The 72,089-nt window shown below is 42.9% G+C and overlaps 1 protein-coding gene and 1 long non-coding RNA gene across 3 annotated transcripts; both read right to left on the bottom strand.

The window, feature by feature from the left end:
* Positions 1–27,580: 27,580 nt before the first annotated feature.
* Positions 27,581–31,609, bottom strand: LOC134340413 (uncharacterized). The gene is made up of 3 exons (XR_010016547.1): positions 31,539–31,609; positions 30,456–30,757; positions 27,581–28,056 (listed from the first exon to the last, which is right to left on the bottom strand). It is a non-coding gene; the product is annotated as an uncharacterized LOC134340413 (long non-coding RNA).
* Positions 31,610–43,691: 12,082 nt separating this feature from the next.
* LOC134340247 (G-protein coupled receptor 182-like) lies at positions 43,692–48,618 on the bottom strand. Of its 2 annotated transcripts, XM_063037252.1 has the most exons (3): positions 48,578–48,618; positions 47,839–47,892; positions 43,692–46,115 (listed from the first exon to the last, which is right to left on the bottom strand). In XM_063037252.1, the coding sequence occupies exon 3, from the start codon at positions 46,106–46,108 to the stop codon at positions 45,086–45,088; it is 1,023 nt and encodes a 340-aa protein (XP_062893322.1). In that variant the 5' UTR covers positions 46,109–46,115; positions 47,839–47,892; positions 48,578–48,618; the 3' UTR covers positions 43,692–45,085. The 2 variants fall into 2 exon arrangements, with proteins under 2 accessions (XP_062893322.1, XP_062893323.1); XM_063037253.1 differs by lacking the exon at positions 47,839–47,892 and having other exon boundaries at positions 48,578–48,604.
* Between the last annotated feature and the right edge of the window lie 23,471 nt (positions 48,619–72,089).

The raw sequence follows: 72,089 nt of genomic DNA, 5'->3' as shown, positions 1-72,089 counted from the left end.
GAATAACTTTTCAGAACAAGTAACTTTTAACCGTACTTTGAATTTCCCCATTTACTGTGTGTAAATATTCCAAAGTAAAGATCATAACTGTTCTAACACAGTATTATTTTAGAGCAATACGCATCTAATCCAGTTTAAAATTATATTTCTAAAGCCTTTACTCAACCGTGACTTTATCTGCTCTATAGATTTACTCGCACAATTATTTGTCCGTGATGATTGTCCAACTGAAACAAGAGTTCGCAATATTCTGACATGTCGACGATTTTTAAAAATCAGTTGATCAGAACACAAGATCGGCATGTTCAGTAAAGAATAAAGACAAGAATAGCAGGGTAAAGGAACATTAGGGGGGCTGAAGAGGTCCTAAATTTAGTTCGAATGGAAAAGGAGGCGAAGGTAAGCTTTCGGAAGTTAAAATCAGACTAGACTCTTGTGAAACATAGAGGTAGCAGGGAAATGCTCAGGGAGGTGATTAGAACGTGCAAAAGCGACCGCGAAGTGTCCTTGGAGAGCAAGATCAAAGAGAAATCCAACGCATTCTACATTTACCTAAAGAAAGAGAAAGAGGATAACTAAGAAGAGGGTTGGCCAAATCAAGGATAGAGGGAGTCAGGCAGGTCGTCGATATTTACAAAGGAGATGCAGTTGGTGGTGAGTAAAAACAGAGTGGGAATGCTCATGTGCAGCAATATTTTGAGATTAAAGACTAGGTAGTACTGACACTTCTGAAAAATCCTACGGTGAATAATTCCCCGGCTCCTTTAGTTGAATTTAAAAATAAAGACTAATGTGCTAGCGACAGGCGAGCTGCCAGAGTACTAGAGAGGAGCAAATGTTGTGCCTTTGTTCGGAAGGGGAAATAGGGACCATCAGGTAATTATAGGACCGTGAGCCTCACGTCAGTGATAGGAAAGCGAATGGAGATGATACTAAAAGATAGTAAATAGGCTATTAAGGAACAGTCAAGATGGCTCTGTGCAGAACTGGTCATGACTTAAGAAACACCCTGGTTTTCTCAGCTGCGTAAGCTGGGGAAGACAATCTCCGGCCCCGCCAAATTTATGAGATTGAGGCGCCTCCCTGTTTGTGTCTGTGTTGTGTAATTTGCTGCACTGTTACAAATTAGTGCCACGAAATAACAGACAGTACACCGGATACGATTAAAAGATTTAGCTTTATAATTCTTAATTTGACAACGGGTTAGTGAAGAAAAGAACAAAAAACGAAAAGGACCAATTTTAATGGAACAGTCTAATATGCACAAGTTGGAGCTCACGGTTTCCCTGAGTCACCGACCCTCAATCGATCTCAACCCGGGCTTCGTGAAATCACGGTCCCGCTACAGGTTAATTAAGTGAGAAAAATGCACCGTCCTGACGAAAGGTCGCGGGTCGAAACATCGACTATTTGTTCATTTCTATAGATGCTACCTGACCTGCTGAATTCACCCAACATTTTGCATATGCTGCTTTGGATTTCCAGCATCTGCAGAATTTTCGTGCGTTTATGAAAATGCATGGAATGCCGGGTGAAGCGCAAATTGGAAATCGGAGCCGGCATGTCTATCGAAGGCAGCTACATGGGGACGGAAAGCTATTTTACTGGCTGGAGGCCTGTGGTCGCTGGTGTTTTGCAAGAATCAGCACTGGGGATTCTGCTGTTTGTGATGTACTGTATATCAATAATTTGAACTAATATGTATATGAGTGGATTATCAAATTTGCTGACGGTGCTAAGATTGGTAGAGTTGTGGAGAGTGAATTAAAATTAAATAATACAGTGACCTATAGATCAGTTGCAGATATGAGTAGTGAAGTGGTAGATGGAGGTTAATCGGGAGCAAGCGTGGGCTGTTGCACTTTGGGAGGTCAAATGAAGGGAGAAGGTATTAAAGGTTCAAATTTCAAAGTTCAAAGTAAAATTATTATCAAAGTACATATATATCACGATATGCAACCCTGAGATTCATTTCCTTGCGGACACACTCATTGAATACATAATAGAATAATAACCAGAATAGAATTAATGAAAGACCGCACTAACTCGAGCGTTCAACTAGTGTACAAAAGACAAGATACTGTGCAAATACAAACATAAGTAATAATTAATAAATAAGCAATAAATATCGAAAACATGAGATGGAGAATTCTTGAAAATGAGCCCATTGATTGTGGGAACGGTTTAGTGATTGGGCAAGTGAAGCTGAAAGAAGTTATTCCCTTTGGTTCAAAAGCCTGATGGTTGAGGGGTAATATTTGTTTCTTCACCCGGTGGTGTGAGTCCTGTGGCTTCTCTACATTCTTCCTGATGGCAGCAGTGAGAAGAGAGCATGTCCTGGGTGGTGGGGATCGCTGATAATGGATGCTGCTTTCCTGTGTCAGTGTTTCATGTAGATGTGCTCAATAATTGGGAGTGCTTTACCGTGACAGACTGGGCCGTATCCATTACTTTTTGTAAGATTTTCCGTTCAACGGCATTGGTGTTACCGTACCAGGCTGTGACGCAGCCAGTCAATACAATACGTGCTGGGCCCAGGACAGTTCCTCCGAAATAATAACACCGAGGAATTTAAAGTTGTTGACCCTCTCCACCTCTGATCCTTCGATGAGGACTGGCTCATGGATCTCTGGTTTCCTCCTCCTGAAGTCAATAATCAGCTCCTCGGTCTTGCTGACATTGAGTAAGTTGTCGTCGTTATGACACCACTCAGCCAGATTTTCAATCTCCCTCCTATATGTTGATTCGTCGCCACATTTAGTTCGGCCTAGGACCCGTGCTTAGCCACACAGTCATAGATGTACAGAGAGTAGAGTAGGGGGCTAAGCACGCGTCCTTGGAGTACAACTGTGCCGACAGAGATCGTGGAGAGATGACATTGCCAATCCGAACTGACTGGTGTCTACAAACTAGGAAATCTAGTATCCAATCAAACAAGGGGGCGTTGAGGCCAAAGGCTTAGACCTGTTGCTTCGATAGGCAAATTGTAGCGGTTTCAAGTTGGTTCTCAGGCAGGAGTTGATATGTTCCATCAGCAACCTCTCAAAATACTTCATCACTGTGGATATAAGTGCTACTGGACGATAGTCAATGAGGCAGGTCACCACATTCTTCTTAGGCATCGGTATTATTGAATCCTGCTTGAAGCAGGTGGATAATCTCAGTCTGCCGAAGCGAGAGGTTAAAGATCTCAGTGAATACTCGAGTCAGTTGATCAGCACGGGTCTTTAGTACGTGATCAGTTACCCCGTCTGGGCGGGGTGCTTTTCGTGGGTTCACCCTCCTGAAGGCGGCTCCTTGGAGATTCAAATCAGGATGATTGGTGCCTGTGGGAGTTCTTGAAGCTTCGTCCATGTATTAGTGGGTGGTCAAAATGAGCATAGAAGGTATTGAGCTCATCTGGAAGTGAAGCACTTTTGTCGCCTTGTCGCTTGATTTAACTTTGTAAGAGGTGATAGCATTCAAGCTCTGCCACAACTGTGTTGATTGAAGTTCAGTCCGGAATTGCCACTTCTCCTATGAGATGGTTTTCCGGAGATCAAACCTGGACCTCTTGTAACTTTCTTGGTCACCAGACTTGAATACCTCTGACCTAGTCCTCAGTAGATTGCCGATCTCATCGCTCATCCAGGGATTTTGTTTGGGGAAGACTCTGAATGATTTTGTGGGGACATAGTCGTCTACAACTGTTTCAATAAAGTCCTTGGCAACCATTGTATATTCATTCAGGTCCACAGATAAGTCCTTGTACACATCCCAGTCACACCGAGTCGGAGCCGTTCCTCTGCTTCCCGTGACCACCTCTTTGCTGTCTTATTCTCTGGAGCTTTGCTCTTTAGCCTCTGCCGCTACGCAAGAAGGAGAAGGACAGCCAAGTGATCAAATTTACCGAAATGCGGTAGGCATTCCTTATCTTAATATAACAATGATCTAATGTGTTGGGACCTCTAGTGCTACAGGTTATATGCAGATGGTAATTGGGCAGGGTTTTCTTCAAACAAGCCGCGTTGAAGTTCCCGACTGTGATTTGTAATGCGTCGGGATGGACTGTTTCTTGTTTTGGAGACGGCATCATGCAGTATCTCAAGAGCTGTATTGTAGTCGGCCACCAGCGGTATGTAAACTGTGGTCAGGAGTATGGAGAAGAACTCCTTAGATAAACAGAATGGACGGCACTTGGCCGTTAGGTGATCAATGTCGGGGGAATATGGGTTCGACATAACCAACACATCGGAGCACCACCAAGAGTTTATCATGAAACACACACATCCACCTTTTGCTTTTTCCGAATCAGCAGTTCGGTGAATAGAGAAGCCTACGGATCTGATCGCTGGGTCTGGTGTGCTGAGAGAAACATGTCTCGTTCAAACATAGAACACAACAATTTCTCATTTCCCTCCGATACGGTAATCTTGCCCTCAGCTCCTCAGTTTTGTTCTCCAGTAAATGTCCATTTGCTAACAAGATGCTTGGTGTAGAGGGCCTCATCCCTCTGCGTTTCAGCCTGGTTTGGAGTTCCCTCCCCCTGCCACATCGCCTCGCTTCCGGCTCTGGCGATGAACTGACGTCCACTTAAAGCTGTTTGGTCTACCGAGTCTTTCAGAAAACTGTGAAATCTGTAAATCATTAAGTAGCTTTTAAAGTACATTGCTTAAAGGGATATTACTTGCTGCAGATTGCAGTGACAGTAATTCAAAAGAGATATATTTAAAAGTTGTATGTAGCCCGCAGAACGTATCCTTGGTTCACCGGCGCCATCTTGGTATTGAAGTACAGAGAGATGATGGGGTCAAATTCATAGATTACTGAAAGTGGCTACGGAAATTGGTAAACTGATAAGAGAAAAAAGTATGACCTGCTTGCCTTCATTGGCAGGGGCGTTGTGTATAAGTGTAAGGAAATCATAGGGCAGTCACATAAAACGTTTCGACAGCATTTAGAGTTTGCGTACATCAATGGTCGCCACATTATAGGAGCAAAGTGGATCTTGTGTATATGGCGCAGAAGATATTCACCAGGATGGTTCATGGATTGGAGTGTATACGCTACAAAGAAAGATTCAACACACTTGGACTGTTCTCTCTGGGGCGTCCGAGGCCGAGTGGAGGCGACGGAGGCTGTTAGAGATTTTTTTTTTATTATGTGAGGCAAAATAAGGTAGACTGTAATGTTTCTTGTACAATTTGACGAAGGGTCTCGACCCGAAACGTCGACTGTACCTCTTCCTAGAGATGCTGCCTGGCCTGCTGCGTTCACCAGCAACCTTGATGTGTGTTGCTTGAACCTCCAGCATCTGCAGAATTCCTCGTGTTAAGGTTTGACCCCTCCACGCCCATCAATGCACACCTAACCATTGGCCCCTTTAATTAGCCTTGTACTTGGCCTCGGGCAATTGGTCTTTGTACTCAGTTTAACTCTGCTGGCACCGAGCCATTGACACCCCTGTGAATTACCTGGGTTGGACCCTCCAGCCCTCCTGCACTAAAAGAGTGCCACACGTGCTGGACCCTCTCCCTCTTTGCCAACCGAGGGACCACCCTGCTTCACTCCAGGCTGAGAACCGTGGAACAGCGCCGGAGAAATTATTGTTGAGTTGTGCATTGAATAGGGTTGGGAGCGTTGGTTATTGTCCCTAAAAGCAGAGGGCCGTGTCTGCACAGAGTCAAGGGCTGGGGGATATCATATTGACTTTTCCCTTGGTTGTGTGTGTGTGTGTGTGTGTGTGTGTGTGTGTGTGTGTGTACTTTGTTTCCACGCGATTTTCCCACGTTCCTTATTAATTGTCCGCGTGTGTTTTATTGCCGATCCGACTACAGTACTGTAAATTGTGGGCGTGTGCGTGGTGCTTCTGTTGCCGTTTTCCCACATTTGCCTTCTGTAAATAAAATCCTTTACTACCAAGGCTGCGTGTCCAGATTCCTCGCCTTTGAGACCCTACCGAATCTGTTTCCTCACTTACAACAATGGTATACAATTGTTCTTTTCCAGTCCAATGGAGCAGTTTATAATTAAAGTTTTTTGTGCAAAATTTCAAAACAGTTGATCAACTATCTTACAATCCATCCTGTATATTGTTCCTTGTTTCAGTGATGTCCCTTTACTGATATAGATTTTAGTTTGCCCCACATTCACTCAAGACCTATTGGTCTACAACTTTTGTGAGGTTTTCTGGATCTTTCTCCATGTAGGCCGACAGAAATTGTTCTTTATTATATCTCTCTTTGCCATTTTAAGACCATAAGACCATAAGTTATAGGAGCAGAAGTAGGCCATTCGGCCCATCGAGTCTGCTCCGCCATTCAATCATGGGCTGATCCAATTCTTCCCGTCATCCCCACTCCGCTGCATTCTCCCCATACCCTTTGATGCCCTGGCTAACCAAGAATCGATCTATCTCTGCCTTAAATGAACCCAATGACTTGGCCTCCACAGCCGCTCGTGGTAACACATTCCACAGATTTACCACACTCTGAGTGAAGTAATTTCTCTGCATCTCTGTTCTGAAAGGACGTCCTTCAATCCTGAAGTCGTGCCCTCTTGTACTAAAATCCCCTTCCGTGGGAAATACTTTGCCATATCTAATCTGTTCAGGCCTTTTAACATTTGGGATGTTTCTATGAGATCCCCTCTCATTCTCCTGAACTCCAGGGAAAACAGCCCAAGGGCTGCCAGATGTTCCTCATATGGTAACCCTTTCATTCCTGGAATCATTCTTGTGAATCTTCTCTGAACTCTCTCCAATGTCAGTACATCCTTTCTAAAATAAGGAGCCCAAAACTGCACACGCTCCAAGTGTGGTCTTACGAGTGCCTTATAGAGCCTCAACATCACATCCCTACTCTTATATTCTATATCTCTAGAAATGAATGCCAACATTGCATTCGCCTTCTTCACAACCGCCTCAACCTGGAGGTTAACTTTTAGGGTATAGAACATAGAACATAGAATAGTACAGCACAGTACAGGCCCTTCGGCCTATATTGTTGTGCCGACCCTCAAACCCTGCCTCCCATATAACCACCACCTTAAATTCCTCCATATATCTGTCTAGTAGTCTCTTAGATCTCTTGCACAAGGACTCCCAAGACACTTTGCACCTCTGCATTTTGAATTCTCTCCCCATCTAAATAATAGCCTGCCCGTTTATTTCTTCCACCAAAGTGCATGACCATACACTTTCCAACATTGTCTTTCATTTGCCACTTCTTTGCCCATTCCCCTAAACTATTGAAAGGGATAATAAATCAACCATGATAGAATGGCGGAATTGACAGCGGGGCGAATGGCCTCATCCTATTACTACGTCTTATGGTATTATGGTCGTATTGCATTCAGTCCTAGACTTTAGAGGGGTTCACGGGATGCTGCCTCGATTAGAGGGCATGTGCTATAAGGATTGATAAATCTGGATTTCTTTTTTTTTCTTGAGCAGCGGAGGCTGGGGGAAAATCTGATAGAGGTTTATTTATGAGAAACATAGTTAAATAATGCAACCAGTACCTTTTTTTGCCCAAGGTTTAAATGTGCACAGGCTATGGAAGGCAAGAAACTCATACCTTTTGTGCCAGATTTATGATGTGCTTTGCGTTCCTTCTGCAATTCCTATTTGTCTCCCCCTCTGCGTCTTCTCCAGGCCTTTCACATCTCTCCTCTCTCAGTCCCTCTTGCGTCTCTGTCTCTCTGTCTCCATCCGTCTCTCACACAACACATTCACACCATATCTTTTGCTTTTCTTCTTGCAAATTCCTCCTTCATTTGTCATATTTTCTCCCTCTCTCTCTTCCACATCACGCACACTCTTGTTCATCACATAAATAGGCTTCTCGACGGTGCTTTAACCTAAGCTCCGAGGACAGGATGCTTGTTAAATCACGAGGAAATATGAGTTAGAAAGGCACATGATACTGGAGGGGGTGGGGGCGGGTGATGGAATAAGAGGGATGGACAATCAAAATGCCAAAGGAAGGAGAAAAAAGTCTGCAACGTTTAGCACAGAACAAATCTAAATTAAGAACACGGAAAACTACAAACGCAAGGGTTAACAGTTAACAGTTTTTATTTGAATTGACATAGCCCTTAGAAAAATGTTAGCTGAATTCACGGCATAGATAAAAAAAATTAAGAGTATGAGCTAATAGGTATTGCACTGACATAGTACAAGATGAAGAAGGCGAGGTGCTTTGTATTTTAAGTTACACAATTTCCCAGTAAAATAAGCTAAAAGGGGGGAAGGGAGATGAGATAGAATTATTATTCAAGAAAGGCACCGGAACGGTGCTTAGTCACGATAGGGAAACATTGTGCTGTGGAGATATTGGAAACTGCAGATACTGGAATATGGAGCAACAAACGATCTGCATTCCTTTCCCCTCACAGATGCTGTTTGGACCAATGAGTTCTTCCAGCAGTTGGTTTGTTGCATTGTGTTGGGCTGAGTCGGAGATATTGAATGACTGGGGAATGAATACCGGCGGTTCACGCAATCTCCTAGAGCGAGGCCTGTCAGTGGAGCTAAACATACAAATCCAGTCAAGGGGGTCAATGAGATATTAAATCCAGAAATAGCAACGCCTGGAGACAGGCTAAACGACTGCTTGTTTTCAGGAATTAGCAGCAAAGGACAAAAAAAAAGCGCACGAGAAAAGAGAACATCGACTGTGGTGAAATAAAAGCACCTATAATACCTAAACGAAAGGCAGAACATTTCTGTGGATATGCAAAAAAAGAGGAAATATGTGTGCAGCCAAGTCACCAGCAAATGAGTTTTGGTAATTTACAGTACATCATGAAACTATGATATGGTGGACATGTCAATTTATTCTACACCAAGTTTCACTGTCCCGTTCTCCGAAATTAGCGCGCTGTTCAAATATTATGGACAAACTTGTAAAATCCTAAACACAGCGTGGGGGGGGGGGGGGATTGAATAAATGAAACATGAAATTAAGTAGAGTCGACTCGCCAGCAGGAATGTTTAAAGGAGTTCTTGCTACCTGACTTGATTCGTTTGTTCAACCTCAGCTTTGATCTTAAGCTTTCACCATGTGCACTTGCTTCCTTGTTATTCGTGTTATCCGCGCCATTGTTAACATAAGGACACAACAAAATACGAGCAAGAGTAGTCCATCACACCCTTCAAGCCTACACGGACTATCCCTATATCATGACTGATCTATATTGCCGTGACTTCTCTTCTGCCACAGCTCCTCGTAATCCTCACTTCATCGATCTTTCAAATATGCGTCTATCCAATGATCTGACCATCGCCGTCTGCCGGGGTAGAGAATTCTGGAATACAATGTTCTCTAAGGGAAGAAATTTCAGTTCCAAGTGAATTTCCTTATTTTGTAGCTTTCCCTCCTTGATCGCAATGATCACACTTTCGAAATAATCTCAGCTTCCACTAGGTCAGCCTCCCCTTAGGGTCTTCTATGTTTGAATAAGATCATTATTTTAAACCTCAAGTGATGCAAGGTGATATTGCGTAGAAATCTCAGCACTCTCATCCCAGGAAATTGCCCGGTTTTATGTGCTGAGCTCACGGTCGTCAAGAACTTTGCTAGTGTTTGTCTGGATAAGATGCGGGGCGAGGGCAGACGTAGTGTTAGCTTGGAGTTCATTCCGAAACTAATCCTCTCACTATGAGGCAGGTTTATCAGTAGCTGGAATTTGGTCTTTGGCTTGCGTTACAGGGGCGGATTTGTTTAACTAATTCAAGCAGCAAGGTAACCGGATATGTCGCGGCGCTCTTCACCCGTTCCCTGAACCTGGACGTGTTCGTGCAGCAACTGAAATTTCTAAGCAAATATCCGACTTGTTCAAATGCAAGTTCGGAATGATTACCACCTTCTCCTGTTCCTGTGAGGTTATAATAAAAAAACTTCTAATACGTACGTCAACCATAAGAGGATGAAGCTGCCGGAGAGGGTGAAAAGTAAAACCACAGACCTCCTCCGGCTCTCCATCTCCGGGTCACTGCTGTTCTCCCCCTTGCTCTGACCCCTCAGCCCCTTACGGATACGACTTGCCACTAAAATGTGCCTGACTGTCAGAGCGTTGAGCAGTAGAATTATAGCGAAAGGAAGCAGAGGAGTTAAAGCCGTATCCAACCAGTCAAATGTCACCCACCCAGGATCAGTGTAGAAACTCATTTTCCATACACAGAACCAAAGTATTTCGTCAATGATCTCTCCGGGTACCTCTGTGAAATAAAGGGGAACGTTTTCCATGCATATTAGACACCCGGTAGTTAACAGTACTCCAGACGCACATTTCCCGGTGCAATACTTTGTTTTCAGCTTCTGGCAACAAATAGCAACAAATCGATCCAAGGTGAAAGTGACAGTGAACCAGACTGAACAATCTGTAGCCGCATACATTAGTGCAGTGATAACGCTGCACACGGGGGTGATATCCAGGACCGATCTTGGGAAATAAAAATATTTGATCCGGAAACATAAGACCTCCGTAATAATCACCAGTAGATCTGCCACGGCCATGGCTACGAGGTAACGAATAGTGCAGGTGGAAAGGCCGCATTTTCTCCGGGACAAGATCACAATCGCCATAAAATTAACTGGGAAAAAGAGAAGATGAAGTGAAATATATTACTGAGCAAATATTTCCCTGTATGTTCTTTATTTGCATTTGAACAGAGTGATGCGTGGGTTCGAATGGGATCAGTAGTTAGAACACCTTCCCAGTTGAGGGTAAAAGGGAGAATGGGGGTGCGTGAGGTTAACAACGGGGAAAGAAAGAACAAAATACCACCTCCAGCAAATGGGTTGAACTCTAAGTTCATGTACGTTGCTTGGTTTTGCTGGAACCAAATTCAGATTTATTTCGTTATCACATGTACATGGAAACGCACTAAGCTGGGTTGTTTACGTTAACAGTCAACACAAACCAACGATGTGCTGAGGGAAATTTGCAAGAGCGCTTTTAACTCTTAGCTCATTAATTGCGTTCCTCGACTTTGCTGGAACCGAATTCACGAATATAACTGAAACCAGCCATGTAACAGTCGGTTCTGGAAACTCGGTAACCTTCTGTAGCTGACCAAGGCTGCAGAGGGACAGAAATCGCAATGTCATGTCCGACAGACTACTACCAAGTACCTGGCAGTTTGCTTGGAGACAATAGTCTAGTAACTTCATCAGCCGCCGGGAAAGGCAATTTTATCAATTTAAACTCCTATACAAAATAAAAATAGTTCCCGAATCAATGTCGGCAAAACCACCAAATTTTCGCAAAATCTTACATTCGCTACTGGCTTTGATTAAATGAAATTTGCCGTTCTTATTCGTCCTGGCGTTTATACGATTCCGATCACAAGGCAACGCAGGACGTTCAGCGGTTCTCCGAGATGCCCGCAATGCATACGCAATTTAGGGACACGACGATGGATTGTGACTGAGAGAAGTACTTACATTCAATGATCAGAACTGTAAAATAACCTTTTCTTGTGGACCAAGAAGCTGATCGGACACTATCTAAATGCATCACGGAATCAGAATCAGAATCAGAATCAGGTTTATTATCACTGGCATGTGTTGTGAAATTTGTTAACAGCAATAGCAGTTCAATGCAATACATAACCTAGCAGACAGAGGAATAATAATAATAATAATAATAGTGCCAGGTTGTTGCTGTGACACCACTCCACTAGTTGGCATATCTCACTCCGGTATGCCCTCTCGTCACCACCTGAGATTCTACCAACAATGGTTATATCGTCAGTAAATTTATAGATGGTATTTGAGCTATGCCTAGCCACGCAGTCATGTGTATATAGGGAGTAGAGCAGTGGGCTAAGCACACATCTCTGAGGTGCACCAGTGTTGATCGTCAGCGAGGAGGGTATGTTATCACCAATCCACACAAACTGCGATCTTCCGGTTAGGAAGTCGAGGATCCAATTGCAGAGGGAGTTACAGAGGCCCAGGTTCTGCAACTTGTGCGAATGATGGTATTAAATGCTGAGCTATAGTCGATGAACAGCATCTTGACGTAGGAGTTTGTGTTGTCCAGGTAGTCTAAAGCCGTGTGGAGAGACATTGAAATTGTGTCTGCCGTTGACCTACTGTGGTGATAAGCAAATTGCAACGGGTCCAGGTCCTTGCTAAGGCAGGAGTTCAGTCTAGTCATAACCAACTTCTGAAAGCATTTCATCACTGTAGATGTGAGTGCTACCGGGCGATAGTCCTGAAGGCAGCCCACATTATTCTTCTTAGGCACTGGTATAATTGTTGCCTTCTTCAAACAACAGTGTACCAAGGACTGAATTAATGCCCGTGGGTGGGCAGCGAATGCTACAGTAGAAGGGAGGGACACTAGCAGTTTACTTTCAGTCTGGCAAGAATTATTGTCGTCACTGTAAAGCAGAGAATGGGTGCTCTGCAAGCCTCGATCAATTATCATCCTGCTGATACCAAAGCTGTCAAAGTTGTGCTCTTCAGACCCTGTTTCCTCGTAGCCATCTATCTGATCCTTTGATTCCCCAGAGCCGAATGGCTGCAGCGACTCACATTCAGGGACCGGGACCGAGAAACACATGAGGGAAAAGCCATTAAGGGTTATACATAACAGCATTGGTAAACACGGGATGGAAAAATGCCACGGAGCACCTAAACATGGGCAAAAGCCGTTCACTCGGTGGCCAATTGAACTGCTGGAAGCGCCTCATGACTTGAGTGAAAAACATCGCGGATTAGAAAATGCATTCTTAGTTATTGAATGTGCAAATCATTTCATCATCTTGGTCATAGAAAAATATTGTACAAAGTAACTAAACATCCCTGTATTCTGTAGAACACACATTATTTGAACAGAATTCAAATAGATTGTATGAATAAATATGTAGTAATAGTAACTTAGAACACTTCCATCAAATACTGAGAGGCTGCTGTCATGAACAATTCAGCAACATCAGTACAATATTCACTGTGTTCAATAAAGCATATGTAGGGATGACACTCTGAATCCAAGGACATAGTGCAAATAAAAACAGAAGCAAATAGTGAGTTTAAAGTAAATGTATGGAGAATAGAAACGAGTTTCTGCACGGAGGACTTAAACATGACATTGGAGATGTTCGACTTATTTAACGTTCAACATTTGATTACAGCGTAACTCGCGCTAGAATTCAACAAAAATTAGTCATTATTTTCATTCAAAAGCTTACATGCAGAAAAAAACATCCTTTTGGCAGTGAACTAAATATACATTTTTACTTTATATACTGGAACAGCACTGCGTGCAATATACATTCGTCGATTCCCCCAATACAGTAATATTTGTCAAAGATGTTCAACTCCTGCATTCTAACTGTGAAAGTCTTACGCAGTAAATAAAAGTGGTTATTGTATAAAGTCGTGGAACAGTACAACACAATACCAGGACCTTCGGCCAATCTAGTCCGTGAGAAACTGTAATTCTGACTGATTCCTTCGACCTGCACCTGGACCATAGTGTTGCATACTCCTGCCATCAATGTATTTAACTAAATTTCTTTTAAAATTTGAAATGATACCCATATCCGTCACATCCGCTGGCATCTCAGTCCACATTTGCACTACCCCTTGAAATATTAGGTTCCCCTTAAATATTTCAACTTTCACGCTTAACTTTGTGATAAATAACCCACTATCACGAAGTTACTTGATAGTAACTACTTTCTTCCCAACTCCTTTGATACCACCGGATAGTTGTGTACCCTAAGATTTCGTTTCGCTGTACATAATATCCCGCTGAAGGCAAACGGCAGTTTACACGGTTTCATGCGAAATTTATTTTTTGCTTCCCTGTAAAATAAACTTAGACCACTCTAAGGTACGAATTAATAATATTGATTCTTCTGCAAGCAAGATACAAATTGGTAAAATAACTATGAATCAAAATCACAGCACGCACGGTGTTGCACAGCACGAAATATTGTGTTCACTTTACCGGGAACACCAATGACGCCAATGATCACATACAAAATTTTCTCGACAATAAAGTAGATTTCCAACATTTGCGTTCTTTGAGAATACGTTTCTGTCTACAACGCAGGCAGTTCTGATGAATACAATTTAGAGCCGATACGTCGCAATGCTTCTTATACGCATTTAAATTGCCAAGGGGATACTGCTGTGTCAGAAAATTAAAAATAGATAAAGATACGAAGAAGTCCTCGCTGGCACAGATTTTTTTTCAGTATATAACTCCGGAACTCCAAAGATTTTAGAATCTGTTGGGAGCGGTAATCTTCCATTAAAGGAAATATTATATCGATCACCATTACATCCAGCTCTCCATCTCGGGGGAAGTCCCTCAGTCTGTCTCATGCAGCAAAGTGAGTTCCAATGCGTTGAGGATACATATTTCACAATATTCTAAGGTGGATATTGTGAGATTTACGTCCATATTTTGAAAGAATTACATTGATATGTAATCTCAGAGTAGCAGAGAGAACCAAGCTAATGTTATTACTGAAACAAAAAAAAATACAAATCCTTAGAATCTTACGTTATTTCCAGGTGGTATGAGAAATTAAGATTGTACATTTAATCGACACATCTGCTCAGCTGAAATTGTTCAAACCGATGTCGCAGTCTCAATCTGATGTCACTTGTATAACTATTAGATCCCTCTCAAATGCTATCTGGCAGAACTATTGCGCAACTCAGTCGAATCCAGAATAAGTTAAAAAAATATATTTAGTCCAATACAGAAAATCTAAGTAAAACAGCGTCATTAGTTAAACGAAATCATTTGAACCCAATCTAGAAAACTTAAATGAAGGAATGTTTACTGTTTAATCAGAGTCGTCAGGCTTTAATAGCAGAGCGATGAATTTAGATAGACTCCAGAAATGATATTGAAAATAATTCTGGATCATTAATAGAATCATAGGGTCACGGGCCCTTCGGTCATCAAGACGGTGCCGGCTGTCATTCTGCCTGGACACATCGACCCGCTCCAGGACCATATCCCTCCCATCCATGTACTTATCCAAAATTCTCTTAAATGCTGCAATTGAATCCACCATTTCCGCCGGCAGCTCATTCCACAACTGAACGACCCTCTGAGTGAAGAAGTTCCTCCTGAGTCTCGTCTTGGATACTTCACCTTTCAGCCTTTAACTATGATTCACCCAACCTCAGTGGAAAATGCCTGCTTCCGCTTTAGCCTATCTCTAGCCCTCATAATTTTGTATACACTTATCAAATCTCCACTCATTCACCTACGCTCTAGCAAATAAAGTCTTAACCTATTCAACCGTTCTCTGTAGCTCAGGTCATCAAACCTTGGCAACGTACTTGTAAGTTTTCCCTGTGCTCTTTCAATCTTATTGATATAATTCCTGTAGATAGGTGACCAGACATGCACATAGTACTTCATATTTGCTCTCACTGCCGTCCTATACAATTCAACAAAACTCGTGTACTAAATACTCAAATTTCTGCTAATTAATCCATTTCTTTGCAAGCTGGAAGAACAGGAAGAGAGCTTGCAAGAAGAAATGATCGAAATTCAGAATGATGAAGAAGCAAAAATGCTTTTCAAAAATGTCGGCTTTTGTAGTGTGTGGTATACTGTTACACCAAGTTTTCTGGTCTTAGAAGAAGAGCCAAACTGCTCGTCATGGCGGACGGAGCGTAGGCACATAATTCTCCATAACTTCGGCCATCTCCAACGGCATTCCATCACCAAGCACATTTTGCCCTCCCCACCCCACCACCCCCACTACTTTCTGCTTTCCGCATGGATCGCTCCCAACGCGACTCCCTTGTACATTCGTCTCTCCCCCACTGATCTCCTTCCTGGCACTTACCCTTGCAAACGGAACAGGTGCTACACCTGCCCCTACACCTCTTCCCTCACTAACATTGAGGGCCCCGAACAGTCCTTCCAGGTGAGGTGACACTTCACCTATGAGTCTGTTGGGGTCATCTGCTGGATCCGGTGCTCTCGGTATGGCCTCTTGTATATCAGTGAGACCCGACGTAGATTGGGAGACCGTTTCGCCGAGCAGCCATGCTCCGTCCGCCAGAAAAAGCAGGATCTCCCAGTAGCCACCCATTTTAATTCCACTTCCCATTCCGACATGTCAGTCCATGGCTTCCTCTACTGTCGCGATGAGGCCACACTCAGGTTGGAGGAGCAACGCCTTGTATTTGATCTGGGTAGCCTCCAACCTGATCGCATAAACATCATTTTCTCGATCTTCCGGTACTGCCCCCCCCCCCCCCATCCGCCCCTCACCATTCCCTATTCCCTGTCCCCCCCTCTCTCTCGCACCTTATCTCCTTAACTGCCAATCACCTCCCTCTTATGCACGCCCCTCCCCTTTCTTTCTTCCATGGCCTTCTATCTTCTCCTATCAGAACCCCCCCCCCTTCTCCAGCCCTGTATCTCTTTAACCAATCAACTTCCAGGCTCTTCACTTTGCCCCTCCCCCACCTTCCGGTTTCACCTGTCACCTTGTGTTTCTTCCTCCCCTCCCCCACCTTCTTACTCTGACTCCTCATCTCTTTTTTTCTGAAGAGTCTCGGCCCGAAATGTCGACTACATTCTTTTTCTTAGATGCTGCCTGGCCCGCTGAGTTCTCCAGTATTTTGTGTGTGTTTCTCTGGAATGCAGGTGCGGCACTTTGAAGCGGAGGGATCTTGGCCATTGCTCTGGCCTCTAGAGGCGCTGTTCGTTTTATATGCAGTTCGTTTTATGCAAACTAAAGGTATAGCCATGGGCACTCGTATGGGTCCCAGCTATGCCTGCCTTTTTGTTGGCTTTGTGGAACAATCCATGTTCCAAGCCTATACTGGTATCTGTCCCCCACTTTTCCTTCGCTACATCGACGACTGCATTGGCGCTGCTTCCTGCACGCATGCTGAGCTAGTTGACTTCATTAACTTTGCCTTCAACTTTCACCCTGCCCTCAAGTTTACCTGGTCCATTTCCGACACCTCCCTCCCCTTTCTAGATCTTTCTGTCTCTGGAGACAGCTTATCCACTGATGTCTACTATAAGCCTACTGACTCTCACAGCTATCTGGACTATTACTCTTCCCACCCTGTCTCTTGCAAAAACGCCATCCCCTTCTCGTAATTCCTCCGTCTTCACCGCATCTGCTCTCAGGATGAGGCTTTTCATTCCAGGACGAGGGAGATGTCCTCCTTTTTTAAAGAAAGGGGCTTCCCTTCCTCCACTATCAACTCTGCTCTTAAACGCATCTCCCCCATTTCACACACATCTGCTCTCACTCCATCCTCCCGCCATCCCACTAGGAATAGGGTTCCCCTGGTCCTCACCTACCACCCCACCAGCCTCCGGGTCCAACATATTATTCTCCGTAACTTCCGCCACCTCCAACGGGATCCCACCACCAAGCACATCTTTCCTCCCCCCCCCCCCCCTGCATTCCGCTGGGATCGCTCCCTACACAACTCCCTTGTCCATTCGTCCCCCCCCCCCATCCCTCCCCACTGATCTCCCTCCTGGCACTCATCTGTGTAAGCGGAACAAGTGCTACACATGCCCTTACACTTCCTCCCTTACCACCATTCAGGGCCCCAAACAGTCCTTCCAGGTGAGGCATCACTTCACCTGTGAGTCGGCTGGGGTGATATACTGCGTCCAATGCTCCCGATGTGGCCTTCTATATATTGGCGAGACCCGACGCAGACTGGGAGATCGTTTTGCTGAACACCTACGCTCTGTCCGCCAGAGAAAGCAGGATCTCCCAGCGGCCACACATTTTAATTCCACATCCCATTCCCATTCTGACATGTCTATCCACGGCCTCCTCTACTGTAAAGATGAAGCCACACTCAGGTTGGAGGAACAACACCTTATATTCCGTTTGGTAGCCTCCAATCTGATGGCATGATCATTGACTTATCTAACTTCCGCTAATTCCCCACCTCCCCTTTCGTACCCCATCCATTATTTATTTATTTATTTATTTATTTCCCCCCCCCTTTTTTTTCTCTCTCTCTCTTTTTTCCCCTCTGTCCCTCTCACTATAACTCCTTGCCCATCCTCTGGGCTCCCCTCTCCCTTTCTTTCTCCCTAAGCCTCCTGTCCCATGATCCTCTCGTATCCCTTTTGCCAATCACCTGTCCAGCTCTTGGCTCCATCCCTCCCCCTCCTGTCTTCTCCTATCATTTTGGATCTCCCCCTCCCCCTCCAGCTTTCAAATCTCTTACTCGCTCTTCCTTCAGTCAGTCCTGACGAAGGGTCTCGGCCTGAAACGTCGACTGTAGATGCTAGAGATGCTGCGTTCACCAGCATTTTTTACGTGCGTTGCTTCCAGCTCACAAGCTGTTTTTTTAACATCTTTTCCTGTGCGGGTTAATATGGATTTCGACTTGCAGCAAACACGGTAGAAAGACATCCATCTCCATCCATACTTTATTTGCCTTCGAAACAGCAACATCTGTGGGTCTTAAGCTTTCTTAATATAGGTAAACATTTAGTATGTATTATGAAGGAAATATTATGTATATCGTCCTTCGCTATTGAGCTATGGTTGCGCCTCCAGTGCACTCTAGTCTACGGCATAGCTATTGAATATTGGGCATGCATGATGATCGTGAGAATAATATTAGTATATTCAGGCGTGCGACGATCATGTATTGAATCTAATACATATTTACTTAACTTTCTGCAGTTTCACAATGGTTTTCATTGAAAACCCTAAAGAAAGCTTCAGGCTCGGGCTATTTTTGAGAAGGTGTCTGGCTTTGAACTGAACGCACTGCGAGGGCAGTAGAGTGAAAAGATAACCTGTTTTCGAAGGCATCGCCCACGATCCGGAGACGAGATTCAACGCCGTATGCTACAATATTAGCTTCCGATCCCGACAACGTCGATCGCCTGATCCTGGAACCCCAGTCAAAATGAGGCGCATGGATGGCGTCTTCGCAAAACTCAAGCAAGGCCACGATTAGCCGAGCTGCAGCACGATCCCGCGCCAGAGCTGAAGCGGCAAGAATGAGAGCAGAGTATGTTAAGTGCAAAGTTGAAATGCTGGTGGAAAGAAAGCTGCTTTAGACATGGAGGAAGCTTGTATAAACATGGACAAAGCAGGCTCAGACATGGAGAAAGCTTGTGTAGAAGCTGCACTGAGTCAGCTCAAAGGAGGCTGCCTTGGCAGAGGCAAAGGTGCATGAAGCAGCAGCTGACTTAGTGGTGGCAGTCTCTGTGGGAAGATGATTGAAGAACTGATCAATGGTGCAAGGCTTCTAATATGTCATGGTTGCTCAAAAGAGGATGAAATCGAAGCAGCAGACACAGATAGGAACCAGCTTCCTGTAATGCTTCACACCAAATGTTTGCCCAGTCCTCCCGAACCTGCATCCGCTGCTTCAGATTCAAACTCAGAGAAAGATGAACCTTCATTTAATGTAGAAATTGAGAAATGCCCATGGTCACCCAACTTGGGAACAGTTGGGTGTTCACCGCTTAGTAAGAGCACACCAGGGCTAAACAGTGTACTAAGAGCATCAGTGGCTCACCTTTCAACAGAAGCTAACACGGAACCAACTGCACAGCCCTCACTCGCTCCACTGGGCTTGGAGATAAATCGCCATTGAACAATAGCTTGAGTGGGATGTTGAGTCAGCCCGAATCTGGACAAGACAGTCATCCAGAGAGGTGTGGAGAATCTGGGGAGAGTAGCGAGGAGAACTGGAGAAACAGTAACAAAATGTTGCAGAACATGGATGGACACATGGTGCAGCAACCTCCAGTGGCCTCCAGGAAACTGAGCGAAGAATCTATTAACACTTCAGAAGAATTAAAACAGAGACCGCGGTAAATTCCAGCCCAGCGCCTTGGGCTGCTGTTTCCAGCACGCCCGTAGATGTAATTTGAGGGAAATACTATGACTATTGTTCATTGTTATTAAGCTATCGTTGCGACACGAGTTCACTCTAGTCCACGGCATAGCAAAAGAATGTTACGTATGTTTATTACCTTGTTTGACGCTGATAATGTTAGTACTTGTCCTGGGTATGACTCTAAACTGCAACCGCTGATGAGGCTCTGGAGACTCTCTTGAAGCACTAGATGGAGTAAGTCGCACTTGACTTTGCTCCGTTCTTTTTTTTCATTAATTTACCATCCGTTTAGTATTCACATTGAAGTGTTTACATTACTTTTGTATGCTTGAATTTTGACTTTTAATTCTTGGAAATGACAACCAGAGGGAAAAAGGCACTTACAGAGAGAAGGAAGCTGACAATGGAAATGGAGGAGATGGAGGCGACCCTAAACAGTCTTAACAGGGCACAACTGACTTTCAAAGTTATATCCAAGCTTTTGGATGACAAACTTCACAAATTTGATAAAAGATTTTCTAATCTCGAGATAAAGTTAAATAATATTGAAGATCAACTCGGAGCAATTAAACGTTTGAGAATGAAAAGCAACAACAACTAATTTCGGATCTTGATGAAAATGGCAGATAAAGAGACCGCAGACTGAGCTCGTTGGAGAAGAAAGTAATCTCGACCACTGAAACACAGGAACGATATAAAGCCAAGATCATTGACCTGGAAAATCGCAGTCGCATACAGAATCTACGGATTATAGGACTTCGTGAGGATGGTGAAGGTGGCGATCCCGCTCAGTTTTTTGCTCAATTTTTAATGGAGGTATTCAGTACTGAAGTGTTTTCTAACCCCCTATACTAGACCGCGCTCATCGCTCATTGAGGGTTAAACCTCCGAAAGATTTAAAACCCAGAGCCGTTCTACGATTCCACTATGTGCATACAGTACTAAGGAGCATTTAATTCGAGTTGCACGTCGGAAAGGAGTGATTGAGTATGGGGGTCTCAAATTTCGTTTGGTGGAGGATTTTAGTCCAGAGTTATTACAAGAGAGGTCTCTTTTTACGTCGGTGATGTCGGAATTATACCAAAAGAAATTATACCCTGCGTTGCTATATCCTGCGCGTTTAAGGGTTGTTTTGCCAGATAAATCACGTAAGTGGTTTAAATCAGTGACGGAGGCACGTCAGTTTCTTGAAGATCTTGACTAGTTTTCAACTGTTTAATAAATTTACTGCTTTCTCATGTTTGAATGTAGTTGTTTACTAGTTTAAAACTAATGTGTAGATTTGCCTTTAAAGTTCGGGAATTCTCATTCTTGGTTGGATTATACCTGTATTTTTTTTGGAGTATAGATGTTTATTATGCTTTTATGTTAAGATTTCTTTTCTCGTTTATTATTTTATGTAAGTATTTTTAACTATTCGTTTAACGTTTTGACTTGGCGACTGACTGTTTTTTTTGAAATATTAATAAGATCATATTTTGTTTCATTTTTCAAGATTTCGCCTTTCAAAATATCTCGCAATGACTGGGTTCTTTTTTTCAATATTTGTTTTGTCCTTTTCTTGGTATTTCTCACAATCTTTTGTCTGTGGGTGGTTTATTACATTCCTTCCATTTGGAATTATGACTTCATGAGAGTTGTGGGTAATATATTTGGGATTTGTTAGCGTACTGGCTGGCTATTGATCAGTTTTTTTTTCGGGCTGGGTGGGTGGGAAATGGGAATTCTCTTAGTTTAGTATTTTCCCATTGGGATGTTCAGAAACTACAAATATGTCTGAATTGTCGTAGATTCCGGTTCCTCTTTAAAGTTTCTCCTCTTCCTGAGTCATCGGTTTCCCGTGCAGTAAGGTTAACCCTTTGCATACCATTTGGCTTATTGTAGTAAAATGGATAATGTTGTTAATTTTGTTTCATGGAATGTAAATAGTTTGAATCATCCGATTAAACGGAAGAAGATTTTTAAAGTCTTTCATAGACTGAACGCTCAGATTATCTTTGCTCAAGAGACTCGTGTGAGGAGGGTGGATATCTGTTTTTTTTGGGGTTTTGGAAGAAACAACGGTTTATTCTAATTCACAATCTAAGGTAAAAGGAGTCTCTATTTTTATAGACTCCACGATTTCATTTGTTCATTATGAAACAATTTCAGACTCGGATGGTAGATTTTTGTTAATTACTGGCTTACTTTATAATCAAAAAGTTGTTTTGGTTTATATTTATGCACCAAATACTGACTATCCTGAATTTTTAAGCATTTATTTGCATCTTTTCCTAATTTAAATGAATATAAGTTGATAATGGGTGGAGACTTTAATTGTTGCTTGAATCCTTTGATGGATAGGTCTGCCCCGAATCAAATATCTCCAAACAAATCAGCTATTTTTATCTTTAGTTGATTCCGGAATCAGATGTTTGGAGGCTTTTATATCTTAATGGGAAAGAATTCTCATTTTTCTCCCATGTATATCATAGTTATTCGAGAATTGGTTATTTTTTTATATTGATTCTCGATTAGCTTCGTCTGTTACTGCATGTGAACATGATGCAATTACTATTTCTGATCATGCACCTCTGAAACTATCAATTAAATTCACTAATTTCTAGTACTAGACAATGGAGGTTCAATTCCACTTTGCTTCAGGATTCAAACTTTGACAATTTTATTAAAGAACAGATTGATTTTTTTCTTTTCAACTAATTCTACAGATGAAATTTCCAGTTGAATATTGTGGGATACTTTTAAAGTATATATTCGTGGGCAACTTATTTCATATTCTGCTGGATTGAAAAAAACGAATTAATAATGAAATATGTATATTGGTTGATAAAATTAAAGAAATTGATAAAAAGTATTCTGTTGCTCATAATCTAGAACCCTATAAAAAGAGGGTTGAACTTCAGATGCAACATAATTTGATATTAACTTCCCCGATTGAAAATCAGTTACTTAAAACTAAGAGTCAATTTTATATACATGGTGATAAACCGGGTAAATTATTGATAGACCAACTGAAAGCTGCTTCGGCTAAACATTTGATGAGTAAAGTTTCTAAACGGGATGGTACCTTGACAGTTGATCATGACGAAATTAATAAATCTTTTCAAGAATTTTATACCTCTTGATATCAATCGGAATTACCTGAAGAGTCTACCATTATGCATGATTTTTTTAAGGAAATTGAACATTCCGAAATTACCACTTAATGAATGCCTAGAACTAGATGCATCCATTACAGAAGATGATATTAAGAAAGCAAATTTTGCGATGAATACTGCAAAAGCACTAGGTTTGGATGGATTCACAGAAGAATTTTATAAATCTTTTTCCAAGTTACTTTCACCATGGCTATGTAAAAGTTTTAAGGATGCCTTACTTGTAGGTAAATTACCACAATCCTTTTAAGAAGCATCCATTTCTTGAATTCTTAAAAAAAAGATAAGGACCTTACTGATTGTGCACCATATAGACTTATATCTTTGTTGAATGTAGATTCCAAAATTTTTTTCTAAAATAATAGCAAATAGATTGGAAAAGGTACTGCCACAAATTATTTCTGATGATCAGACAGGATTTATTAAAAATCGTTTTTTAACATTTGTTAAAAATGTTAGGAGATTAATGAACATTGTATATACTCCGTCATCTAAAGTTCTGGAATGTGTTATTTTGCTCGACGCCGAGAAGGTGTTTGACAGAGTTGAATGGAACTATTTATTTAATGTGCTTGAGGGGTTCAACTTTAGCCCAAAATTTATTTCTTGGATTGAACTGATATATCATTTACCTTTGGCTTCCGTAGTTACCAATAATCAGAGATCCCCCTTTTTTAGACTTTTCAGAGGTACTAGACAGGGCTGTCCGTTAAGTCCTTTATTATTTGATATAGCTTTGGAACCCTTGGCAATTGCCTTTCATGATTCACCCAATATATTTGGAATTACTCGTGGGAAGGAGATACATAAAGTATCATTGTATGCAGATGACTTGTTACTATATATCTCTAATCCAGAGAAATCCATCCTGGCAGTTTTATCACTACTAGCTCAGTTTAGTAGTTTTTCTGGTATAAACTAAATCTTAATAAGAGTGAGCTTTTTCCATCAAATATGGAAGTTCCAATTTATAGACAATTACCACTTCAATTAATTACTGATTATTTCCCATATTTGGGTGTCAAAATTACTAAAAAAATAAAGATCTATTTAAAGTTAACTTTCTACCTTTAATTGATCATGTTAAACAATTGTTTACTAAATGGGACCATTTGGCACTGTCCTTATCATTGATTAGTCGAAGTAATGTTATTAAAATGACTGTTTTACCTAAATTTCTGTATTTATTTCAAATGGTACCAATTTTTATCTCTAAATCCTTTTTTGATATTATTGATTCTAAAATTTCTTCATATATATGGCAGAATAAAAATCCTAGATTGAGTAAGAAACATCTACAGAAATCAAAAAAGGACAGTGGTTTAGCATTGCCGAGTTTTAGATTTTATTATTTGGCAATTGATATCTGATATTTAATGTTTTGGAGGCAAGATTGGGATGAAATTCATTGTCCACGATGGGCGAACCTGGAGGGTGAGTCTGAGCAGGAGTTCTCATTAGCTTCTATTTTAGGAGCTTTGCTCCCCTTTGTATTAACTAAACGGAATAAACAAATAATTAATCCAATAATTAAACATACAATACGAATATGGTTTCAATTTCCCAAATTTTTTGGATTGAACGAATTTATTTTATCTAGTCCTATTATATCTAATTTTTTCTTTCAAACTTCTAGCATTGATCAAGCTTTTTCCTTATGGAAAAAGAGGGGCTTAGCATGCTTTCGTGATTTATCCATGGATAATGTTTCATGTCGATTGAACAATTATCTAATAAATATAAGTTGTCTAGTTCACATTTTTCAGATATCTGCAGATTAGAAGTTTATTGAATGGTATTTTACCTAATTTTCCAATATTTCATCCAACTAATATTACAGAAAAAAAATTAGGTTTAAATCTCTATCAGAAGCGCTTAATAGCAGTTTTGTATGATTTAATTACAAAAATACATCTAGGTGCATCTGATAAAATAAAAAAATGAATGGGAAAGAGAACTTCAGGTATCTTTACCTATAGAGAAATGGGAGAAAATTCTTCAACTAGTTAATACTTCCTCAATGTGTGCTAGACATACACTGATATAATTTAAAATAGTCCACAGGGCTCATATGTCCAAGGATAAATTTTTACCAAAATATAAATCCTGTGTGTGACAGATGTAACTCTGAGGTGGCCTCTCCGACACATACGTTTTGGTCTTGCCTTCTGTTAGATAAATATTGGAAAGATATTTTTGATATTATTTCAACAGTTTTGCATATTAATTTAAAACCTCACCCTATTACTGCAATTTTTGGATTACCAGTGACAGATGTTGGTCATTTATCTGTTTCAGCTGGTCGTTTGATTACATTTGTTACACTAATAGCTAAAAGATCCATCTTACTTAAATGGAAAGATTCTGATCCTCCTACTACTTTTCAATGGTTTTCTCAAACTATATGATGTTTAAACCTGGAAAAAATAAGGTGTGGTATGGTTGATTCTTCAGTTAAATTTGAAGGAACCTGGAGACCGCTTATTCAACATTTTCATATGATGTAAGCTGTCCCTTTCAGAACCGTTTTATTTTTTAATAATCTTTTGTTTACCTATGGAGGAGCAGAGTTAATGACAAATAATGTTCTTATCCGAAGGAATAGGACATCCCAGTTTTTGTTTTGTGTGTGTGTGTTTTTAAGTTTAGGGGGTTCTTTATAAAATTCTTTTTTCATGTTCAATTACTCAGAGATTGGGAGGCTTGAATTATATATTTTACTCGAATTATGTTTGTATAAGTTAACTATTATCAATGTTACACTGATACCTTTGTATCATTAGTATCGTTATGTATATTAATCTGAAATTTAATAAAAAGATTGAAAAAGAAAAGGTGATGAGGCTCTGATTGGGGACTTTCAGAGCTTTGGGGAAAGTGGAGTTACCCCTTAGTCATTCATTGGACTAATACCAGAAGAGATGAAAAAATCAGTATCTATCACTCTTCCTAAGAAACCTGGAGCAATAGAATGTGAATTACATAGGACCATGAGTTTAATGAGTCATATCACCAAAATATTTCTAAGAATTTTGATGATAAGAGCTAAAAGTAAAATACAAGCTGAAATAGGTAAAGAACAATGTGGTTTTGTGAAAGACAAAGGTACAAGAAATGCAATATTGATGTTAAGGATACTATCAGAACGAGCTATTCAAGTGCAAACAGATTTGTTTGTTTGTTTTATCGACTACACAAAAGCATTTGATAAAGTGAAGCACAATAAGTTATTTGAAATATTACTGAAAACTCTGGATCTAGATTCGAAAGACCTCCGCCTAATCAGAAATCTGTACTGGGAACAAACTGCCGCTGTAAGAGGAGATGGAAAAGTGAGTCAGTTTACAAAAGTCAAGAGAGGCATTAGACAAGGGTGTGTTTTCTCTCCTGATTTATTTAATGTGTACAGTGAAACAATATTACAAAAAATAAGAGACATCTTGGAAATCAAAGTTGGTGGTGAAAACATGAATAATTTCAGATATGCAGATGACACTGTGTTAATTGCAAGTACGGAGGAAGAACTACAAAACTTAACTGAGGAGGAAGAACCACAAAACTTAATTGACACAGTTGTTGAAGAAAGTGCAAAAATGGATCTATCTATCAATTGCAAAAAGACAGAATGTATGGTGATATCCAAAAAGAAGGAGAATCCTATCTGCAGGCTGAGAATAAACTGGGAAGACATAAACCAAGTACAGAACTTTTGCTACTTAGGAAGCTGGGTGACATCAGATGGCAGGTGCGACATGGACATCAAAAGAAGAATAGAGATGGCAAAAGACACCTTTACGAGAATGAAGAGTATACTGACCAATACTAAACTAGGCATGACAACCCGCCTCAGAGTACTGAAATGTTATGTATATCCAGTTATGTTCTATGGCTCAGAATGTTGGGCAATATCTAGTAACACGAGGAAACGAATTGTAGCAGCAGAGATGTGGTTTTTGAGGAGGATGCTAAGAATATCATGGACGAAACGAATATCTAACGAGGATGTCATGGACAGAGCAAACACAAAAAGAGAAAAATAATGTATGAGATCATGAAAAGGCAACGTGACTTCATTGGACATGCGATTAGGAAAGAGGAGTTAGAATGCACAGTAATTATGGGAAAGATTGAAGGGAAGAAAGCAAGAGGAAGACAAAGACAAATGAAGATGGAGACAGCAGCCAGAGAACTGGAAAGGAATACCAATGAATTGATCCACTTGACCCAAAACAGGAGTGTGTGGGTCATGGCAGTCAAAGCTCAAACTGGGCACGGCACCTGATGATGATGGTGATGGTGATGGTGATGGTGATGGTGATGATGATGATGATGGTGATGGTGATGGTGATGGTGATGGTGTTGATGATGATGATGGTGATGGTGATGGTGATGGTGATGGTGATGATGATGGTGATGGTGATGGTGATGGTGATGGTGATGGTGATGGTGATGATGATGATGATGGTGATGGTGATGGTGATGATGATGGTGATGGTGATGGTGATGGTGATGAATGTCAGTACATTAAGGCGCGCGACGATTCTGTATTGAGTCTAATACGTGTTTTACAAAGGCTTCTCATTAAAAACCCTGTAGAAAGCTTCCGGCTCGGGTGATATTTCATAAGGTATTTAACTCCCTGTCTAGCTTTGAATGCAAACGCACCGCGGGGGCAGTGGAGCTATCATTGCCGAAAGAGAGGTTGAAGAGACGGCTAGGGCAGATATCAAGCCAAATCAAAGCGTCGAAACCCGAGAGTGGAAAAGGCCGTCCCATCTGACTGCGTTTGACCTGTTTCCCTCTCTTCCCGCTATAACCATTGGGCAGGGGTCTTGGATTCTCGCCGCTACGGTCGGGAGCAGATCGGCTTTCTGGGGCGGCTGAGCTCGCCTCGGCGCTGAACTGACTCAGCATTTGGACTCACTTTCGGGGACTCTGCAGCCCACGCTCTCGGTATTATTACTTTACTTTTTTATTTGCATCATTTGTCCTCTTTTTCATACTGGATGCTTGTCAGTCTTTGTTATGTTTGGCTCTTCCTGGATCATTTTCTTTGTTTCCTGTAGGTACAGTACCTGCAAGAAAATGAGTCTCGAGGTTGTATACATACTTTGATAGCACATTTAGTCTGAACTTTGAACTTCCAGGCACCCACCGTTCCCTGGAAAACTTCCCCACACAATCCCTTTGAACCACATTATCTCACTGTAAATATATCCACTCGAGTGTTGGATACTTCGGCACGGGGAGCGGGGGTGGTATGGAAACACACCTGCCATTTACCCTATTTATAATCGCAAAACTTCGGAGTGCCACACAGCTGAATATTTCCGAATATAATCTCTCTTACTGATGGATAGCTCAATACTAGCACGAAATCCACATAGGGATGGCTAGCAATTAATGTCCTGCCTCATGAAGTACCAGTACTGGAACTCTTCACTCACCAACGTGACTATCAAGAATGTCGCAGTGAATATGAAAATGGTGCACAGGGTGAAACAGAATACAAACGTTCCTCTAACCGGTTTCCCTGCCCCAAAGGGTACGTCAGATCATATTGATACAGCGAACAGCTATATCATACCACATTGTGATCTGTAAAGGGGAAGGGAGCGTGTGGAGTATAAAGAGAGTTTGATGTTAATAAATATATAAATACAGACTGCCAAGTAGGGAAATATCATTGATAAGATTGTAGTTTCCAAGCATTTTGTCAATCTATTGCTGGCATGAGTATAGCAAGGATAAGTGTGCAAAGGATGCATGTATGTCGTAGATAACTCTCATTTCGCTTGGAGAATGCGGGAATGGCCGACGCTGAAATGTATATATAGCCCTCATTTTTCTTCATTTCATCAACCAGTATTTGAAATCTAAGTTACAATTGACAATAAAAGGATAATTGTTTAACGATTACATTTTGTTTTAGCTGTTTGTAGCCTAATGTAGTAAATGTGGAAAATACGTGCGTGAGTGCGCGCGAGAACACGGTCGTGTGCGTGTCTTTGTACGCGCGCACGCGCGCCTGTCATTCATTCATTCTCTCTCTCTCTCTCTCTCTCTCTCCCCTCCCCCCCCCCCCCGGCAATCATTTCATTCTCCTTTACACTCGTGCGCTGAATAATGACAATAAACAATTTTGAATCGTAAATCTTGAGACAAACACGCACGCATGGAGAGACAGGGAGAAAATGAAATCTAACGGGATTCAGGATGCAGCAAAGCAGTGACAAAAAGAAAAGAAAGTAACAGGCCGTTAGTGAATTGCAGACATTACGTTGATTGAGTGTCAGATAGCCATCTGCCTGGGAGATTGTGAGAACGGTGAACATCATTGTGCATGACATACATCAAAGTTGCTGGTGAACACAGCAGGCCAGGCAGCATCTATAGGAAGAGGCGCAGTCGACGTTTCAGGCCGAGACCCTTCGTCAGGACTAACTGAAGGAAGAGTGAGTAAGGGATTTGAAAGTGGGAGGGGGAGATCCAAAATGATAGGAGAAGACAGGAGGGGGAGGGATGGAGCCAAGAGCTGGACAGGTGATTGACAAAAGGGGATATGAGAGGATCATGGGACAGGAGGTCCGGGGAGAAGGAAAAGGGGGGGGGGGACCCAGAGGATGGGCAAGAGGTATATTCAGAGGGACAGAGGGAGAAAAAGGAGAGTGAGAGAAAGAATGTGTGTATAAAAATGAGTAACAGATGGGGTACGAGGGGGAGGTGGGGCCTTAGCGGAAGTTAGAGAAGTCGATGTTCATGCCATCAGGTTGGAAGCTACCCAGACGGAATATAAGGTGTTGTTCCTCCAACCTGAGTGTGGCTTCATCTTGATGGAATATAAGGTGTTGTAAACAGCAACTTTGATGTATGTTGCTTGAATTTCCAGCATCTGCAGAATTCCTGTTGTTATCATTGTGCATGATGTGTATTTGAAGCGATCTGAATTGTGTTTTTAATTGTGTCACATATCAGCGACTAGCAGTTTCCACAGGGGGAAAAAGACAGCTAGGCCAACTGGAAGAGAAGCAACCTGCATATTTCACAGTTCACTTCACACTATAGGCGACTACATTGACTATCTCGGTCTCCAAACATGAATTTTCATTGCCTCTTTAAACGTTATTGTCAGGCACCTCCCAGTCTCCACCCAGCTAACAGGAGTCATCTGCCACTCGTTTCGAACTGATAACCCACAGCCTATTTAAACCCAGCCCACATCCAGTCCTTGTTCACTCATACGAACCACCCAGCCTCTCTACCAGTTGCTCCTAGCCTTCAGTTAGCTTGTTGCCTTGTCGTGTTAAGTATCTGTTCTCTCTTGTTCTGTAATCTCCCGTGGCTTGTTATTTTGCAGTTTATTATTAAAGTTATCGCTTATCGCTAAATCACCTCCACTGCTTGTGTTTGGGTCAATCCTCCTCTATATTCCCTGATAGGATGGGCGATTTACCGATTGACCCAGCAGACCCACCTCACTTAGAGAAAGTCGTCTGTTGATCAGAGCACACGATCCAGAAGCAGCAGGGGAACAGTTCACCACTCTTCCAACTCTCCGTCTCGATATACCACCCCACGACCGTGAACTGTCTCCCCCTGAGCCCCGGAATCCAGCCCGAAGGCTTCGACAGATCCCCAATCCGAAGCCGCAACTCTCTGACCCAGGGCGTCTTGCACTTCGTGCTCCAGCCATCCGTGTACTCTACGAGCCGAGCCAAGATTCCTTCGCTATCTCTCTCTTTCAACTGGGTGAGCTCTGACATAGGTTGCCGCTAACTGGAACAATAAAAGCATCATTTGCAATAAATATAAGGATTCCACCGCTGAGATGCAACTACTGCCGCCAAGCCAAACAGCGTCAGCGCCCAGCGAGACTGCTCCTGCCTGAGGAGCGTGTCTAGCGATCCACGCAAGATCTGTCCCTACGCACCGACTCCCGCAAGCTCTCTCCCCGTTTCGTCGGTCCCTTCAAGATTACCAGTCAATCCAGTCACTTCCATTTCCACCAACCACTTCCCTCAGGATCACACCTACCTTTCTCCTGCGCCGCCTCAAGCCCGTTTTTCCTGAAGCACAACCCACCTGAGCTTGTACCTCCGGGGCCTAGGAAGGTAGGAGGTGGTCCCGTGTACACGGTTTGTCGGTTGATGGATTCACGTCATCGGGGTATGCACTGCCTGGTTGACTGGGGAGGGTATGGCCTGCAGAAGAGGGCTTTGGTCCTGTCCTGTTTCATCGTAGATCCGTCGCCCATCGCCACCATGGGGGGGGGGCGGAGTGTTGTCCTGTCAGGACTGTACAGGCATGCACACCCCCCCCCCCCAGTCTCCACCCAGATAACAGGATGCAACTGCTATTTGTTTCCAACTCATCTCCTGGAGCCTATTTAAACCCAGCCCTGATGCACTGACTTGCTTCACCCATCGAACCAGCCAGCCTCAACCCGTTGCTCCTAGCCTTCAGTTCCCTTGTTGGCTTGTCGTGATACGTATCTGTTTCTGTTTTGTGGCCCCCGTGACTTGTTATTTTGCAGTTTATTATTAAAGTTATCACTCACCGCTAAGTCGTCTCCACTGCTTTGCATTTGGATGAAGCCTTCTCTGCATTTACTGACAGAGATATGCCCGTAAAATAGTGTCGGCACTTCCCTTCCTCTTCAAGGCATTCGGAAACAGCTGCTGATAACTCCTGCGGAACTTCAAGCAGCCTCTCACGCGAATCGCTCCCTTCTACTTCTTGATTACAATATAGAAAGAAGTGTGAAATAATTTGATTTAAAGAGAGATTATAGCGGTCGATGCTCGTCATGGATCTTTTTACAGAAATGCTTGTCTCCATTCTCTATGACCCTGTAACACAAAAGGGGCAGAGAGCACTCTCGGATCAACTTACGAGTTTAATGTATCTCCTCTTCTTAGCTCTTCTCAACTCTCGCCGCCAGTCGTAAAAACACCCGAGAGAAACCGGCATATTGATTTTACAATTTCATTTTTCTCCGCTTCACGTGTCACTATCCTGCTCGCAGGATTCGGCCATCTGGCCCTTCAATCTAACTCCGGAATCAAAGTGATCAGGGCTCAGCTCCTCCACTGCGCTCAATCCGCAGATAACTTCAAGAAGTATATGCCTATATTCCAAACGTTTCTACTGACTAGTATCTCCAACTTTCGCAGGCAAAGATTGTAGCCGTAGCAAGGCTCGGTACAATCGCAACAATTTCCCACATTCCTTAAATCTAATAAAGGGAAATATGCCATGCTCCTTCCTACTGCACATACGTGCAAATTGGTCGTAATTCATGGTCGTGATTAAATGCCAATGCCATCACAGTATCACGTCTATAGAAATTACTCGAACATATTTTTGCATACCTTTGCAAAGTTTCCTTCTTCCTCCGTCTCCGAAGTAAACCAGCCCAGCCTTTGCACCAGCAGGGTTGAATTCTGCTTGTCCCATCGCCAAAGAAACAACGGAAGTAATTCGTTCATGCTGCCCGCGCACTTGTTTTCATACAATTTCTATTTAGTCTTCACTAATATCTGAGCTATTCCATGCCAGATCATCTTCCTACGAATTTCCTCTGCACCGGCAATCACGTACTTTGCACACAATATCCCAGCGTATGCTAACCAATGCTTCGTAAAGTAGCGTCAAAATGCCCTTGTCCGAAAATCTGTATGACGGACCGTAAAGCCGGACAACCAAAACGTCGTTTTCAAATGGATTAGAGGACTTAGTTATGGAGAATAAGTTGATGAGACAAACGCTTTTTTCACTCCTGAGTGACTGAGCTATTTCGCGAAATTAAGATAGGATGGACAATGAGAATTACTTCTCTGTATCTGTCACAATGGTGGGGGCATTGGGAGCAAGACTGGACCCAAATGCAAGACACATCCTGTGAGGTTACTTAGATTTAGTTTATTGTTCGATACCAGGAGAGCAAGGCAGGAGCAGGAGTAGCGAACACGATAAGGACTCAGGACTACAACTAGGCTGGGACCAATGGTCTGGGCTCGGACTCGGAATCGGCTCCCAGAACTAGAGGAGACATGAAGAGGCTAGGGTATGGACTCCGAGCCCGAGACTGGGCAAGGACCCAGTACCTTGGTCTTGCCTCGTGCTCGGACCCCAGAACCAGGCATGGACATGACATGGGCTAGGGAGAGGAGGAACATGGGAACACAGAGCCTCGGTCTCAGGGAGCAGGTACATGGAACCATGGACACATACACAGAACACAGAGTCGGGACCCCTCCTTGGGTACAGGACATAGGACCGGGACTCATGATCCCCCACGGGGCAACGGCAAGACGGCCTGACTTACCCCACGGAAGCGAGGACAAGACAAGACCGACACGAATGAACACCAGACAGTACCTATCTAGCTCCGGCGGTGGAACTAGACCGATGTCCAGGCGGGGGCTGCAGACGAGGGCTAGAGGCGAGAGGGGCAGAGAAGGGATTCAGACAAGGGGGTAGGACAAGAATCACAGACCGCCAGGGCCAGGACTCGACTCAGAGCTTGAATGCCGCCAGGGCCAGGACTTGACTTGGTGCTTGAATGCCGCCGGAGCCAGGACTTGACTTGGAGCCTCCGGGTAGTGGCGAGCTCTCGACTCGGCCCGGGAACAGTAGACAGTGGTTCTTGATTCACTCTGGCAGATTAACTGATGGACCCACCTCGGTGAGGAAACTTTGCAGGCTCGCTTTGGTGAGGTAACTTGACTGGGTTGCTCCGGTGAGGAGAGGCAAATTACCGGCACTTGCTTCGGCAGAGACTAGGCTTGCTCCGGCCAGATGACATCGACACACCATGACTTTGCAGATGCTCCCGCGCCGAATGGCTGAAAGCCAAAGACTATAAACTACCGGTTCAGCCGAGCATTAATTGCCTCTAATCACCAAAGTTGAGGGACACGGGAAAACAGGGAACCAACGGTCCGGATAGTAACATAAACAAGGTAAATTTAAAGGGACCCCGATCCGGACCATGACAGTATCAGAGAGAGAGGAGTCAAATTAAGATTATCAGAGATTCCAGGGCCATTTTGACCAGCAGGAAAATTGGTCTGAAAAACAGCAGATGGATGTTAATTTGGACAGGTGCGATCCAACACAGGGATTCATGGGGCTGCAACAATACCTCGGGGCTCTTGAAATCAATTTCCTGACTAATAAAGCCGACACTGTATACGCCTTCTTAACAATCCTGTTATCAGAGTGCACGGAGGAAAGCAGACTCCTACGTGAAGATGGCGACCATGTTTTTATTGATAAGATTTTGAACAAAACATTGGTGGCTCGACAGAGCGTCACCGCGAGATATAACATTCTCAAACCTAGGAACCCACTATAAGCGTTAAGTGCGTCTGCTTAAATAACAACAGGACGTGGAATGACCCAGCCAGTCAAAATAAACTTAACAAGATAGAACAGAAATCACCAAAGATAAACTACTCTCGTTAACACAGCAATAACCAATTCAGGTGCTCTAGAAATCTCAGAACCCAATACTCTCCGGCTTCCCACACAGGCCCGAAGGGCTCCTGACAGAAATCCCCTCCCTAAGGCCAGCAGCTAACAGCCTAGGGAGACAGGGAGACCTGGGGAACTCGAGACAGGGCTGCAAAACTCCAGACAGATTAATGATCTCAAGACCAACCTAGTGATCTTGAGACAGACCTGATAAACTTGAGACAGGCCTGGGTAACTCGATACAGGCCTGGGTAACTCAAGAGAGGCCTGAGTAACTCAAGACATTGAATAAATGTAGGAAACATTGAATAAACATGGAAACATAGAATAAAACTTGGAACATAGCATAAACCTCGGAAACAGTGAATAAAGTTCAGAAACATGGAACAAATCTCGGAAATCTGGAGGACCACGGGAGACTAAGGAAACATTGAAAACCTTGGAAAAAGCCTTGAACATAGAATCAAGAAGCTCAGAATGTGAACTAGAGAAACTCAGAACACAGACTTGAGATACTTGGTAGGAGACAAATGTCAAGACACCCCTGTTCAACCTCCACTTGTGGGGTGCTTCTGTTGGCACCGCTCTGCAGAGCCACCAATGCTTTGTTGGAACTCATAAATATACCCTGGCCATCGTCTTCATATGAGTCTGTCTTTCCTCCTCACGTGGGTTCAGTCTTTGCCAACATACACTGTGACACCTATGAACTTGGAGGCAATGTTGAAGGATCTATGGATGTGGACTTTAAGATGTTTCTTCACCCTACCAAGAGTCTTGACAATAAACCTATATTCTGCCTTCAAATTTGACCTTCCAAAGTGAATCACTTCACGCTTTTTTGTTTTGAACTCAATCTACCACTTCTCATCCCAGCTCTGTATCTTACAATGGCCCATTGTAACCCTGGACAAACTTCTACACTATTCTACATACCACCAACCTTGGTGTCATCTGCAAAACTACTAACCCTTCCTTCCACTTCCTCACCAAGTCATGTATAAAAATCATAAACAGCAGGGGTCCAAAAGCAGACCCGTACTGGATGCCATGGTTTACGGGACTCCAGGCGGAACTGCTGCATCTACTGCTACTTCTTGCCTTCTGAAGGCAACTCAGTTTTCAATACACATATCAAGTTTTCCTGGATCCCATACTTCCCGACTTTCTGAATGAGCATACCTTTGGGAAACTTGTCAAACACCTCATTAAATTCCATCTGCTCCACTTTCACTGTTCTACTTATATCAAATTATTTTGTCACATCCTCAAAGAATTCAATCAGGATCTGATCGCCAGTTGCAGAGGGAGGACCAGGGGCCCAGGTTTTGGAGCTTGGGGAATGCAACTGAGGATATGACTGTGTTGAACGTTGAGCTGTAAATCAGTAAGCAGCGGCCTGATGAAGTATTGCTGTTGTCCAGGTGATCGAAAGCTGAGTGGACAGCCAGTGAGATCGGATCCGTTATAGATCTGTTGTGGCGCTAGGCAAATCTCAGCAAGCCCACGTCATTACTTGGGCAAGATTTGATTCTGGCCATGACCAACCTCTCAAATCACCTCATCCCAGTAGATGTGAGCGCACTGGGCAATAGACGTTGAGGCCGCTCACCTTGATCTTCTTGGGCACTAGTGTGAATACTTGGGTAAGTATGTTGAAAGTTAAAAACACCTGCTTTCTCAACCTTATATTTTCTTGCAACTGTCTGCTATGTTTCTACAGATTTGCTCCTTTAAATCCTACTGAACATTGAGTGGTCTGTAATGCAATCCCATTAATGTGTTTGTTGCTTTCTTATTCCTCATTTCCACCCATATAGCCTCGGTAGCTGAGTCCTCCAGTCTCTGCTATCAGAACAAAGAACAAAGCAACCATTATGGGAGCGGCCATTGTGTGAGTAAGCCAATGTCAGAGCGGAGTATGAGGCTTTTGCTCATAGAGACCTCAGTGAGGTGAGGCAAAGGCTGTACGTAGATAGCGGTTAAATTTCTTTCTTTTTGCACAGTTAGAGCAATAGAAATGCCAGGTAGGGTAGTGGCATGCTATTCGTAGGGGTTGTGGGAAGGCAGAGAGACATCCAGAGTCCCTGACGTCTGCATCTGCAAGAAGTGCATCCAGCTGCAGCTTCTTACATACAGTGTTAAGGAATTGGAGCTGGACGTGGATAAATTCCAGATCATTCGGGTGGCTGAGGGTTTGATTGAATGGCAAAATGAGGAAGTAGTTATACCTACAGTGCACAATATAGGAAACTGGGTGATCGTCAGGAGCAGGAAAGGGGATAGTCAGCCAGTGCAGGGTATCACTGTGGACATTACGCTCAATAATAGGTATACCGCTTTGGATACTGTGGGTGAAGTAGGGGTGGGGTGCTGTGCCCTAGCAGAGGAAAGCCACAGTGACCTGGAGTCTAGCACACAGAGTTTGGCTTTGTCCTCAGAAGGGAAGGGGAAGGGGCTGTAGTGATAGGTGATTCGTTTATTGGGGGAACAGATAGGAGGTCTAAGTGGATGAGAACGAGCTCCTGGTTGCCAGGGTCAGGGACATCTTGGATCAAGACTATACCATTCTTAAGTGGGCAGGTGAGCAGCCAGATGTCATGGTCTACGTCGGTACCAATATCATGGGTACAAAGGGTGACAACATCCTCCAAAATTAGTTCAGGTGTTAGGTGCTAAGATAAATGACAGGTCCTCCAGGGTTGTGATCTCAGGATTGCGACCTGTGCCACGTGCTAGTGACGGCAGAAATAGGAGGTCAATAAAGTTTAACACGTGGGTAGGGAGATGGTGCAGGAGGGAAGACTTCAGATTTTTGGATTATTGGTGTCTCTTGCAAGGAAGATGGGATCTGTACAAACAGGACGGTTTTGCTTCAGAACTGGGGGGGGGCAACTAATATCCTTGAAGGAAGGTCTCTAGTGCTGCACCAGGGGGAGGGGTTAAACTAGAGTTGCAGGGGGACGGGAACAAAAGAACCAGAGCAGATAGCAGAGTGGTTCTGAGAACAGAATGTTGTCAAGCCTACATACAAATATAGGAATCAAAAGGTTGCGCATGATGGGAATAATGTTCTTGGTTGTGTATGCTTCAATGTAAAGAGTAATATAAGAAAGACAGATGCCCTTAGAGCATGGAATTATAACATTGTAACTACTAGTGACCTTGGTTGCAGGAGGCAGCTCAATGTTTCGCGGTTCTGTTGTTTTAAACATGATAGAGTGGGAGGAGTGGAATTACTCGTCAGGGAAAATGTCAGCAGTGCTAAGACATGACAGAATGGAGAGCTCGTCTACTGGTGCTATATGTGTGGAACAGTGGATAACCACATTAACGGAATTATACTATAGACCACCCAATAGTCAATGAGATTGAGAGGAGCAAATGAGTAGAGAGATGGTGGACAGCAGCAAGAAGCACAAGGTTGCAATAGTCGGTTATTTTAACTTTCCACATATTGACTGGAACTCCAATGCTGTACAAAGGCTGGATGGGACAGAGTTTATCAAATATGTTGAAGAACGTTTCCTTAATCAATATATGGAGATCCCAACTAGAGTGAGTGCGATACTGGATCTCCTATTAGGGAACGATGCAGGGCAGGTGACAGAGGTATGCATAGGGAAATACTTTGGATCTAGTGATCATAATGCCATTAGTTTCAAGATAATTGTGGATAAGGATTGGCCTGGTCCTCTGGTTGAGATACAAAATTGGAGAAAAAACAATTTTGATGACATCAGAAAGGGTCTGGCCAGTGTGGATTGGTATAGGTTGTTTTCTGGCAAAGTGAGAAGCCTTCAAAAGTGTAATTTTGAGAGTACATAGTTTGTATGTTAGAATAAAAGGTGAGGATAACTTGTTTAGGTTTTTGAGCGATATTGTGGCCCTGGTTAAGAAGTGGCAGATGGGATATAGTGTTAGGAAGTATAAAGTAATGCACTTAACTTGAAGGAATAAAGGCATAGACTATTTTCTAAATGGGAACAAAATTCAGAAATCAGGATTCCATGAAGGTTAACTTGCAGATTGAATCAGTGGTAAGGAATGCAAAAGCAATATTAGAAGTTATTTTGAGAGGACTAGAGTATAAAAACAAGGATGTAATGCCTGCAAAAAATGATTCTCAGGAGTGTATACGGTGACATATATGTACCTTGACAAAAAATTTACTTAGAACTTTGAACTTTATAAGGCATTGGTCAGACCACACTCCAAAGGTTCAAAGGTTCATTTTATTGTCAAAGTATGCATGTACAGTACAACTCTGAGATTTGTCCTCTCCAGATAGTTATTAAATAAGGAAAACCATGGGTTTTGATGAAAGAAAATACATCAATTCCCCCCAGCACGAAAAAGAAAAGAAACAAAACTTGCAGACCCCAAAGTCCTCCCCCATCCTCCGCAGCAAAAAAAACAGTGACAATAACAGGCCTCGACCCTGTCAGTTGGAATATTGTAAGCAGTTTTGGGCCCCATATCTAAGAAAAGATGTGTTAGCATTGGCGATATTCAGAAGAATGAGTCTGGGCGTGGAAGGGTTAATGTAAGAGGAGCGTTTGATGACACTGGGCCTGTACTCACTGCACTTTAGAAGAATGAAGGGAGATCTAATTGAAACCTATTGAATATTGAAAGGCCTAGATGGAGTGGATGTGGAGAGGATGTATCCCATAAAGTGGGAGTCTAGGACCAGAGGGCACAGCCTCAGAGTAGGGGGACATCCATTCAAAATACAGATGAGGAGGAATTTATTTTAACCAGATGGTAGTGAATCTGTGGAATTCGTTACCACAGACAGCTGTGGAGGTCAAGTTATAGAATCATTTAAAGCAGAGGTTGATAGGTTCTTAATTAGTAAGGGCGTCAAATGTCATGGGGAGAAGGCAGGAAAATAGGATTGAGAGGGATAATAAATGAGCCATGATCGAATAGTGGAGCATACTCAATGAGCCAGATGGTCTAATTCTGCTCACATGCACGAAATCAGTGTTTCCAGAGCAAAATGCACACACTACCAAAGACTGCAAATGGACTATGTGTTAACTTGTTTCAAACGACTTTATTTCATGTAGCTCATGGTGCAGTGTGTTTTGTTGTGCAATTTAAATTTAGGAAGATTGATCTGACTGTACAACAAATTGACCAGTTAGGATAAATCAGTACTTCCAGAGAAAAATGCATACAGTGCCACTGTTGGATCGGACTGTATAATTATTATTTTCCTTTTAGTTTAACTTTCTGATGCTTGCTTGTATGTTATATAATTACCTACAGTATATACATGTGTAACCCTCTCACCAGGCACGTATGCAAACTTGCTTCGTTAGCTAACTGCTAACAGCCACGTGACTCAGCAGTGAGAAGGCCACCTTTATAACAATGTACATCTAGGGTCGGTTTGATTTGGGGTTCAACCAAACAAGAAAGTTGGGATGCTCTGATTGATGGAACCTCAATTTGAGCGAATGCTGTTTAAGTACTGCCCATACAGAATTACTGGTCGCCAAGAAATTACAAATCATACACTAGCATAAAATTATAAAGAAAGTATATTTACCAATTTCAGCTTTATCGAAGTTATTAAGAGAAAGAAAAGAAAGAAAATGGTCCATTACAGTTAAACCAGTCCAAATGTGCACATGTCGTTGGAGCTCATCTCTTCCAAAAGCTGGGTATAACCATTACTCACGGCACTGATTTCCCATCACCAATCACCAGTAGAGCTTCCCATTTTGGATTCCTTCATCTTGCGAAGAACTCCTCACGATCGCCTCTTCCCATCAGGACGAATCCTATGGGTGTCTCTCCCGAACTTCTCCTCTCCACATCTCCCCCAAAAGACCATGAACCCCACCACTGTCTATCACAAATCTCTCTGCTCCCACCTCTCTCTAGAACCTTCTGTCCATCCCACCATCCTGATTGGCTGACACAACATTCCCAAGTTGAACAACCCAGCACCTTACCTTTAGCCCAGACCAAAACATTCTACCAGCAGGACACACTGCTTCACAGAAAACTACTAAAATGAAATACCTCACAGCATAGCAGAAGATATCTTAATCAGGGCATTACACATGTAATTGTTCAGTGTGTGTTTTTAGTGCTTGTGGTTGTCTTTATATCTTTATAGAAACTTTTTAGTTTCAGTGACAGTTATTGCATTACTTCGATATGGGCTATTTCGTTGGTTAATTTAGGCAACGGAATTTGAATGGAACAAACTATTATCAGAAATCTGGTAAAAGAGGACCAAACCACACTGGTTTGGTCTCTTCGTTGCCATTTGACTCCCTTGCAACTAGGCTCTGTTTTTGCTCTCTTCTGCTGTTGCTTTTTCTCCATTCCTTTGTTCCTGTAATGCTTAATATTGGATTGTTCAACTTAAATCTGATCAATTAGATGCAGATGTATAGCAAAATGACCACACAGTCAAATCAGTGTTTTCAGTGCAAAATGCATATATTGCCAACTTCTTCAAAACACGGTGTGTTCACTTGTTTTAAACAACTGTAATTTATGTACAATATCTCATGGTGCTGAGTGATTTGGAATCATTTGTTTGGTTGTGCAACTTACATCTGAGAAGATAGATCCAAATGTATAACAAAACGACCATGTTAAATCCATGGTAAGTCCTTACTTCTCGAGCAAAATGCATATATTGTCACTTTCTTCAAAAATACTATGTGGTAACTTGTTTAAAGAAACTTCTTTTTATGTATCTCATTGTGATGAATGCATTGGAGTCATTAACTTGATTTTACTACTTAAGTTTACAAATATAGATCTAAATGTAGAACAGAATGACCACATAGTCAAAATGATGGTTTCCATTACAAAATACATATGTTATGGCGAGAGACCTAGGCGAGGACAGTTAGGACCCAAGTGTTGAAGTATCTGAAGCTAGAATCGAGGCACGATATGAGACTGAAATGAAGACAGGGTTCAAACTGGATGCTAGACGTAAGACCAAAGTTGATCTGATGATTGAGCATCGAACCTCAGTTCAGCTGCTCTGTAAATATTAAAATCCTGGTGGTGGGGGGGCTGAATCTTTAAAGGGGCCGCGCCAGGTATCCATAAACCCTGGAGGATGGTGCGGTCGGGTGTATGTTGGAACAGGAACCCCCTCTCCAACGCCCGACTCCTGACTGCCCTGGCTGCTCGGAGAGATGAAAATGGTGATCATGGATGAGCGCCAGATCCAAGGTGTCCCTTCCTCAGGTCCGATTTCCTCCCAGTCCAGGAGGAACTGCCGAACACCCTGAACAGTTCATGAATCTAGATTTCTTTTTTATGGTAAAGGCATGTTCCCCATCAACAAACCTAGGTGGCGGTGGGACTGGTGGTAGTGGAACTAAAGGACTGGTGTTTACATGTTTTAATTTGGAAGTGTGGAAGCTGGAGTTGATCTTGAGGGTCTTGGGAAGCTGCAAATTGTAAGCCACTGGGTTTGCTTTCTTGAGCACCTCTCTAGTTCCAGTGCTCCCCGACCAGACAGGGTCAGGACTCGCACGTTCCTGTTGGCTGGAGCCAGCTTGTCTGTCCTTGGAGGTAGGACTGGGTCTCCCAGAGGGTGGTGAATTTGTGGAATTTATTACCACAGGCAGATGTGGAGGCCAGGTCGTTGGGTATATTTAAGGCAGAGATTGAACGGTTCTAGATTGGACATGGCATCAGCGGTTACTGGGAGAAGGCTGAGGAGTGGGGCTCAGCAGGGGAAAATAGGATCAGCCTTGATTGAATGTCTTATGGCCTTATATTAAAGAACCAGATACTGCCACTACATGTAAAGGATAGACTGCAAGCACCCTTTTGTATTAAACAGACTGAATTTTTAAAAAGTTCCAAACGAAATGATAATTTAAAGTAATGTTTTTAGACTTTCATTCATATATTAGCGGTGACCTGATAGAGGTGTACAAGATGATGAGAGGCATTGATCCTGTGGATAGTCAGAGGCTTTTTCCCAGGGCTGAAATGGCTAGCACGAGAGGGCACAGTTTTAAGGTGCTTGGAAGTAGGTACAGAGGAGATGTCAGGGGTAAGTTTTTTACGCAGAGAGCGGTGAGTGTGTGGAATGGGCTGCTGGCGACAGTGGTGGAGGTGGATACGATAGGGTCTTTTAAGGGACTCCTGGATAGTTACATGGAGCTTAGAAAAATAGAGGGCTATGGGTAACCCTAGGTAATTTCTTTTTTTTTGTAATTTATTTTTTATTGAAGTTCATCATATACATGCTCGGCACAGCTTTGTGGGCCGAAGGGCCTATATTGTGCTGTAGGTTTTCTATGTTGTCTATGTTTCTATGTTTTTATAATCTATTAATTGCCTGGGTCCGCCCTCTCCTTTAGTTTTAAAGCTGCCCCATCAGAAGACAAAGAGGAGATAGCTTGCGCAGTTCTCTTGTCATTGCGGCCGAGTGGCTGCGCTGCTGCGTGTAACTGACATTGATTTCTTGAACAATATTCACATGCAAATATCCATTTCTCCCAGTGGTTTTCTGTTATAATTGCCCGCTTTCTATTGGGAGTTTCTGTAGTTTGTTTCCCCAGCTTGTTAAATAGTTAAACACATCTTCTGTAAAAACGGACTTTGTTGAAGCATAAATTTTCCGCGCCACCTCAGATTGGCACAACATTTTAAATGTTTGCTGAACACATGAAGAGAATAATACTGATTGGATCCTACATGACAATTTCGACTCCAACATCGTTATTCATCACTTGGTTACTGCATGCTGATGTGAGTCTGCCCATACATGTGGAGCATATGTGACTCGCCATACGGCAGTTCTAGAACTCTAGGTTGCCTACCTTTGCTGCTATCACTTGCATAGCTCCAGAGCTTCCATGGGATAGTAAGTTGGTGGCAGTAGCCCTGGAATTCATCTGTAATCCTGATGAAGGACCTCGGCCCGAAACGTCGCCTGTACTCTTTTCCATAAACGCTACTTACTGAGTTCCTCCAGCATTTTGTGTGTGTTGCTGGAATTTAACTAATGGCATTTGGACTCACTGGGATCTTGGAATGTTTTTACATCTTACCTTCATTGTGTGGGTAGTTAGTGAGACGTTTGTTTGTGTGATGTGATGGAAGAGATTGAAATTTGACAAAGGTTTTAATTAAGCAAGTATCGAAAGTGGAAAATAATCTTTTGATTATTAATGAGAAAACAGACTAACTCAATAAAGAAGTAATTCACAACACACGGTAGTCTTGATATTCACAACATTTTATTGTATGGATTATGCTCGATATTCACAACACTTTTGTATAGATTATGCTCGATATTCGCAATACTTTATCGTTTAGATTCTGAGCCACTTGCCACCCCACTCCATGGTGCATTTGGCACATTATTATTCTAAAATTGCTCGCGTACCTGTTTGTCAGGTACGAGCTTTCACGATGATCTCAGAAAGCGCTTTATTACACCTTTCTCAAAACGTCATGGAGAATCTCAGTGCCTTCTTATCTACGCGTGGTGCGCTAAGTGATAATGAGCTGCAAGTAGGTTGCCGCCCCTTAACTCAGGTTGCTGAGATCAATTGCAACATGGCTAATGATGGCTGATAGAACTGAAGCCAAGAAGAAAGATATGCATTTAAAAATAGCGCCATTATCACAGCTCTCAAGATGTTTTTTCATACGTATTGTAAGTGCAATTACTTATTATAAAGACAAATGCAGTTGCTACTTTTGTGCATAGCGGCATCCTAATCAGTTAATGTATTTAGATAGTGTAGGTTGAGGGAATTGTGTTCACCAGGACACCAGAATGGTCACCAGTCAAAACTCTTGACTTCTCTAACCATTGCTGAGATTGTTGATGCCCTGACCAACCATTACCTTTTTAGAATCAGCCTAGATTATGTGTTCAAATACTAGGCATAGTGCTCATACCACACCCTTCAAACTTCCAAGTGAGAATATGATCAACTGAGCCAAAATATCATGGGTTATTTTGTATTTACTTTCCTTGTTTTACTCCTCTGATTCCTACCCAATGCCCTCCTGTTCCAAAATGCCAAAAGAAGAGCTGCATCCACTTGGTAGCCAGGAATAGCACCCATGCGGTTTTCTCTCCTGTTGTCTGGATCTCTGGGAATCCACGATAAGGGAAATCATGTTGAAATATCAGAATGCTTCCACCTAGATGCTCAGTGCATTGGTGCCGGTCTTCAACCTATGAACCACAATAATCCAACTACAAAGCCCCAGAATTCAATATTTGTGCTTATAGTTTGACTTTTGTGGGCTGGTGGTTTGGGGAGAAGCTGTTCTGGGCACCGCACTGCAAATTCATGGATGAACAAATTTAAAAAAAGATCCCTCAATATTTTGTTTGGCAGTGGCACCTTTAAATATCCATGAATTAATGAGACTAAGAGGGATCACAGTTTGATAAAAAAAAAATTGGACATTCCTTTTGGTAAGCCCTCAAGCTTTGCTGCTTTACATTTTTAATAAGACAATTTAATATAATTATTTAATGCTTACTGGGCATTGGACGATTGTAACTTTTTCCACCAGACACTAAACAGGAATCAAGAGAAGAAAATGCTCTGTTACAATAACTCTGAATGAATTACATTTTTCTTTCAGTGGGCTAAATCATGAAATAACCACAATTTGTTTGGTGTCTGAAGAAATGGAAACATTGTCAACTTCTTTGACATATTTTTTGGGCAAGAATTTCACAACATTGGTTTCTAAATGATACATGAAATGTTTTTGCATGAAGTTGTAGAAGATGGGATTCACGACGCAGTGAGAAAAGGTGAAGCACTTGCCCAACTCATGAAGTAGTGAAATTACAGTCTCCATATTACAGTTTGTGGACCAATCCACTGCAGAAATAAATGTGGTTATGTAAAAAGGTGACCAACACAACATGAACACTATGATATAAACAGATATTAATTTACTGAGCCGAATACTTTCTGTGTTATGGGAGGCTTTTGAGGCTTTTGTAGTGAAGATATTACTCACGATGATGATGGGGAAGGGGATAACAAACCCGCAAATTGTGACAAAAAAATTTGCAATATTCCAAGAGGTGATACTATCTATGAAGCAAAATGTATGCCAAGATTCAAAAACGTCATAAAGAAGATAATGAGGTATGGATAATACTACGGCAAGAGTCCACAAACACACACACACCATCCAGCGGATGCGTCGGTCCCTTGATCCTAGAGCTTGATCTGGGTATCGCAGTGAGAGGTATCTCTCAATGGTCATATAGGTTAAGAAAAAAGTGCTGCTGTACAGATTAACACAATACAGGAAGGCATCAAGTTTACACAGAAAGCTGCCCCAGAACCATTCGTAACTGTGCGAGATCTCCATCAGCCTGAATGGGATGGTTAAAACTGCACCCATGTCAGCAACGGCTAAATTAAAAACATAGAAGTAGCTTTCTTTCTTGGTCTTTTTTATCTTCCAGTTTATCCAAAGGACGAGGGCATTCTCTACCAGACCTGCTATAAAAAATAATATGTACATAACTATTAATGAACTGTCCAGTATCTCAAAATCTACATAGATGGAGCAGGAACATTGGGCACCAAGGCAATGATCGTTGTTGTCATTGTGCAAGCTGTCACTTGGTACGGTCACAGTTACTTCCTCCATGGGGGACCTGCGGATGTGAGAACCATTATTAGAATTATATTGAATAAGGTATCCATTCACAGCCACAGAAAATGGCTCAGCCCTTTGCTCTGCTAGTATCCTGTACTGTTTTAAGTACAGTAAAGAACACTAGTATGGAGAGGTTCCTTCACTAATGTATGATTAAGTTATCTTCAGAAACCATTTTTTCTTTTAACAAGGCTCTGCCAATTACCACTTGTCCCCAAATGAACACCACTTCCAAAGGTAAAATGAGTAATTAAATTGTATAGTCCCCTGGTGAACATTCAAGAGCAACCCATTTTTGAGGGGAATTTCAGGTTCCCATTATAACTATGCGAAGGATTGCTAATGTTCTTTGATCTCCCTTTACAACTGTCTCGGACCATGCCACACAACTCAGCGGGTAAAGGCAACTCAGCCTTCCATCTGAGTGTTTTATTTCAGCACCAAACAGGTTATTATGGCAGAAACATTGTTGGCTGTATAAGATCATAAAACTATAAGATAAAGGAGCAGAATTAGGCCATGTGGCCCATGGAGTCTGCTCCGCCATTTTATCATGGCTGATCTGTTTTCCGTCTCAGCCTCAATATCTTGCCTTCTCCCCATAACCCTTCATGCACTGATTAATCAAGAATCTATCAAACTCTGCCTGAAATATACCCAATAACTTGGCCTCCACAGCCACCTGTGGCAATGAAGTCCACAGATTCACCACTCTCTGGCTGAAGTAATTCTTCCTCATCTCCATTCTAAACAGACACCCCTCTATTCTGAGGCTGTGTCCTCTGATCCTAGACTCCCCCACCATGGGAAACACCCTCTCCACATCCATTTTATCAAGGCCTTTCAATATTCGATAAATTTCAATGAGGTCACCCCTCATTCTTCTGAATTCCAGTGAGAAGTGGCCCAGAGCCATCAAACACTCCTCGTATGACAAGCCTTTCAATCCCAGAATCATTTTCATGAACCTCCATTAAACTCTCTCCATCATCAGCATATCTTTCTTAATTTTTTGCATTTTCTCTTCATTTAGAAAATAGTCTACCCTTTTATTTCTCTTACCAAAATGCATGACCATACACTTCCCGACACTGTATTCCACCTGCCATTTCTTTGCCCATTCTCTTAATCTGCCTGTCCTTCTGTAGCTTCTCTATTTCCTCAGAACTAACTGTCCCTCCACCAGTCTTTGTATCATCTGCAAACTCTGCCACAAAGCCATCAATTCTGTTATACAAGTCATTGACATATAATGTAAAAAGAAGTCGTCCCAACGTCACTAGTCATGGCAGCCAACTAGAAAAGGCTCCCTTTATTCCCACTCTTTGCCTCCTGCCAATCAGCCACCACTTTATCCATGCTAGAATCTTTCCTGTAATACGACAGACTCATAGCTTGTTAAGCGGCCTCGTGTGTGGCATCTTGTCAAAGGCCTTCTGTAAATCCAAGTACACAACATCCACCAATTCTCCTTTGTCTATCCTACTTGTTATCTCTTCAACGAAGTCCAACAGATTTGTCAGGCAAGATTTTCCCTTAGGAAACCATGCTGACTACCGCTTACTTTATCATGTGCCTCCAAGTACCCTGAGACCTCATCCTTAATAATCGACTCCAACATCTTCCCAACCACTGAGGTCAGACTAACTGGCCTATAGTTTCCTTTCTTCTGCCTCTGTCCCTTCTTGAAGAGTGGAGTGACATTTGAAGTATGGACTTACTTCTGTGCTGAATGACTGTAAATCACAGCTTCACCTGGAAGGACTGTTTGGGTCCTGGACAAAAGGAAGGGAAGAGATAAAAGGGCAAGTCCATTTCTTGCAGAAGCAATCGTCCCGTTTTTTGAAATATTTTCCTTTCATCAGAGTAGAAAAAGATTTCCACTATTTCTGCTACGACCAGCCCCCATCCCCTCAAAAAGAGCAAAGACGGGGTTCCTCTTGTTCTTACCTTTCCCTCCACCGGCCTCCACATTCAGTTGATCGTCCTATATAATTTCAACTACCTCCACCGAGATACCACCAACTGATGCACCCACCCCTCTATCAGCAAAGGACTGCTCCCTCTGTATAATGGCTCATTTCTTAAAATAATCTGTGATGTAAACAACTCTCTGTATTAAATATGATCTTTAAATCATGTCGGGGATATGGCAGAAAAACAGAAAATGTTGGAAAGACTCAAAAGGTGAAGCTACAACTGTGGCGTATGAGAAACAGAGTTAATGCTTCAGGTCAATGGCCCTTCACAATTGCTCCTTGCTTCATGTTTCCTTCAAATCAGATAATTCTATCAAAGCTGAGCCTTGATTGCTCAGTTTTTGAGATCAGTGTAGATTAATGTACAGTTCTTAACTAAAAGAAAATATAACTAAATCGATAGAGACTTTTTTCTCATTACAACTCTGAAATGTCATATTGTTCACTTTTCAAAGTAATGTGGTATGAAGTTGTCACTGACCTGAATAAGTGTTCCTTTCAATCTGCTTGTGTGAGTTGCTCCAACACAGAAGTAATCTTTGCAAATGGTTGTGAGGTCCGATATTTATTGAGTTTTGAAGCAGGGAGGAAGGAACCTGAGGGGTGATCTTGTGGTAAACAGGAAACCATGGGAGCTAAACAAAAGCAAAGCTCAAGTGGCCATGAGGTGTACTGAGATAATGAATGTTTTGTTTGGCTTTTGCTTTGAAAGGTCAGCATCTTTACTTCCCCGAATGAGGCAAATTGCTAACAACTGGTTGAAGGTGCAGTGTACCAATCCATTGACTAAATTAGCAGAGGAGGACATTTTGTTCCAGAAGTAAAATAGGAGGGGCGGTGAATGGGAATATTTTCAACATGAAGTTGTAGAATTGTGCCCCAGTGTGTGTCTGTGACTTCAAGGGAGCATAAGAAAAAATTGAAGGGAGGAATAAGCCTTTTCAGGATGCCCGGTGATTGTTCAGAATTGTATAATTTTCTCACACTTTCGGACAACTTTTCCTCAAGTCTGCCATTATAAGACCATAAGACACAGGAACAGATTCAGCCCATTCAGCCCATCAAGTCCACTCTATCATTCCCTCATGTCTGATTTATGACCCCTCTCAACCCTATTCTCCTAACTTCCTCTTTGTAACCTTTGACACCCTTACTAATCAAGAATCTATTAACCTCTGCTTTAAATATACTCAATGACTTGACCTCCACAGCCACCTGTGGCGATGAATTCTACAGATTCACCACCCTCTGGCTAAAGAAATTCCTCCTCAGCTCTGTTCTAAGTGGTGTCCTCCGATCCTAGACTCCCCTACTACAGGTTGAAGTGTGTCTACTGTAATGCAAAAAATATCAGGAACAGTAGGGATGAACAGAGCATGGGACAGCACATGGAACTATGATGTTGTGGCTATTACAGAGACTTGGCTGTCACAAGGGTAGGAATGGCTGCTGGATGTTCCAGGGTTTAGATGTTTCAAAAGGAATAAGGAGTGAGGTAAAAGAGGTGGGGGAGTGGCATTTCTAATCAGGGATAGTATCACATCAGGGATAGTATCAGAAGGAGAAGATGTCATGGGGCAATGGTCTACTGAGTGTCTACAGTGTGTGTGAAAGCAAGAAACAGAAAGGGAGCAATAGTGTTCACAGTGATTTTGAGGAAAGTGGCAATGCATGCATTTTGCAAGGGGGACATTCATTTTGAACATGTGGTCATTTTGTTCTACAGTTGGATCTATTTTCTCATAGTTAAGTTGTACAACCAAATACATGATTCCAAAGTACTCAGCACCATAAAGTTGCTTAAAACAAGTTAACACATGGTATTTGGGAAGAATCAGAATCAGGTTTATTATCACTGGCATGTGTCGTGGAATTTGTTAACTTAGCAGCAGCAGTACAATGCAATACATAATATAGAAAAAAGTAAATCAATTACAGTAGATATATATATATGTGTGTGTGTGTGTGTGTGTGTGTGTGTGTGTATTAAATAGTTAAATTAAAATATTGCAAAAACAGAAATATTATAAAAAGGTGAGGTAGTGTTCATGGGTTCAATGTCCATTTAGGAATCAGATGGCAGAGGGGAAGAAGCTGTTCCTGAATCGCTGAGTGTGTGCCTTCAGGCTTCTGTACCTCCCACCTGATGGTAACAGTGAGAAAAGGGCATGTCCTGGGTGCTGGAGGTCCTTACTAATGGAAACTGCCTTTCTGAGGTACCACTCCTTGAAGAAGTCTTGGATACTATGGAGGCTGGTACCCAAGATGGAGCTGACTAATTTTACAACTTTCTGTAGCTTCTTTTGATCCTGTGCTGTAGCCCCTCCTCCCCCATACCAGACGGTAATGCAGCCTGTCAGAACCATCTCCACTGTACATCTGTAAAAGTTTACAGGTGTTTTAGGTGACAAACCAAATCTTCTCAACTCTTGCCTTCTTTATAACTACATCGATATGTTGGGACCAGGTTAGATCCTCAGAGATCTTGACACCCAGGAACTTGAAACTGCTCACTCTCTCCACTTCTGATCCCTCAATGAGGATTGGTATAGAACATAGAACATAGAACAGTACAGCACAGTACAGGCCCTTTGGCCCACAATGTTGTGCCGATCCTCAAACCCTGCCTCCCATATAAGCCCCCACTTTAAATTCCTCAATATATCTGTCTAGTAATCTCTTAAACTTCACCAGTGTATCTGCCTCCACCACTGACTCAGGCAGTGCATTCCACGCACCAACCACTCTCTGAGTAAAAAACCTTCCTCTAATATCCCCCTTGAAATTCCCACCCCTTACCTTAGAGCCATGTCCTCTTGTATTGAGCAGTGGTGCCCTGGGGAAGAGGGGCTGGCTATCCATTCTATCTATTCCTCTTATTATCTTGTACATCTCTATCATGTCTCCTCTCATCCTCCTTCTCTCCAAAGAGTAAAGCCCCAGCTCTCTTAATCTCTGATCATAATCCAAACTCTCTAAACCAGGCAGCATCCTGGTAAATCTCCTCTGTACCTTTTCCAGTGCTTCCACATCCTTCCTACAGTGAGGCGACCAGAAATGGCCTAACCAGAGTTTTATAGAGCTGCATCACTACATCGCAACTCTTAAACTCTATTCCTCAACTTATGAAAGCTAACACCCCATAAGCTTTCTTAACTACCCTATCCACCTGTGAGGCAACTTTCAGGGATCTGTGGACATGTACCCCCAGATCCCTCTGCTCCTCCACATTACCAAGTATCCTGCCATTTACTTTGTACTCTGCCTTGGAGTTTGTCCTTCCAAAGTGTACCACCTCACACTTCTCTGGGTTGAACTCCATCTGCCACTTCTCAGCCCACTTCTGCATCCTATCAATGTCTCTCTGCAATCTTTGACAATCCTCTACACTATCTACAATACCACCAATCTTTGTGGCGTCTGCAAACTCACCAACCCACCCTTCTACCCCCACATGCAGGTTGTTAATAAAAATCACGAAAAGTAGAGGTCCCAGAACAGATCCTTGTGGGACACCACTAGTCACAACCCTCCAATCTGAATGTACTCCCTCCACCACCACCCTCTGCCTTCTGCAGGCAAGCCAATTCTGAATCCACTGGCCAAACTTCCCTGGATCCCATGCCTTCTGACTTTCTCAATAAGCCTACTGTGTGGAACCTTGTCAAATGCCTTACTAAAATCCATATAGATCACATCCACTGCACTACCCTCATCTATATGCTGGTCACCTCCTCAAAGAACTCTATCAGGCTTGTTAGACATGATCTGCCCTTCACAAAGCAATGCTGATTGTCCCTGATCAGACCATGATTCTCTAAATGCCCAGTGATCCTATCTCTAAAAATCTTTTCCAACAGCTTTCCCACCACAGACGTAAGGCTCACTGGTCTATAACTACCCGGACTATCCCTGCTACCTTTTTTGAACAAGGGGACAACATTCGCCTCCCTCCAATCCTCCGGTACCATTCCCGTGGACAACGAGGACACAAAGATCCTAGCCAGAGGCTCAGCAATCTCTTTCCTCGCCTCGTAAAGCAGCCTGGGGAATATTCCGTCTTATCCATCCTAATGTATTTTAACAACTCCAACACCTCCTCTCCCTTAATATCAACATGCTCCAGAACATCAACCTCACTCATATTGTCCTCACCATCATCAAGTTCCCTCTCATTGGTGAATACCGAAGAGAAGTATTCATTGAGGACCTCGCTCACTTCCACAGCCTCCAGGCACATCTTCCCACCTTTATCTCTAATCGGTCCGACCTTCACTCCTGTCATCCTTTTTTTCTTCACATAATTGAAGAATGCCTTGGGGTTTTCCTTTACCCTACTCGCCAAGGCCTTCTCATGCCCCCTTCTTGCTCTTCTCAGCCCCTTCTTAAGCTCCTTTCTTGCTTCCCTATATTCTTCAATAGACCCATCTGATCCTTGCTTCCTAAACCTCATGTATGCTGCCTTCTTCCACCTGACTAGATTTTCCACCTCACTTGTCACCCATGGTTCCTTCACCCTACCATTCTTTATCTTCCTCACCGGGACAAATTTATCCCTAACATCCTGCAAGAGATCTCTAAACATCGACCATATGTTCATAGTACATTTCCCTGCAAAAACATCATCCCGATTCACACCCACAAGTTCTAGCCTTATTGCCTCATAATTTGCCTTTCCCCAATTAAAAATTTTCCTGTCCTCTCTGATTCTATCCTTTTCCATGATAATGCTAAAGGCCAGGGAGCGGTGGTCACTGTCCCCCAGATGCTCACCCACTGAGAGATCTGTGACCTGACCCGGTTCATTATCTAGTACTAGATCTAGTATGGCATTCCCTCTAGTCGGCCTGTCCACAAACTGTGACAGGAATCCGTCCTGGACACACTTAAACTCTGCCCCATCTAAACCCTTGGAACTAATCAGGTGCCAATCAATATTAGGGAAGTTAAAGTCACCCATGATAACAACCCTGTTATTTTTGCACCTTTCCAAAATCTGTCTCCCAATCTGCTCCTCTGTATCTCTGCTGCTACCAGGGGGCCTATAGAATACCCCCAATAGAGTAACTGCTCCCTTCCTGTTCCTGACTTCCACCCATACTGACTCAAAAGAGGATCCTGCTACATTACCCATCCTTTCTGTAGCTGTAATAGTATCCCTGACCAGTAATGCCACCCCTCCTCCCCTTTTTCCCCCCTCTCTATCCCTTTTAAAGCACTGAAATCCAGGAATATTGAGAATCCATTCCTGCCCTGGTGCCAGCCAAGTCTCTGTAATGGCCACTACATCATAATTCCATGTATGTATCCAAGCTCTCAGTTCATCACCTTTGTTCCTGATGCTTCTTGCATTGAGGTAGACACATTTCAGCCCTTCTATCTTACTGTCTTTACACCGTTTATTCTGCTTCTCTTTCCTCAAAGCCTCTCTGTATGTTAGATCTGGCTTTACTCCATGCACTTCTTTCACTGCTCTATCGCTCCGGGTCCCATCCCCCTTGCAAATTAGTTTAAACCCTCCCAAACCATGCTAGCAAACCTACCTGCAAGGATATTGCTCCCCCTCGAGTTCAGGTGCAACCCATCCAATCTGTACAGGTCCCACCTTCCCCAGAAGAGATCCCAATGATCCAAAAATCTGAAACCCTGCTCCCTGCACCAACTCCTCAGCCACGCATTCAACTGCCATCTCCTCCAATTCTTACCATCACTGTCACGTAGCACTGGCAGCAATCCTGAGAGCACCACCCTTGAGGTTCTGTTCTTCAGCCTTCTGCCTAGTTCCTGAAACTCACACTTCAGGACCTCATCCCTCTTCCTACCTATGTCGTTGGTACCAACGTGTATCACGACTTCTGGTTGCTTTCCCTCTCGTACCAGGATGTTGTGCACCCGGTCAGAGACATCCCGGACCCTGGCACCCGGGAGACAACAAACCATGAGGGTGTCCTTCTCACATCCACAACATCTCCTGTCTGCTCCCCTGCCTATAGAGTTTCCAATGACGACAGCTCTCCACTTCTCCGTCCCACCCTTCTGCACCAGCGGGTCAGACTCAGTGCCGGAGGCCCTGCCACCGTGGCTCACACCTGGTCAGTCGTCCCCGCCAACAGTATCCAGGACAGTAAACTTATTATTCAGGGGAATGACTACAGGGGTGCTCTGTACTACCTGTCTGCTCACCTTCGCTTTCCCCCCTCTGACTGTCACCCAACAACCTGCTTCCGACAGCCTAAGTGTTCTCTTGTCTTACCCTTCCTGAAGTCCATAATCAGCTCTTTCATCTTACTAACATTTAGTGCAAGGTTGATGCTGTGACCCTACTCAACTAGCCGGTATATCTCATTCCTGCACATCCTCTCGTCTCTATCAGAGATTCTGCCAAATTTATAGATGGCTTTTGAGTTATACCTAGCCACACAATCATGGGTACAGAGAGAGTAGAGCAGTAGGCTAAGCACACATCCCTGTGTTAATTGTCAGGTGGAGATGTTATTCCAAATCTGCACAGATTGTGGTCTTCCAGTTAGGAAGTTGAGGATCCAATTGCAGAGGGAGGTACAGAGGCCTAGGTCCTGTAGCTTTTCGATCAGGACTGTGGGAATGATGGTGTTAAACGCTGAGCTATAGTTAACGAGCAGCATCCTGGCATTTGTGTTGTCCAGGTCATCTAAGGCAGTGTGAAGAGCCACTGAGATTGTGTCTGCCGTTGACCTATTGTGGCAATAGGCAAGCTACAGTGGGTCCAGGTCCTTAGCTGAGGCAGGAGTTGATTCTGGCCATGACCAACCTCTCAAAGCACTTCATCACCGTAGATGTGAGTGCTATTGGACGATAGTCATTAAGTGACATTGTATGCAATTTGCTCTAGAAACACTAATTTGGCTGTGTGGTCAAATAAATAGCTCCAAAGCATTGGATACCATGAGATACATTGAATAATGTTGTTTAAAACAAGTTACCACATGATAATTTTGAAGAAAGTGGCAATGTATGCATTTTCAATGGAAACTCTCATATTGACTATGTGGTCATTTTGTTACCTGTATATACTTGGATCTGTTTTCCTGAACTCAAGTTGCAGAACCAAGAAAATAATTCCAGCACACTCAGCACTATGAGATACATGAAATAAAGTCGTTTACAAAAGGTTACCACATCGTGTTTTTGAAAAGAATGGCAATGTATGTTACAACATGCACACGACCATGCCAGGCTCCGGGGTGTAGATGCCCTAACTCTCCAGAATATGGATAGCTGGGGTGGCCTCTTTAAAGATTCAGCCTGCCCCACTAATGGGGGGCCATGTTTTGGCACCAGGATTTTAACATTTAAAGAGCAATTGAACTGAGTTCAATGCTTGGGCTGCTGTGGAGGGGGTGTCCTGAGGCCCCATCATTTTGGGCTCTGGCTGTTGGTGGCACGAGACTGTGAATGATGTGGGGATGTTGGAAAATAGTGTAGTTTCGGGTAATGGAGAGGATTTGGAAAAGGAACCTGAAACTGAGGGTCGGGGAGAGTGTGAGTTGGTGGGAAGAGGCTGGAATGAAACATAGAAACGTAGAAAACCTACAGCGCAATACAGGCCCTTCGGCCCACAAATCTGTGCCGAACATGTCCCTACCTTAGAACTACCTAGGCTTTACCCATAGCCCTCTATTTTTCTAAGCTCCATGTAGCCATCCAGGAGTCTCTTAAAAGACCCTATCGTTTCCACCTCCACCACCACCGCCGGCAGCCCATTCCACACACTCACCACTCTCTGCATAAAAATCTTACCTCGGACATCTCCTCTGTACCTACTTCCAAGCACCTTAAAACTATGCCCTTTTGTGCTAGCCATTCCAGCCCTGGGAAAAAGCCTCTGCCTATCCACATGATCAATGCCTCTCATCACCTTGTACACCTCTATCAGTTCACCTCTCATCCACCGTTGTTTCAAGGAGAAAAGGCTGAGTTCACTCAACCTATTCTCATAAGGCATGCTCCCCAATCCTGGCAACATCCTTGTAAATCTCCTCTGCACCCTTTCTATGGTTTCCACGTCCTTCCTGTAGTGAGGTGACCAGAATTGAGCACAGTACTCCAAGTGGGGTCTGACCAGGGTCTTATATAGCTGCAACATTACCTCTCGGCTCTTAAACTCAATACCACGGTTGATGAAGGCCAATGCACCGTATACCTTCTTAACCACAGAGTCAAGATGCGTAGCAGCTTTGAGTGTCCTATGGACTCGGACCCGAAGATCCCTCTGATCCTCCACACTGCCAAGAGTCTTACCATTAATGCTATATTTTACCATCATATTTTACCTACCAAAATGAACCACCTCACACTTATCTGGGTTGAACTCCATCTACCACTTCTCAGCCCAGTTTTGCATCCGATCAATATCCCATTGTAAACTCTGACAGCCCTCCACACTATCCACAACACCTCCAACCTTTGTGTCATCAGCAAATTTACTAACCCATCCCTCCACTTCCTCATCCAGGTCATTTATAAAAATCACAAAGAGTAGGGGTCCCAGAACAGATCCCTGAGGCACACCACTGGTCACCAGCCTCCATGCAGAATATGACCCGTCTACAACCACTCTGCCTTCTGTGGGCAAGCCAGTTCTGGATCTACAAAGCAATGTCCCCTTGGATCCCATGCCTCCTTACTTTCTCAATAAGCCTTGCATGGGGTACCTTATCAAATGCCTTGCTAAAATCCATATACACTATATCTACTGCTCTACCTTCATCAATGTGTTTAGTCACATCCTCAGAAAATTCGATCAGGCTCGTAAGTCACGACGTGCCTTTGACAAAGCCATGCTGATTATTCCTAATCATATTATGCCTCTAAATGTTCATAAATCCTGCCTCTCAGGATCTTCTCCATCAATTTACCAACCACTGAAGTAAGACTCACTGGCCTATAATTTCTTGGGCTATCCCTACATCCATTCTCGAATAAGGGAACAACATCCGCAACCCTCCAATCTTCTGGAACCTCTCCTGTCCTCATTGATGATGCAAAGATCATCACCAGAGGCTCAGCAATCTCCTCCCTTGCCTCCAACAGTAGCCTGGGATACATCCTGTCCGGTCCCGGTGACTTATCCAACTTGATGCTTTCCAAAAGCTCCAGCACATCCTCTTTATTCATATCTACATGCTCAAGCTTTTCATTCTGCTGCAAGTCATCTCTACAATCACCAAGATCCTTTACCGTAGTGAATACTGAAGCAAAGTATTCATTAAGTACCTCTGCTGTCTCCTCTGGTTCCATACACAGTTTTCCACTGTCACACTTGATTGGTCCTATTCTCTCACATCTTATCCTCTTGCTCTTCACATACTTGTAGAATGCCTTGGGGTTGGGTTTTCCTTAATCCTGTCCACCAAGGCCTTCTCATGGCCCCTTTTGGCTCTCCTAATTTCATTCTAAAGCTCCTTCCTGCTAGCCTCATAATCTTCTAGATTCCTATCATTACCTAGCTTTTTGAACCTTTCGTAAGCTCTTCTTTTCTTCTTGACTAGATTTACAACAGCCTTTGTACACCATGGATCTTGTACCCTACCATCCTTTCCCTATCTCATTGGAACGTACCTATGCAGAACCCCACGCAAATATCCCCTGAACATTTGCCACATTTCTTCCGTGCGTTTCCCTGAGAATATCTGTTTCCAATTTATGCTTCCAAGTTCCTGCCTGATAACCTATTTCACCTTACTCCAATTAAACGTTTCCCTAACTTGTCTGTTCCTATCTCTCTCCAATCCTATGGTAAAAGAGATAGAATTGTGATCACTATCTCCAAAATGCTCTCCCACTGAGAGACCTGACACCTGACCAGGTTCATTTCCCAATACCAGATCAAGTACAGCCTCTCCTCTTGTAGGCTTATCTACATATTGTGTCGGGAAACCTTCCTGAACACACCTAACAAACTCCACCCCATCTAAACCCCTCACTCTAGGGAGATGCCAATCAATATTTGGGAAATTAAAATCTCCCACAACAACAACCCTGTTATTATTACTCCTTTCCAGAATCTGTCTCCCTCCCTGCTCCTCGATGTCCCTGTTACTGTTGGGTGGTCTATAAATACACCCAGTAGAGTTATTGACCCCTTCCTATTCCGAACTTCGACCCACAGAGACTCCGTAGACAACCCCTCCATGACTTCCCCCTTTTCTGCAGCCGTGACACTATCTCTGATCAACAGTGCCACGCCCCCACCTCTTTTGCCTCCCTCTCTGTCCTTTCTGAAACATCTAAAGCCTGGCACTTGAAGTAGCCATTCCTGCCCCTGCACCATCCAATTCTCTGTAATGGCCACAACATCATAGCTCCAAGTACTGATCCACACTCTAAGCTCATCTCCTTTATTCATAATACTCGTGGTATTAAAATAGACACATCTCAAACTATCAGTGTGAGCGCGTCCCTTCTCTACCACCTGCCTATCCTCCCTTTCGCACTGTCTACAAGCTTTCTCTATTTGTAAGCCAACCTCCCTTTCCTCTTGCACTTCAGTTTGGTTCCCACCCCCCAGCAGTTCTAATTTAAACTCTCCCCAATAGCCTTAGCAAACGTCCCCACCAGGATATTGGTCCTCCTCGAATTCAAGTGCAACCCCTCCTTTTTGTACAGGTCACGCCTGCCCCAAAAGAGGTCCCAATGATCTAGAAATCTGAATCCCTGCCCCCTGCTCCAATCCCTCAGCCACGCATTTATCCTCGACCTCATTCTATTCCTATCCTCACTGTCACCTCACTATCCTCATTGCACAGGCAGTAATCCCGAAATTACTACCTTTGAGGTCCTGCTTCTCAACTTCTTTCCTAACTCCCTGTAGTCTGATTTCAGGACGTCCTCCCTTTGCCTTCCTATGTCATTGGTACCGATATGTACCACGACCTCTGGCTGTTCTCCTTCCCACTTCAAGATATAGTGGACGTGATCAGAAACATCCCAGACCCTGGCACCTGGGAGGCAAACTACCATCCGCGCTTCTCAAATGTAGATCTAGAAAACTGAAAAAAAAACATAATATTGGAGTGATTGCAAGTGATAGAGAGAAAGGGCGAGATTTTTTGAAATAGAGGTAGGAAAACTTTAAGGTACTGTTTAAATTTGACCTGGAACAGCCTTCTTCCATCAATCCCATTAAGTTAACTAGAGAGTTAAAATCTGCTATAGGAGTCCCAGAAAAGATCCCTGAGGCACACCACTGGTCACCAACCTCCATGAAGAATATGACCCATCTACAACCACTCTTTGCCTTCTGTGGGCAAGCCAATTCTGGATCCACAAAGCAATGTCTCCTTGGATCCCATGCCTCCTTACTTTCTCAATAAGCCTTGCATGAAGTACCTTGTCAAATGCCTTGCTGAAATCCATATACACTATATCTACTGCTCTACCTTCATCAATGTGTTTAGTCACTTCCTCAAAAAATTCAATCAGGCTCATAAGACGCGACCTGTCTTTGACAAAGCCACGCTGACTATTCCTAATCATATTATGCCTCTCCAAATGTTCATAAATCCTGCCTCTCAGGATCTTCTCCATCAACTTACCAACCACTGAAGTAAGACTCACTGGTCTATAATTTCCTGGGCTATCTCTACTCCCGTTCTTGAATAAGGGAACAACATCCGCAACCCTCCAATCCTCCGGAACCTCTCCCGTCCCCATTGATGATGCAAAGATCATCACCAGAGGCTCAGCAACCTCACCTCCCACAGTAGCCTGGGATACATCTCGTCTGGCCCCGGTGACTTATCCAACTTGATGCTTTCCAAAAGCTCCAGCACATCTTCTTTCTTAGTATCTACATGCTCAAGCTTTTCAGTCTACTGTAATTCATCCCTACAATCGCCAAGATCCTTTTCCGTAGTGAATACTGAAGCAAAGTACTCATGAAGTTCCTCTGCTATTTCCTCCGATTCCATACACACTTTTCCACTGTCACACTTGATTCTTTCATGTCTTATCCACTTGCTCTTCACATACTTGTAGGATGCCTTGAGGTTTTCCTTAATCCTGTCTGCCAAGGCCTTCTCATGGCCCCTTCTGGCTCTCCTAATTTCTTTCTTAAGCTTCTTCCTGCTAGCCTTATAATCTTCTAGAACTCTATCAAAGGTCATCAAGCTGTAATGGTTTGATTGAAGAAGAATTTTTAGGTATTTCTCATCTTATGTGTCTTAATGATGGAGGGTTATGTGATATAATGTTCATAATAGTTCTGAAATGCTATTGATTTAATTTTTGTTTTGAACATTCTGGTTGGAGTGAGTGAGTGGGACATCATGGGAGATGAAACATTGGGGAGCCATCATTTTCCTATATTTATAAGCGTGGATTTGAATTTGTATAGGGGACAGGAAGGCACTTTTAGGAGGTGGACTATTGGTAAAGCAAATTGGGAGAGGTTTAAGATTTTATGTGATGAACGTCTGTCAGGGCTGAATGTTGAGGATGATGTGGATTTCTACAATTAAAGGTTATGTCACATTATTCATCAAACTTTCTCCTATTAAAAAGGGCTTTAATAGGAGAAAGGCTGTACCATGGTAGACTGAGGACAGTGCAGAGGCAATTAGGGAGAGAAATAAGGCATTTAGGAAAGTTAGGAAGCATCACTCTCCAAGTGACCTTATTTAGTATTAAAGGACACAGGCCGTGGTGAGGAAAGTGGTGAATATTGCAAAATAGGTTTACTGGGGGTTATATTGTGATAGTATTGGAAGGGATATTAAACTCGGAGATGTTTGGGGAATGATTAAGAAAATGGGGGGGGGGGGAGATTTGTAGGGATAATAATATTCCAGTATTGACTAAAGAAGGTAAAATGATTGTTACTGAAATAAAGAAGATTGAGTTACTGGCTTGGTCATTTGCTGTAATTCATAATCAAGATAATTTAAGTGAAGAAGTTAAGGTTCTAAGTGAATATCCTGATGTGTTGGAATCCAGCTGTAGCAATGATAGCATTACTGATGCAGAGTTTTCTTTGTGTGAATTTAAGTAGTTTATTAACAGTACAGGTCAGACAGCTCCAGGAAAGGATGATATACTGTATGATTAGACATACGATTGACAACTCTCTTGAGATAATATTAACATTTTTGAATCATATTTGGAAGTTAGGCCATCTTCTTTCCTCATGGAAAATGGCAGTAGTAGTGCCTATTCTAAAACCTGAGAGATCTTCATCTGATCCTTCTCGTTGATAGACCAATATCATTAACGTCCGATTTGTGTACACTTATGGAATGTACAGTAATAGAGCGTTTTAATTATATTTTGAAGAAAGTGGTGACATAACATTTTATTAGAGCAGATTTCAGAAGGGTACAATGACAATGGATTCAGATTTGTGTTTGGAAGATAATATTAGGAAAGCACAGGTAAATAAAGAAGTTGTAATAGCAGTATTTTTGAGATAGAAAAAGCACATGCTATGAAAGGAAAGACTTTGATTAAATTATGGAAATTGGGAGTGAGGGGAAGACTGTATAATTATTTTTCTGAGTTTTTTTATTTGAACGGTTTATGCAGGTAAGGGTGGGTAAAGTATATTCTGGCTTCTATGAGTTAGAGAATGGGACCCCACAAGGCAGTATGTGTAGCCCTTTATTATTTAATATTGTTATTAATGATATTTTCTCTGAGGTAGATACTGGGGTGGGTCAGTAGCTATATGCAGATGATGGAACTTAATGGATTAGAGGTAGAAATTTCAATTTTATTGTATATAGAATGCAATTAGTGATTAATAAGGTCAAACAGCAGGTAAATAGATGGGGATTTAAGCTTTCAGAAGCCACAACACAAGTTATGTGTTTTACAAAGAGGATTAATAGACCTGCATTTGATTTGAAATTATACGGTCAAACTCCTGAATAAGTGAACGGATAACAAGCTGACATGGAAGAACCACATCAGTAAAAAAAATAATAAATGTAAAGGAGAATTAAATATTCTCAGCTGTCTACATGGGTATTCTTGGGGTACTACATGAAAATCCTTGTTGACCATTTATATTTATGTAATTAGATCTGCTCTTGATTACGGCTGTGTGGCTTATGGATCAGCTTCATCTTCAACTTTAAAATGTCTGGATGTGATACAAGCACAGGCTCTAAGATGCAATAAGGTAGTCTCCTGTTTTGGCTTTACAGGTGGAAATGGGACAATTACCCTTACAGTTGTGGAGGCTGAAGTTGTTGTTAACATACTGGATTAATTTGAGGGAGCAGAAAAATGATCACCCTGTTAAAAGTGTGTTGGACTGTTGGGAACATAAGGGTGTTCTTAGTTTTGGGTGGCTGGGTTCTTATCACGTTAGGAATATGGGTTTGTTGGATTATGCAATATGCCCCACTGTAGTTTTCTCAGTAACCCATCCTTGTTTTTTTCCCCAATGACTTTAGTTGATTTTAGGTTACATGATTTAATAAAATCTAATAATTCTGTTATGCCTGAGAGTCTGTTGGTCCATCAATATACTAAGGAACACTATTATGACACATAAACCATTTTTACAAATGGATCAAAATATAATTTAACTGGGAATGTTGGCGTGGCTGTTTTTGTGCCTGAGTTACAGGTAACAACAAAGAAATGTCTTACTAATCATCTATCAGTATATACAGCAGAATTGGTTGCCATCATTTTGGACTTACAGTGGGTGGAGGAAATTTGTTCTTGCAAACTTGTAATTTGTTCAGATTCTTTTTCAGTTTTGATGAACCTTAAAACATTTCATTCCAGCAGTAGGTCAGATTTATCACTGGAAGCTCTTCAAACTTTATTTCATATTCAAAGTATTGGCTTACAGGTCTGCTTCTTATGGGTCCCTGCACATAGAGGTGTTGAGGGGAGAGAGTGAGCTGATTGTTTAGCTAAAAGAAGTGTTAAAAGTTCAACAGTAGATATAGACCTTCTACTTAGAAAATCAGAAGCTAAGGAGTTGGTAGGGTTAAGAATTAGGGGGTTATGGTAAGACTTGTGGGATAAATGGCAAAAGGGGAGAAACCTTTTTAATATATATTATTTCTGTTTTCAGCAGGATTTAAAATTTATTCAATATATATATACTGTAATTGATTTACTTATTTATTATTATTTTTTTTTCTTCTATATTATGCATTGCATTGAACTGCCGCTGCTAAGTTAACAAATTTCAGGACACATGCCGGTGATAATAAACCTGATTCTGACCTTTACAGAATACATAAAACCATTGGGTTTATGTGAGATGGGGGTAAAACAAGAAGGGAAGGAATCACACACAAGAGAAAATCTGCAGAAGCTGGGAATCCAAGCAACACACACAAAATGCTGGAGGAACTCAGCAGGCCAGGTAGCATCTATGGAAAAGAGTAAACAGTTGATGTTTCAGGCCGAGACCCTTCATCAGGACTGGGAAAAAAAAGATGAGAAGTCAGAGTAAGAAGGTGGGGGAGGAGAGGACGAAGTACAAGGTGGTAGGTGATAGGTGAAACAGGCAGAGGGGGAGGGGTGAAGTAAACAGCTGCAAAGTTAATTGGTGAAAGAGATAAAGGGCTGGAGAAGGAGGAATCTGATAGGACAGGGTATAAGACCATGGAATAAAGGGAAGGGGGAGGAGCACCAGAGGAAGGTGATGGGCAAGTAAGGAGATAAGATGGGAGAGGGAAATGGGAATGGGGAATGGTGAAGGCGGGGGGTGGGGGGGAGGGTGTGGAAATTACCAGAAGTTCAAGAAATTGATGTTCTTGCCATCAGGTTGGAGGCTACCCAGAATGAATATAAAGTGTTGGTCCCCCAACCTGATCACGACAGTAGAGGAGGCCATGTACTGACATGTTGGAATGGGAATGGGAAGTAGAATTAAAAGTGGGAGATCCCACTTTTGCTGGCAGATGGAGCATAGGTGCTTGGCAAAGCAGCCTCCCAATCTACATTGGGTCTCACTGATATACAGGAGGCCACACCGGAAGACACCTCCTCATGCTTACCCCTCGAACAGGACCATCACTGACTTTATTAACTCTGGGGATCTCCCATCCACCGCCACCAACCTCATAGTTCCCTTAACCTGCACCTCCTGTTTCTACTTCCTACTCAAGATTCACAAACCTGCCTGTCCAGTAGACCCATTGTTTTTGCTTTGTTCTTCCTCACCAAACTTATATTTGCATACTTCGACTCTGTTTTATTCCCTCTGGTTCAGTCCTCTCCTACCTACATCCATGACACTTCACACACTCTGGATCTTTCCAATTATATCAAATTCCTTGGCTCCGATCATCTCATTTTCACCATGGATGTCCACTCCCTATACATCTCCATCCCCCGTCAGGAGGGACTTAAAACTCCCTGCATCTTTTAAGATAACAGACCCGACCAGTTCCCCCCCACCACCATTCTCCTCTGTCTGGTGGAACAAGTCCTCACTCTCAATAATTTCTCCTCCCACTTCCTTCAAAACAAAGGTGTAGCCATCAGCACTTGCATGGGTCCCAACTATGCCTGCATTTTGGTCAGCTACATGGAACAGTCTATGTTCCATGCCTACACCGATATCACTCCCTGACTTTTCCTACACTGCATCGCTGACTGCACTGGTGCTGCTTCCTGCACCAATGCTCAGCTCATCAACTTCATCAACTTTACCTTCAACTTCCACCCTGCCCTCAAATGTACCTGGTCCATTTCTGACACCTCCCTCCCCTTTCTCGATCTCTTTGTCTCTATATCTGGAGATGGTTTACCTACTGATATATTTTATAAATCCACAGATTCTCACAGCTACCTGGACTCTACCTCTTCCCACCCTGTCACTTGTGGAAAAAATGCCACCTCCTTCTCTCAGTTTCTCCATCTCCACTGCATCTGCTCTCAGGACGAGGCTTTTCATTCCAGAACTAGTGAGATGTCCTCTTTCTTCAAAGAAAGGGACTTTCCTTCCTCCACCATCAACGCTGCCCTCACCTGCATCTCTTCCATTTCGTGCATGTCTGCCCTCACCTCAACTTCCCACCATGCCCCCAGGGATAGGGTCCCCCTTGTCCTCACATACCATCCCAGTAGCCTCTGTGCCCAGCACATAATTCTCTGTAACTTCTGCCATCTCTGTAATGCACCTTTAAGTTGGACTGCCAATCGCCTTTAAAAGTCAAAAGAAGAAGAAGTTGGTTTTGTGCTCAGTCGTTGGCTAAACTTTGGATTCTCGTCTAGTGTCTAGTTTTGAACCCTGTCTTCGTTTCAGTCTTATATCATGTCTCAATTCTAGTCTTGGATAATCCAGCACTTAGATCCTAACCATCCTCGCCTAGGTCTCTCGTCACACTGCATTTGAGCCAACATGGACCCAGCGGGGTATCAGAGTCTGTCAACAGCTGTGGCCAGTCACAGCAAGAAAATTCCTAGACAGAGCCTGGAGATTCACAAACTCCAGGTCACCGTGTGCCATCTATCGCAATAAGGAAGCCGGGGTCGCTTGGGGTGAGTCGGTCGTTCGGCGGAGCCAGTTCATCTTCCAACACCGGAGAGATTCGGCAGTGACCCACGCTCTTGCCGCGGCTTCCTCACTCGATGCTCGCTGGTGTTTGAACTCCAGCTGTGCCAGTTCCCTACGTAGCGTGGAAAGGTGGCCTTCACGATCTCTCTCCTGACCGGAAGAGCCCTGGCCTGGACCACTGCCCATTTGGAGTGAAGGTCGGAGATTTCCTCGGATTCGGAAGAAGCATATCCGTCAGAAGGAATATGTTCCATCGTCCCGGTGGAGCAAACCGAGACTCAGACCATCTGAGGAAGGTGCCTCAGGGTAGTGGGTCAGCAGCCACTATTCAGGAGTTTTGGACTTTGGCTGAAGTGAGTGCCTGGAACAGGGAGGGCTTGGCCACTGTGTACCGCCATGGACTCTGGAGCAAACTAAAGGATGCCCTTGCCTTGGGAGAGTCGGTAGAGAACGTAGAGGCTTTGATCAACCAATCCACCCTCCTTGATAATCGCTTAGCAGAGTGAGAGTGGGACTACCTCAAGAGGTGGAAGAGGGCTAGCCTGAGTCTGACCTCAACACATCGCAGTTCCACCTCCCGATCGGACGATGACCAGCCCGTCTCTTGCTCAGGATGCTGTCGAGCCTCTGCAAATCGGCTGCACAAAGACTCTCTGCCGATGAGCAGTCCCAGCGTCGAAGACCGGATTCCTGCTATTAATGTCAATTACAGATGAGAACACTCATACAAGTCCCCAGAGGAATGATTGTCATCTTCAGAACAGCATCTTTGTGTACTGTGAGGAGAAAACAATTGGGTTATAAAGGTGGCAGACACACAGCTTTGTACCAAATGTTTTTAGGATCTACATTCAGCATTGGCCCTCCCTTAGCAGTTGGCAGTGGTGCTCTGACTGCATTCCTCCGTCTGAAGTCCCCTCTGAAAGCATAACACTCTCCCAGCACAGCTCCACACTTGGCCTAGACTTTGTACCCATGTTTATGTTGCAACTCTATAGAACTCAGGTTAGGCCATATCTTGTGTATTGCATAGAGTTCTGGTCGCCCAACTATAGGAAGGATGTTGAGGCTTTGGAGAGAGTGCAGAGAAGGCTCCAGGATGTTCAACTGGAGAAAATCTGCAGATGCTGGAAATCCAAAGCAACACACACAAAATGCTGGAGGAATGCAGCAGGCCAGGCAGCATCTATGGAAAATAGTAAACAGTCAATGTTTCGGGATGACACCTCTCATCAGGACTCGTGAGGGGTATCAGCCGGAAATGTCGACTTTTTACTCTTTTCCATGGATACTGCCCGGCTTGCCGAGTTCCTCCAGCATTTTGCATGTGTTGCCAGGATGCTGCTTGGATTTGAGGGCATGTGCTATCATGAGAAGTTAGAGAAACTTGGGTTGTTTTCTGTGGAGTGTCAGAGGCTGAGGGGAGATCTGATAGAGGTTTATAAGGTTGTGAAAGGTTTAGACAGAGTAGACAGGGAGTATCTGTTTCCCAGATTTAAAATGTCTAATACCAGAAGACATGCATTGAAGGTGAGAGGGAGGAAGATTCAAGGGGGATTGAGGGCAAAATTTTTACTCAGAGGCTTTTAAGATATATTTAGATGTGAGGAAGATAGAGGGATATGGACATGGTGTAGGTAGGCAGGATTAGTGTTTGGGCATTATTGATTTGCTTTTTAACTGGTTCAGCACAACATTATGGGCTGAAGGGCCTGTTCCTGTGCTGTACTGTCCTATTTTCTATGTTCACTGAAATGAAACTTGCACCCACAACCAGTGGACAGAAGTGAGATTGCTGCCTTCTCAGCTAATATTAATTAAATCATTCAAAATTGATCTAGAACAGTTTTAACAGCCATTTTCCCTTCAGCCTTATTTTGTACTTGAGGAGGTAGCTGAGGAAAGATTACGTATTGTAACTATTACAGAAATGAAATTGTGGACAGTGTCCTTTTGTTCTCTATTGCTCCAGATGAAAGAATGCACCTCAGCACCTTTGATGGGACAATCTCAGCAGAGGGCTGAAGGAGAATGGGGGTAGACAAAAATTCACCCAGGATGATTTAATGATTAGTCAGGACAACAGTAAAACAGACAATGAATGCTGAATTTTATTTGAACAAGAGAGAGGGGATTGGAGACAATGGCAAGTGAATCAATAGTGTCCACACATTGACAGTATAGAGGCATAGTACATTATTCTTATAATGCTGGGTCTCCAGTGATTTCCGGACAGAAGTAGTGCTTAATCTAGACAATAGGTCTACAGTGAAAGGAAGTCCGCCTACTTAGAAAACTGACAACACAGCAAAGATATTGAGCGCCGATTTGTCCATACACGCAACCTGCCCACTAACAAGGCATTCCTCTTAATCCAGGGAACGAACAGGAGTTAGCAGAGGTTCAAGCTGTCCGGGTAAAGTACAGCCGCTGCTGACACCTCGAATATTTATGCCTCGCGGCAACAAATTTCCTGAAATCAGTAGATTTACAAAAGACGGAAACTACTTAACTACGCAGATACAGATCAGACCTAATCTGGCAGCAGTGATAAGCGACAGATTCATTAATCATTGTGGGGGACATTTCAACTGAAAAGTGCGGAACAGGGACCCGTCCCAGAAAAAGGCAGGCGAGCAGCGGTGCTGAAGCCATTAAACGTTCCGTCCCACTTGACCTTAATCAGTCCTTCCTTAAGTCCCGATTTCGAACTCATAACTATAGAATATGAATATGACAATAAAAGGGAAAATTATAAATTATGAACATTTTAAGTAAAATCAAGAAACAGTGAAAACACTACAAACGGTCATTACTGTTTTTTTGCCTTCATCAGCATTGAAACACGAAGGACAAAACAAGGAAGCACATAATGTGAAAGTAAAGAGGGCAGATACTGTTGGAAGAACCATGAAGATCTTAATACCGACAAGATTTAACCAGATCAAGTTGAAGCTCATTTACACTGTGGAAGGCACTGGAAAGACAAAATCAACCAATTTAAGCCAAGATTACAAAGGAAAATGGGAGAACGCGGTGGAGAGATGTCAAATGAGAGAAAGCGGCACATAAGATATCTCTATGTAACTGCCCGGGTTTATAAATACCTGTGACACCAGCATGTAATACCCGAGGAGTGCATACATATTTACCAATTTAAGCTAATAAACAAAACCTTACTACCTTGGTGCACTCAAAATTCTAAAGAACTATTTTAACAAACATAATACAAGAAAATCGGAGCTGGGGTTTGGCATCCAGTACCTTCTATCTACACTGCTATTCAACAAGATGACTAATCCTGTGCCTAAAGTCCACCTTCCCTCCCAATCCCCATTACTTAGCTGTGTGTTGAATACAAGCAATGACTGTGCATCCACAGCTCCTGGAGGCAGAGAACATCAAAGATTCACAACCTTCTTCATAAACAAGTTTCTTCCCATCTCTATTTAAGGTCCAACACCTTAAAGCTGAGGCTTTATAAGACATTAGTCAGACCACATGGAGTATTGTGAGCAATTCTGGGCCCACTATCTAAGGAAGGATTTGCTAGCATTGGAGAGGGACCAGATGAGGTTCAGGAAAATTATCCTGGTAATGAAAGCATTGGCTTATGAGATGCATTCGATGGCTCTGAGCCTGTACTCACTGGAGTTTAGAAGAATGAGGGGGATCTCATTGAAACTTCTCAGATATTGGAAGGCCATGATAGAGTGGTTATGGAGAGGATGTTTCTCATAGAGGGGGAGAAGACACAGAATAGAGGGATGTCCATTTAGAACTGAGGTGAGGAGGAATTTCTTTATTCAGGGGGTGGTGAATCTGTGAAATTCATTGCCACAGATGGCTGTGAAGGTAAGTCATTGGGTATTTTTAAAGTGGAGCTTGATAGGTTCTTGATTAGTAAGAGCATCAAAGGCTATGGGGAGAAGGCAGGATCAGAATCAGGTTTAAAATCACTGGCATATGTGGTGAAATTTATTGTTTTGTGGCAGAAGTACATGGCAATACATAATAAAAACTACAACTCTCTCTCATATATATTTTAGTGCAAAAAGAGAGGAAAAATAGAAGCAGTGCTCATGGGTTCATTGTCCATTCAGAAATCTGATGGTGTTGGGGAAGAAGCTGTTCCTGAAATGTTGAGTGTGTGTCCACAGACCCCTGAACCACCTCCTCAATGGTAACAACGAGAAGAGGGCTTGTCCTGGGTAATGGGGGTCCTTAATGCTGGATGCTGCTTTTTGAGGTGTCCTTGATGTTGGGGAGGCTGGGGCCCATGATGGAGCTGGCTGAGTTTGCAACTTTCTGCAATCCTGTGCAGTGGCTCCTCCATACCAGACGGCAGGAGAATGGGACTGAAAGGGATAGTAAATGAGCCATAACTGAATGGTGGAACAGACTCGGTGGGTTGAATGGCCTAATTCTGCTCTTATGTCTTATGACCTTATACCTGAAACAATACCTCTGGTTGATGACTCTGCAGCCTTCTTTTATTACCTTTAACAATCCTCAGACCTTGCGGCTGATATCACCTCACATTATTTCAAACGCTAACGCTTACACTGATATTGCTCAATTTCTCATCATTTGAACAAATTGCCATTTGAGAAATCCATGTCCTGAAATACAGTGCACTGACTCTAAAGGAGACCAACATATTAAAATTATGATGCTGAAAGAATACGAGTCTGAAGGGATTTCCTTGGTCCGAAAGAAATAGAGCTCAAGGTTGGAATGATAGGAAGAGGAAAATTCCCATCTCTAAGCTTGACTCTCATGTTTGCTCACTGTACAGTGGTGACGTAAATGGTTTAAATTGATCACATTAGCAAATGCTCGTGAGAAAACTTAAACCCCTCGTGTGTTGTCATGACCTGATCAATTTCCATTACCCCCACCTCACTAATTTCCTTAGTATCTGTGATTAAAGCCTCCATCTCAGTGTACCTGACAACTCTCTACATTTGACCAAAAGCCCCAGCAATTTGGAGGACTTTGTCGTCCCTCTTGACTTAGGCACACACTGCACCCCCACCTCTGGGACTGCATATGCATTGACTGCAGGTGACCCCACACTCCTATCCCCACTGGGTCTTGGGGCGAGCAGATCTCCCAGAGGTGAGTGGCAGATTTGAACCTACTTGACACACTCCCAGCTGTGGAGACAAAAGAGACTGTTAATGCTGGAGGAACCTGACGGATCAGGCAGCATCTGTGGTGTGCTGGGGGAAAATGGGCAGTCAATGTTTTGGATCAAGACCTTTCATTCCTCCAGAGATGCCGCCTGTCCCACTGAGCTCCTCCATCATCTAGTGTTGTTCTTATCTTAATTGTTGTTTGCAGGATTTTCAGACTTCTACTACCCCACTACCCTACACCTTACCTTTCATTTTTAAGGCCCTGTCCAGGTTGTCTGAAAACCCTGATCAGCAGAAAGTTTTTCTCTGAATTTCACTTAATACCATGAAAATAAAAAGGGTCCCAGACCTAAAATGTTATCTTTCCGCAGATGCTGTCTGAGAGTTTCTTCATCTTCAATTTATCTTAGGTTTCCAGCATGCGTAGTTTTTCTCAATGCACTGTGTAATGATCTGATCTGTATGAACAGTATGCAGGACAAGCTTTTCACTGTATCTCAGTACATGTGACAATAATATACCAATTCCCTCCTCCCCAAAATCTAACTCTTGGTCCAACAATAACAGAAACACAAAAATACGCACAAAGAAATCGGCGGAGACCCCTCAAGCCTGCCCTACTGTTCAATGTAATCATGGACAATCTTATTGAAATAGAACAGCAGATGCTTGAGTCTGAAATGCTGGAAGAACTCAGCAAATCAGGCAGCATCTGTGGAAAGAGAGACCACTGGATGTCAGCAACCCTTCCTCAGAACCAGGGAATAGCTTATAGTTTTCAAAGCAGAGCTGGAGTGAGCTGAAGTAAGACACCATTAGGAGTTCATTAGATATACTTAAGGTGCAGATAGATAAATAGTTAAAAGATCAGGGGGTTGAGGGTTATAGTCACCTGGAACACAAGAGGAATTTTCACTTTTGCCTTCACTTTTTGCATCCAAGTTTTCACTTGGTGTTAGTGGTGCCCTCTAGTGAAACAGCCCCCTACATTTCTCCAGCTGTAATTCTGAGCTGTAACTATTTGCAAAAGAGCACCATTTGCTGGCTGAAAAATGGTATCACATGAACAGAATATCCTATGTCCCACGGCAAGTCGAAGATCCTTCATAACAGTAATGTAATGATATTAAGTGTATCCATTCTGGAGTCCTAAACATAAATTTTATATGGTATATGTGGCTACTTGTACCCTCAGTTTTGGGAGATTATACCATATCAACTTATATTTCAAATACATACTATTTTACTGAAGAGACTACTTTAGTCTCTTTCCTGAAGGGGCTTAGCTGTCAATAATCTATTTCTAATGCTGGGTCTACCCTCCCAACCAAGCAGGAGATACT

The sequence above is a fragment of the Mobula hypostoma genome, chromosome X1, assembly GCF_963921235.1.
Source record: "Mobula hypostoma chromosome X1, sMobHyp1.1, whole genome shotgun sequence".
Taxonomy (NCBI): domain Eukaryota; kingdom Metazoa; phylum Chordata; class Chondrichthyes; order Myliobatiformes; family Myliobatidae; genus Mobula; species Mobula hypostoma.
Note: the sequence above shows the minus strand (reverse complement) of the source record. Positions and strands in the feature narration are given on the sequence as shown.

What these genes read in the sequence shown, in the direction of transcription:
- LOC134340247 (XM_063037252.1), bottom strand. Translation starts at nt 46,108, where the DNA reads ATGGAGGAAGTAACTGTGACCGTACCAAGTGACAGCTTGCACAATGAC.